The sequence below is a fragment of the Aethalodelphis obliquidens genome, unplaced genomic scaffold, assembly GCF_003676395.1.
Source record: "Aethalodelphis obliquidens isolate GAN/ISIS:26980383/991018 unplaced genomic scaffold, ASM367639v1 scaffold5, whole genome shotgun sequence".
In the NCBI taxonomy this organism is placed as follows: Eukaryota; Metazoa; Chordata; class Mammalia; order Artiodactyla; family Delphinidae; genus Aethalodelphis; species Aethalodelphis obliquidens.
This window is the reverse complement of record NW_020837949.1, coordinates 41872900-41933847: the sequence shown is the minus strand read 5'-3', so window position 1 is coordinate 41933847 and position 60948 is coordinate 41872900. Positions and strand designations below refer to the sequence as shown.

Sequence of the window (60948 nt, the reverse complement as noted above, 5' to 3'; positions counted from 1 at the left end):
AGAAAAATGGTAGAATTACTGAATGTAATACAGTGAGAAAAAAGGGCCAATCAGATAGATGGACACATACCTATTCGTGACCAAAGGTTAAGTGGTGGCTATATGGGCATTTAGAATGGTCATTCATAAATCCTTGTCAGTCAGTGGCAGCAGCTAATCAAACAACAAAGCAGATTTACTGAAAATGAGAATTTGGCCTGGTGCATTTTAACATCCATAAAGTCTCCCAAAGCTGAAGTAAAAATGAAGGGAGCTTTGGTACCCACGGCAGAAAAATTCCTTTTAGAATAGGGCAACCATCTTTTTATTGTAGTGAAAGAAAGTCTCATGCGTCAAGGTGTAGAGACTTTAAAGTGTCCCTCAGTGAATAAATCAGCAGTGTATTTAGAATGCAGCCCAGAAAAATAAAACCTCAGTTTTATTCGTATATGGAAGATTTTTCCTACATAAATGGCAAGTAATTGCAAGAAAGAGAATTAGAAAGAAAGAAAAGACTGTGAAAAAGAACTTGTCAGGTACTGGCCCTTCAATATTACAGAAAGAACTTTGTGACGTCATTACCACCTATTCATCCACAAATTAGGATGCATTAGCATTATCTCAGCTCCTTCCCCAGCAAACTAACACAAAGAAAAACTAAACATGCTTAAGCTACAGCACTACAAATACTTCTCTATTGGCTCTCATTTCTATAGGGAGAAATGGACTTCAGTTAGTCATTATGCATTATGGTATGTTATATAGTATTGCCTCTTTGAAGATTCTTTTAACCTGTGGAAAGTAAAAAGAAAACCTATACATGTTGACTTTATACATTACTGCATTGACACAGCATTTTTAACCACTAGGAATAATGCATCTTAAGATTCATCTGCCTTGTATTATTACACTTTCTTGGTACATTGATATCCAATAGTTGCAGGACTTAGGCTGGCTAAGAACTTTACACTGATTCTCTCTCAAAGCCAAAAGATGTCCCCCACTACAGATGAATCCTGGTCCATGGTGCTTTCCCTTAGTGGTTGGTTTTATTGTGAGTCCAGCTCTCCTCTCTAATAGGTCCCATGTCTCCTGGAGAGCCCCGGCTCCAACACCCCACATCCCACCCACCCAACCCTGTCTTATATTTCCATACCCATTTGCACATTCTGGATCTAGATTCTCCTATTTTTAGAAGAGTCATACAAATGGCGTCATCACAGCAGAGGAATGGCGCAGTCCTTGGATAGCAGCATAGGGCCCCTGCTGAAAGTAGTGATGATACCGGGGCATGTGGAATGAGGGGAATGTTGGGCCACTCCCTTGCATGGAGCTGGCAATGGCCGATGGGGTTAGAGGCATCCCAAGTCGGCTATATGGTGGCAGAGAGCCCTGTATAGGGTGAGGAATGGGTGTCGCTATGGATGCTGTGCTGGTGCCAAGAGCAGTCAGGGACTGTGGGTGCTGAAATCCAGGAAAACTGGATGAAGATGATACCCAGGAACTGAGAGACAAATTATCAGATGTTGTAAAGGCTGATCCTGAAAGGAAAAAAAAAAGTCTCATTAGACTGGAAACTCTACTCCAGTGTGCAAATCAAGAATTACATTATCTGAACAAATACCGTATGCTAACACATATATATGGAATCTTAAAAAAAAAAAAGGTTCTGGAGAACCTAGGGACAGGACAGGAATAAAGACGCAGACGTAGAGAATGGACTTGAGGACACGGGGAGTGGGAAGGGTAAGCTGGGACGAAGTGAGAGAGTGGCATGGACATATATACACTACCAAATGTAAAATAGACAGCTAGTAGGAAGTAGCCGCATAGCACAGGGAGATCAGCTCATGCTTTGTGACCACCTAGAGAGGTGGGATAGGGAGGGTGGGAGGGAGACACAAGAGGGAGGAGATATGGGGATATATGTATATGTAAAGCTGATTCACTTTGTTATACAGCAGAAACTAACACAACATTGTAAAGCAATTATACTCCAATAAAGATGTTTAAAAAAAAAAAGAATTACATTATCTGTAAGGGTCAATTTTATTTTTAAAATTATGTAATAGATCTATAATTTAAAAGAGAGACAGGTCAATCATGAGGCATATCTAGCTTTCCACACAAGAATATATCATTTATACCATATATGGAAAAGAGAATTTACTGACTTAATAGATGGCCTGCATACTCCCTGAGAGTCGCCAAAACACTAGCAACCTGCCTGAAGGTAATGACCTGATTCCCTTTAAAAGACTTCCAAATAGCTGATATCCATCCTAACCTCTGTAGCATCCCTATAAGTAAGGCTGGACAGACAAGCCTCAACAAAGCTACCTGGTTTCCAAAGCCACTATGAAAACCCACAAGACTGTTTTTCTTTTTTTTTTCTTTAGCTTCTGTAACTCTTTTCTTTTGGAAATAATGAGAACATTTACTATGTTGATTACATTTAAGACAGATACACAAAATCCAAACACATTTTAATATGCCAGCTCTACTCAGCATAGCTGAGTTATGTGGAAACAAAAGCACTGTCAAAAATAAAGCATAAATACTTAGAAATTACTCTGAAAAGAAATGCATGATACTTATTTGAAATTTTTCACACGACTCTATTGAAATAGAGATGTAAGGAAAGATTTTAATAATTGGAGACACATGCCATATTTTTGGATGAAAAATAAAAATTTTTTAAAAGTCATTTATTCCCAAATTAATTTATTGGTTGAGTGTAAAGCCAGTGAAATGCCAATGTTTTTTCCCTCTTCAACTCGATTCTCAAAATTATCGGGACAAATAATGACAGAATTTAAAAATTTTTTAAATTATAACAAGGATAGATTTTCCCTACCAGATATAAAAATACGTTATCATGTTACAAAAACAAAATAATGCATTTATGAAAATAGCATAGTACTGAGCAAGATGAGAAGCCACATCAATAGAAAAGAACAAATTGTCACAATATAAAATAAAATATATATGTATACTGTATCATATATTTAGTATATAATAATATACTAAGTAATAATGGTAATATACATCATTACAAACTATCAGGAATGACAGCTTAGCGTCCATAATATTTTATTAGATATTTGACAAGTTGCAAGAGTAAGTTTTTCTTATATCACAGTATCCAGAAGTTTAAACAAAATTTGACACTGAATTTTCCAGTTGTATAATTACTAGTAGCTCATCTGGACTTAGCTATGAGGCATCATATGTTCTGACTGTTTATGCTATTCCATATCATGGACATAAAAATATGACAGAGGACTCTCCCCATGTGAACATCCCTGTGCCTGGGCACCCCCCTCTGGTTTCTTTTCTCTGGCCTCCCAGATGCAGAGGGCTCCTCTATGAACATCTGCAGCAAAGGAACTTTATAGTATTCCCCTACTCTCACCACCTGGGCCACCGTCTCTACGCAATGTGTTCACTAGGAGAATCTTCTTTTTAAAAGTGTTTTCCATTCTAGTCATTGATCCTAATAAGATATTCCTGATATAAGTAAAACAGATATATTCCCTGATTTTCAGATTGTCAAACTGAGGTTGAGAAAGACTAAGGGGCCACCCCCAAAGTCCAAATAGCTCTTTGGTAGTAGATCACAGACAAATAACTCCTGGGCTCTGACTCAGAGGCTCAATGTCCTTTTACTGGAAAACAAACTACAGGAAGGCTTTAGGCAGCATAATCACTTAAGATGCAAAGACAAAATAATGATCAGCCTCAGGCTGTCCCTTCCTGAAGAGGCTTCTGAAATACTCTGGGGCAGTCTCTTCCCTGAGGGCTAGGAGCCTCATCACCTCCCTGTCCAGCAGTTGCATAGCCCAGAAGCGGTCTTACCTCGATTTTGTGTTGTCTGAACCTCATCCCCCAGCACATCGTCTTCTCCTCCATAGGTACGGATGGGTGAGCGGGCATAGGAATGCTTTTGAATCAGGCTCTCCACACTTTCCCTAGATTAGAGAGTGACACATCCTGAGTAAACTAAAAAGCTAAGTACTCAGAGAAGAAGAGGAGTCTTAAAGATGATTTACCAGTCAGTAAAACCATTTTATCAGCCAAAAGACCACCACTTCAGTAAAGAATCCGCCTTCCAATGCAGGGGCTGCAGTTTCTATCCCTGGTCGGGGAACTAACTAAGATCCCACATTCCGCAGGGCAACTAAGCCCACATGCCACAACTACTGAGCTCACTCATGCGTCTCAACTAGAGAGCCCGCGTGCCGCAAACTACAGAGCCCATGCGCCACAACTAGAGAAGAGAAAACCCACAGGCCACACGTTTCTAGTGTTCTAGAAAACTAGAGAGAAGCCCGAGCACTATAACGAAGAGCCCGCACATCGCAATTAAGACCCGACACAGCCCAATAAATAAATAAATTAATTTTAAAAATATTTTAAAAAAATAGCACCACTTCAGGGAAAGATAACATTCAAAACATGTACGTTTATTTCATTGTAGATGCCTCAGAAACATGACCTCAGGCATATAAATACAAGAAACCTAACTGGACAGGATAAGGACAATTCCCTGAAATTCTACAAAATTAGGGTCAAAGGTGAACAAGGAGCTATAAAACCTGACCATAGGAATATGGAATTTAATGATGTGAAAAAATGACTGGTGAATTTACTACAAACAGCTGCAATCCTGTGACTTCATTAGCTAATGAATACAAAACAAATACTCACCTGATAACGAACTGCACTGATTGAACATCTGATAAAATACTGGCCCAAAGTTCAGAATATCATTAGTCATAAAAAAGACTCAATGTTCACTAATAAACCTAGTAAGTGCATAGAGTATATGACAATATGGGTAGTATGGATAATGGCCACTTTGAGATTCTTGTTGCTTTAAGACTGAAAATTATGGAAAACATATGAAGGACACATAAAGGGCCACTAGGGAATTTAAGCCCCCAAATAAATTGGTGCATTGTCTTTGTAGATGGTCTTTCTCTTGCAATATAGTCTAAAAACTAAAGAGTGTTGTTAACTTTAAAAACAAAAATTATTTTGGTATTTGCCAGTTCAACCTGCTGCCATTAAGAGAGAAAAACACCGGATAAGAGGTTTTTTTAAAAAATTAATTAATTAATTTTTTTGGCTGCATTGGGTCTTCGTTGCTGTGCACAGGCTTTCTCTGGTTGCGGTGAACAGGGGCTACTCTTTGTTGTGGTACATGGGCTTCTCATTGCGGCGGCTTCTCTTGTTGCGGAGCACAGGCTGTAGGCACACAGGCTTCAGTAGTTGTTGCATGTGGCCTTCAGTAGTTGTGGTACGTGGGCTCAGTAGTTGTGGCTCGCTGGCTCTAGAGCGCAGGCTCAGTAGTTGTGGCGCACAGGCTTAGTTGCTCCACGGCATGGGATCTTCCCAGACCAGGGCTTGAACCCGTGTCCCCTGCATTGGCAGGTGGATTCTTAACCACTGTGCCACCTGGGAAGCCCCCAGCTAGAGTTTAGCCAAATGATTTCTTTGCCAAAAATGGAAGTTGGTAACAGATTAGCTTATACAGTATACATCTCCAAGAATAGCTGTGGCCTAAAGACCAACACCAAATTAACCACCAAAGGACAAAAAAAGGATTTTTAAAAAGTGTGTTGAATAAAGGACAAACCGAACACCAAATTTCATCTTGAGAGGATAAGGAAAGCAAATAAAATGTCATAATAACTTTTCAAAATGTAATACTTGTCAACATTTCACAGAGATATACAGACTTTACCTGTGAAAAAATACTAATAGTGAATTTGGTGTTCTAGAAAGCTTGTATACTCATACAGATTAAAGCATTGTGTCATATAGCATGCAAATGAAGACTTAAAGGTATGCCTAAAAGAAAAATTAATTCTAACAACTATTCAAGTTATATCTTTACTCCTAAAAGGTTTTAAAATAAGCATACAGTACCACCTCATGTAGCCAAAATCACTGGGATCAGGCAAAATCCAGATCCAGTGGATTAACATGTAGGTGTTTAAAAAAATGAGGCCATTCCATATTTATTGATATGGAATGATCACCAAGACATATTAAGTGAAAAAAGTTAAGTACAGAACAGTGTATAAAGTTTGCTACCATTTGTGAATTTAAAACAAGAAATATGTATGTTTGTATATGCACAGTATTTCCAGAATGTTCCAATTTCCAGAACAGGAAGCTGCGTAGAATAGGTTGTCTCTGTAGTGTGGAACTAGGGACCTACTGGAGCAATGATTCCCAAATTTGTCCCAAATACACTTGAGTTACCTAAAGCTCTTAAAAAACAACAACTATATTGAGGTAAAATTAATATACAGTAAGTGGCATATATTTAAATTGTACAGTTTGATTGATTTGGGCTTACGTGACCAGTGACACCACCACCACAAGTGAGATAATAAATGTATGTAACACCTCCAGAAGTTTCCTCGTGCCCATCATGCTCCCTGGTCTCCACCCCAACATACTTTTCCAAGGAAAACACTAGTATGATTTCTGTTCCTACACATTAGTTTGTGTCTTCTAAAATTTTATAAAAATGAAATCATACCTTATGTGTATCTTTTTATCTGGCTCAATTACTTTGAGATTCACATATTAATAGTTCATTCTTTCTTATTCTGAGTAGCATTCTATTGTATGGACATACTATAGTCTACCTGTTTATCTGCTGATGGACATGTGCGTTGTTTCTAGTTTTTAACTGTTACACATGACGCTGCTGCATATATTAATATGTATTTTTAAATATACATGATTTCTGTTCTTTTGGGAAAATGCCTAGGAGTGGAATGGCTGGATCGTATGGTCGGTATATGTGTAATTTTTTAAGAAACTGCCAACCTATTTTCCAAAGCAGTTGTATCATTTATTTTAGTATTCCCACTCAGCAGTGTATGAGAGTTCCATTCCTCCACATTCTCACCAACACTTGGTGTGATCAGTCTTTTTAATTGTAGCTATTCTAATACACAGGTACTAGTATGTCATCATAGTTTTAATTTGTGTTTCCGTAATGACTAAGATGTTGCTCATCTTTTTATGTGCTTATTTGCTTCTATGTATCAACTGTGGTAAAACTGTTCAAATATTTTGTTCATTTTAAAAATTAGGTTGTTTCCTTATTATTGAGTTTTGAGATTTCAATATATATTCGGGATGCTTGTCCTTATAGGATGTATGACTTGCAAATATTTTCTCCCAGGCTGTGGCTTGTCTTTTCATCTTTAACAGTGTCTTTTAAACAGCAGAAGTTTTTAATTTTTATAAAGTCCAATTTATTGTTTGCAATTTTATGGATGCTTTTGCTATACTATCCCAGAATCTTTGCCTAAACCAAGACCATAAAAGTTTCTCTTGGGCTTCCCTGGTGGCGCAGTGGTTGGGAGTCTGCCTGCCGATGCAGGGGACACGGGTTCGTGCCCTGGTCTGGGAAGATCCCACATGCCACGGAGCGACTAGGCCCGTGAGCCATGGCCACTGAGCCTGTGCGTCCGGAGCCTGTGCTCCGCAACGGGAGAAGCCACAACAGTGAGAGGCCCGCGTACCGCAAAAAAAAAAAAAAATGTTTCTCTTAATTTTTTTTTCTAGAAGTACTTATAGTTTTAGGTTTCACATAATGATATATAATTTGCCTTGAGCTAATTTTGTATAAGCATGAGGTATGGATGGATGTTCGTTTTTTGCTTATTGATAGCCAACTATTCCAGCACTATTCGTTGAAGAGATGACCCCGTCTCCACTGAATTACCACTGCATCTTTGTCAAAAAAAACTTCTTCCTCTTTTTGCCTTCTTTTAGGTTATATTTTATAATTCCATTTCATCTCCTTTGTTGGTTTGTTTATTATTTATAACTTTTGGTTTTTTAGTGGTTGATTTAGTGTTCACAGTAAATATCTTTAACACGTCACAATCTGCTTGGCAAGTGATAGTTACCACTTTAAGTATAAGACTCACAATAACATTACTTTTATTTCTCTCTTCTAACCTTTGTACCGTTCTTGTCAGACATTTTACTTTTACAGAAACGCCACACTACACTGTTATTTTTTTGTCTAAACAGTGAATTATGTTTTAAAAGATTTGAATAATATGAAAAAAATCGATCTACTTATTCTTGTAGTTACCATTCCCACTGTCCTTCATTCCTTTGCGTAGATCTAGGTTGACATCTGATATAATTCTCCTTCTACCTGAAGGACTTCCTTTAACATATCTGTAGTGCAATTTTGTGTGTCTGAAAAAAGTCTTCATTTTGCTTTTTTTTTTTTTTTCTTTTTTGTAATACATGGGCCACTCCCTGTTGTGGCCTCTCCCGTTGCGGAGCACAGGCTCCAGATGCGCAGGCTCAGCGGCCATGGCTTACAGGCCCAGCCGCTCCGCGGCATGTGGGATCTTCCCAGACTGGGGCACGAACCCATGTCCCCTGCATCGGCAGGTGGACTCTCAACCACTGTGCCACCAGGGAAGCCCGCTTTTTTTTTTTTTTTTAACATTTTTGCTGGGTATAAATTTCTAGGTGAGCAGACTTTTTTCTTTCTGCACTTTTAGAAATGTTGCTCCACTGTCTCCTCATTTACTTTGTTTCTGACAAGAAATCTGCTGTCATCCTTATCTTATCTACTATGTCTTTAATTCCCTGGTTGCTTTCAATATTTTCTACACTGGTTTTGAGCAATTTGATTATGATGTGCCTTGGTGTTATTTCTTAATGCTTCTTGAGCTTCAGTTTGTTGGCCCTCTTTGGATTGTGTGTTTTTAGTTGTCATTAAATTTGGAAAATTTTTGAACATTATTTCTTCAAATATAGTTCTTCCTTCATCTCCCCATCCACCTTTGAGGGGCTCCAGTTCTCCAGTTACACATATATTAGACTATATTAGTTATATATATTAGACTATATTATATTAGACTATATTATATTATTATTAGACTATATTAGTTTCCCCACAACTCACTGATACTCTTCATTTTTTAAAATTTAAAAAAATTTCTCTTTGCTCTCTGTTTTATTTTGGATAGTTTCTATTGCTGTGTCTTAAAGTTCTCTAATTATTTCATCTGCAACATCTAATCTGCCATTAGTCCCATCCAGTGTATCTTTCATTTTATACATTATAGTTTTCATCTTTAGAATTTTGACAAGGTCCTAATATATAGCACAGGGAACTAGATTCAATATCCTGTGATAAACCATAATAGAATTTTGATTTGGATCACTTGGGCCTCTTCCGTGTCTCTACTTAATTTTTGGCTATTTGGAATACAGTTATAATAACTGTTTTAATGTCTTTGTCTGCTAATTGTAATATTTGTGTCAGTTCTGGGTTATTTTCAATTGGTTAATTTATGGGTTATATTTTTCTACTTTGCATTTCTGGTAATTTTTAATTGGATGTCAGACGTGAATTTTATCTTGGTGGTTGCTGGATATTTCTGTATTCTTATAAATATTCTTGAGCTTTGTTCTAGGATATAGTTAAGCTACTTGGAAATAAGTGATCGTTTGGGGTCTTGCTTTCAAGATACGTTAGGTAGGACTGGAATACTGTTTAGTCTAGGACTAATTTTGTTCTCACTATTAAAGCAAAACCCGTCTGAGTATTCTATCAAATGCCCTGCAAATTGCAAGATTTTCCAGTCCATCTAGTTAGAACAGGCGTTATTTTTATCGCTGTATGGACACTAGGTACTGTTGCCTCCAGTCTTTTCAGGTGCTCCCTTCCCCGCAACCTCTGGTAGTTTCCTCACACATGTGCTAGTCAGCTCCCAGCTGAACACTCAAGAGGGACCCCCCGGTAGGACTTTGGCGTTCTCTTCTCCTGTGGTCTGTCCTGTGGATTCTCACTGTTTGCTCTCATTGAACTCTCAGCTCTGAGTGCCCAACTCAGGGAGTCTGCCAGGCTCAGCCTATATTCTCTCTCCCTGTGCCATGGCCTAGATACTCTCTCAGACTATAAGCTGGGTCCATCATAGGGCTCACCTCATTTGTTTCCCATCTTTCAGGGATTACTGTCTTTTTTTGCCTTGTGTCCAGTATCATTTAAAAAAGCATTGTTTCATATATTTTGTGTGTTTCTTAGTTATTTAAGGCAAGAGGTTATATTTGGTCCTTGTTGCTTTACCTTTACCTGAAGCACAGTCTGTCCTGAGGCTCTTCTAAAAATTCCAAAACCAGGTCATACCCACAGATCAAGTAAATCGCAATCTATGGGGTGGGACACAGGCTTCAGTAATTGTAAAGCTCCCCAGGTGGTTCTAGTGGAGGAGAAGGTGTGTGATGGATACTTTTCTCCATATATGCCTCTGTACCATTTGAACTTTGGACATGTTTATTCAAAATTAATTACAAATCATAAACTATCATAAGAAATGGTAACCTACCAATGGACAAAAAGAGAAGAACTGCTGGTCTAACGCTGATACTTGGGGAACTTATAATGAATCGATAAAACTTGTCATTATCATGCTGATTTTTATATCAATATAGTAAATGCATTGGAGACAATGTGGTATATTGGAAATTTCATGGGCTTTAAAGTCACTCATCAAATGGATGAATGGATAGATGAGTATATGGACCACCTAAAACCATTTTCACATTCTAGTTTTGTTACTTCCTTAACCTCTCTTCATCTGTAAATTGGGAAGTCATTCATTCATCCCCCCCAAAATTATTTAGCACCTTTTATGAACAAGGCACTATTCTAGGAATTATGGAGACAGCAGTAAGCAAAACGTAAAAATCCCTGCCTAATGGGAGAGAGGGCTGGGGGAGAAGGAGAAGATGATAAGAAAAATATGTAGAAAAATGTGTAGCATATTAGATGATGATGATAGTGCTATGGAAAAATAAAAGTAAAGCAAATAATAGTGATAAGAACCATAACTATGAGAATTAAATGAGGTAAGGCATTTGAATTGCTCAAAAGTGGCACATAGGAGGTACGCAGTAAATATTAGTGCCCTATAAAAGTATATCTAAAGCAGGTAAAAATTCTATTCTTTTAGATTATATTTTTTTCCAGTTTATTTCACCCATATGAATAATCCTAATTCAGAATAACGTGATCCAAACAGGAGGATTTTTCTCAGTGATTGAATGTAAAAGTCAGCAGAAAACTTGAAAAGTATGTTATTTGCAGTTCTATTATAAAATTATACCTATCATAAAATATAACATTAAGCTTTAATGAGTCCATATCACCTGTTTAAAACTGTAAGCTATTTTTAAAGATCCCGTGAACTTGTTGAATCCCTTGAGTTGGACTTGTTGACATGAAAATATTTTATCATTTACTAAGAGGCACCAGTAAATGAAGAAATTAACAGAAAGGGTAACTTGGCATAACATGGACCCTAACTAATCAATTTGCTAACTGCCATATATTTTAAGTTTTATATGCCCACACTCTGGTAATGTTGGACCCCTGTAGCCTTAACAGCTGAGTCACTTACTCAAGGACTTAATTCACTGTAATATTAGAGCATGACTGTCTTTTTGGGTAACTTGGGTCATTAAGAAAAACGTCAATTGAGATGAGTAACCTTTAATAAAATGACAACTATTACATACATTCAAGCTGATGTCCTTTTAGTCTAAGCCATGTGTCATACTGTTAATATTTAAAATGAACTTAGAAAAGAATTAGGTGGTTATTTTCACATGAGGAAAGAACTTGTTTCAGATACCCTAGAAAATATTTTCTCTTTGTAAAGTCATAAAGGAGTGACCATCAATGAGCTGAAATTATGGATGGTGTATTTCTAAGGTGTATTCTGTTGCCCATCCTAGGCACATAGACTGCTCTATCCAAGCATTTGAGTTCAAAAGCAGAGTGTAGTATCTGCCGCTCTAAAAATGCCCTTATATAAAATCATTTAAACATTTTTCACATATACACAAGATCAATTGTTTAAGTAACACAATGAATCACTGCCTTGTGAAATATTTTGCTTTTCTATACAAAGTACATTATATTTATTTTGTCCTTGGAAGATCACTGGTATCATTACTTATTCTTGTCTCTAAGAGGGAGAAAAAAGGGATTTATTGAAGTGATTTATTTTTGTCAGGCCTGGAAGGGAACTGAAAGCAATGGCAGTTCTTATATAAAGGATGGCATAATTAAATTATTGCCTTTTAAGTGATTGAAAACAGTGGTGCAAATCAGGGCCGTCTCTTCGAAGATGTTATGAAGAATAGACAGCTCATGTTGTTTACTTTATGTCTAATCCCTGTTTCCAGCAGAATGAAAAGTGCAAAGAATTTATTTAGCCTGGAAGACTACTGTGAGGATTTCTGGAATACTGTGCTCTGAAAAATAAGGGATGACTCACCTAATGGGTTAAGTGACTTATGTATTACAAGCTAGGACAGTACCTTGTAATGCTCAGTTCTGTTATATCCCAAAGTAAGAGACAATAGTTACTTTGGATTTTAATAGATAAGTAAAATGGGTACCATTATTGAAGGTTGGCCTTTCTAATATCTAACACTAAATTATTTTTCTAGGCAAAAAGCATACATCATTAGGTATCTTTAAGAGATCTCTTCTGACTAATGTGTAACCATCAATTCCAAGACTAATATACATGTAAGAGACACAATCATAGCCAGAAGGTGGGCAAAATACAGGGTAGCTGCAATGATTATGTTGATTCTGCAAAAATGTTCAGAACTATTGGAAGTCATCTGAACTATCTGTTGAAACTCTAGATAAGCAAAACCAACATACTCTATCAGTATTGAACTGATTACCCTTCCTCTATCTCTGAAACTAGAGTACAAATTTCTTAATGATCAAAAAGCAAAACCTTCCCTTTTCCTTCACATTCTCCTTTGCACCATTGCTTTACCCAATATATTCCTCGTTAAATGCACTTACTAGATGGATGGCAATCATGTGTTTGCATGACCACCGTTACCACTACACTGTTGGCCTTTGAACGAGGGAGAGAACAATGCTTTCTTTATCTAGGCAGTGGTTCTCAAACTTTAGTGTATTATAGACTGAGTGTTTGTGTCCCCCAAATTCATGTTGAAATCTTAATCTCCAGTGTGATGATTTTAGGATGTGAGGCCTTTGGTAGACCATTAGGTTTTAAGTGTGGAGCCCTCATAAATGGGATTAGTACCCTTATAAGAGAAAGGAGAGCTTGCTTTAGCTTTCTGTTCTTCAGCCATGTGAGGACACAGTGAGAAGATAGCTATCTGTGAACCACAGGCAGGTCCTCACCAAAAACTGAATCTGCCAGCACCTTGATCTTAGACTCACCAGCTTCCAAAACTGAGAAATAAATGTCTGTTGTTTAAGCTACTCACAGTCTATGGCATTTTTGTTATAGCAGCCCAACAGACTAAGACAGTGTTCATCAGAATTACCTGGAGGGCTGGTCAAAACGCAGATTTTTGGATCCCACCCTAGAGTTTCTAATTTAGTAAGTCTGAAGTATGGCTCAAGAATATTATTTCTAGCGTGTTTCCAGGTAACGCTGATGCTACTGACCTGGAGGCCACACTCGGAGAACCGCTGCCCTAGTGTAGTGGTTACTGGAACCTGCTTAGCTCGAATCCTAGCCCTGCCACTTGACAGTTGTGTGCCTTTGGTCAAATTACTTCACTACTCTGTCTTAGTTTTCTCATCTGCAAGATGAGGGATATTAATATGACCTAGCTTTTAGGGTTATTATTAAGATTTAATGAGTTAAATATATAGAGAGAGTTTATGTTTGTACTTGGCATATAATAAGTGCTCAATAAATGTTTATAGGTAACAAAATTAAATCACTGTTATTATTGAGTATCAAAATCGTGTGTTCCTAAAGCTGGTTACATAATCATAATCATTTTAGATGAAATTGAGACTTCCAGTCGCTATAACTTGCTATGCTTCATTTAAACCATCCTACAATATACATGTCAGAGAGAAAATTAAATAAAAAGTAAATATTATTTCAATTTACATTCTAACTTTCTCTCTTTCTAAATACAGACCCGGTAAAAAGCTGCATTCAGGGAGAAAATGACAGATCCATTAAAATCAAATCTAATTTACAGGAAACAAAATATTTAAAGTTGTCCGTGCTCATGAGTTTGCTCATGTCTACATCATATTTTACTAGTAGGCCTTTGTAAACAACTCCTTGTCACAATATTTTTCTAAAGATTTATGCAGATAATGTTATAAATTACTGGAAGACAATATATCAATATTTGTTGCTTCCACAAAGTACTTAATAAATGAAAACTTTAGATAATACAATTGGAGTTGTATTATAAATCATTAATTTTAATTTGAGAACAGAAATATATTATGCAATACATTTTGGAAAAACAAAATAATCTTTTTAAAAGCTTTTAGATTTTAGCTTATTTTTATTTATGTGACTTAATCCTACTAATTTTTCTTTTCAATAGTAATACACATTTCTGGTTTTATATCATTATTAGCAACTTAAATAAGTAAACTGTACCACTGTGGAAAAAAAAAAAACTAGTTTCTTAAGTCTAACTGTTGTGACTAGAACAAAGGTCTCATGCAAAGTACAGATTATTCAGCCTCTAAAAATAAACTTTAGTAAATTGTGAGGCAGGGAACAAATATCCTTTAGACACAGATAGAAAGAAAGACACAAGCAAGAAAAAAAGGAGGACAACTTATGACCATAAGTCAGTTGTGAATAACTCTGCTGCTCTATCAAACCCGCTGATTTGTTTGAGACTGTTTTGTAATATAAATGTTTCCTCTTAGAAGCTGTGAATAAATGAGTAACGTTTTAAATGCAGGAACATAGCTTGCTAGTTAAAAGAATTTTGTGGTAACTACTTACATAATTTGAAAAGAAAAATTTAGTTCTGTTGAAAGTCATCCCTTCCTTTCTGTGGTTGTTGTTACCAGACTATCTTAATTTATTAAATTAATAGATTGTATTTAAAAGCAGACTTTAATCTGGTTACCAAACAAAATAACTTCCATTTTATGCATACAGTCTCTTATACTAACTCTGCCTTCATTGGAGATGATAAAAAGATGTTTCTTTACTAAGAAGCTGTGCGATCAGATTCCTTATCTGTGTCTGGGCTTTGCTTTCTCCTATAAAATGAGGGTGTGGTAGGGAAATGGTGGGCTGGATTAGATGATCTCTAAGATCCATTATGGCTCTAACAATTTATGAGTCTATAAATATATAAACAGAAGTAAAAATTAAAAAGAGTCATTTTGAAAAAGTCCAGTACTAGTTGCAAAGAACCCTGAGTTCTAACCCCAAATCTTCTACTAACTAATTGTGTGATCTGGCAGATCACTCTCTGGGCCCTACTTGCCTCACTGGTATAATGACAAAACTGGTTGGCTCCCCAAATCACTCCAGCCTTAAAATAAATGAAGCAGAGACCATTGTTACTAGCTTTTGCCATTTGATTTCTTTAGTATTTTTACTTTCGAATAGCCTGCCTCTCACTGGTGGTGGCTGCCTTTAACATCCAGGGTTTTTTGTTTTTTTTTTAGCTGACTTCATTGAAATTATGTTTCACTTTTACTTTATTACAGACACTGCATAATCTACTTTATAAGAGTCTCCATAATACTCAAGTATAGTTGTATTTATGAAAGATTAAGGGAATTAGCAAACTAAGTTATGAGCCATAACCATTTCACTATTCACTAGGCTGTAGTTTAATCCATTTATTTTCTCAGGCAATACAATGCTCCCCCCCATATATATATATATATATATATATATATATATATATATATATATATTCTTCTGCTTTGCATAAATCAGTTATACTGGTTTTCTTCTAAAGATAGAATATAAGGAGTGATATGTGAACTTATGTTGTCGGCTATTTGGGTAACAACTATTAGGTTGGACTAATCAGTTCATGACACGCATGACTTCTTCAGGAGCCCTGAATGTCAGAATTTTCTTTTTCCCAAAGCTAGCCAGAATGCTTAGAAGAAAGCCCAGATACCAGCAGCAGGTATCCTAAATAGGGGAAGGTGAAGATGAGGAGGAGAGATGAACTAAGTACACAAAAGTATACTGCAGAAAGTCTTATTCTGGACCACATTTTAAGGAAAAAAGTGACTAATATGTTCAGAATTCAAAGGTAGAGGAGGATTTTTTAAAGAAATGGCTCTACTATAGGACATCTGGAGAGAGCACTGAGCAGGACTTCCATTCAGCTTCCCACTGAGTCCACCAAAATGATGCAAGTGCCAGCTGTCTGGATGGGACCCATGATGTAGAGAAGGAAAATCCACATAATCCTTACATTTCATTTCACCATGATTTTCCACTTCTCTGCCTCTAAGGTCATCAGCAGAGCTTCTGACAATTTAAAATTTATTCCGTTGGCAAGCTCACTAGAAGTTAGTGTAGGGAGGGTCTTGGATTGTACTCCAAGGACTCCTCATTCTAAGAAAGCATGAGGTACAAGAGGAACAAATGCATAATGTTTCAGAAGACTGATGCCACCTTTCTGTCCCTTCACATCATCTATGAGTGAAAGAAATAAGAAGGCAACATGTCCAGATAATCCTCTGGGAACTGGGCATCCCCTTCTGCCCTTTGATCAAGGACAATAAGAACAAAGGAAAAAGAATGAAATCTTTTGATCATTCCAGAAAAAAGGCTGTCACTTATATGGGAAAGAATATTAGACTGTCATCAGAGTTTGACAGCCATAGTTTATTCCAGGAGACACTGAAGTAACAACATATCTAAAATATGGCAGGAAAGAAAATGTGATGGAAGGATTGTGTATACCAAGTCCAACTGACTTTCACAAATGGAGGCCACAGACTGTCATGTTCATGCAAAAGACAAGGAATTTTGGTCCCACTATAGCCTTTCTTGAGGAACCAAGTAGAAAATGAACTCCAGACAACCAAAACACTGGAGAGATACTGACATAAGATGCATCAGGGACATTAAATATATATTTACTTATAGAACTAAGACTAAACCATGGTTATCAGAAAGGATACAGTATTCTCCGACAAGGTAGATGAGATACAGTTCTCAAAAATGGGGGGGAGAATGGGGAAAGAACATGGTAAGTAGAATAAAGTTGTTGATTATATATGTTTATTAACTGGGATTAAAAGGATGTTACTTCAAATCAGATGCTGAAAAAGAGGGAAAGTAGGGGGGAAGAAAAAAGAAGTTACTAGTTAATTTCAATATTGCTTCTAGGAGGGGACTTAAAAGAAAATTAGAGGGAGAGTAGGAGTTCTTAACAGATATTAGTGTAAAGGAAAACAGAACAAGAGTATGAATCTTGCTAGTTACCAAAAAAAAGTATTAAAAAAAAGGTTGCTAATAAAATAGACCACATAGTAAAAGATTATTTATATAAAATACTTGTATATCTATTTAAATATAACAAAACAATATGCCACAACTGAGCCCAAACATATTACTATATACATTACATGTATATTATATACTTACATAGTACAGATATATATATATGTAATAAAATACTAATGTACATTGTGACATAAAAAACAAGGTGAAAATGTATAGAGTGTTAAAATTTAAGAAAAAGAAGCATATATAAACATGTATCTGCTTATATTAAAAAACATAATATATTATATTAAAAAACAAGGATAAACAATGCTTTTTCTTTTTTTTTAATGGTTACAGATAGGAGAGGGAAGAAATAGGATGGAGGAGATATAGAATTTTGACTGTCTTTGAATAAGTCATGTTCTGTAGATTTGTCTTGAAACCATGTAAATCATGTATTAAATAACCATATAAGAAAATTATACTTTTTTAAATTCCAAAAAATAAAAAATACAATAAAACAAATGAACCTAAATGTGTATCATTAGGTTAGTGGTATGAACAAAAAACAAAACAAAACTTAAAAAAAAAACACAACACTGTAGTATCAACAGAATCTACAACAAGGACAAAAAGAACCACAGAAAGATTTTTAACTATTTTTAGTTGGCACATTGTTGGAGATATGCTGACATACATATTCTGAGATTGCTGTGCTTCTCTATGCTGTGAGATAAAGCAAAAAAGGAGCAATGACAGAATATTCTGTCATTCCTGGTGTTACTGAGAACTAGAGGCTCAGCATGAGAGAAAAGAAGTACAGATAAAAGGTCAGAGAGGTTAAGTAAAAACTTTATCATCCTGAATTGAAATAGAAAGTATCAGTATGAACTTAAGTAGGATTTTACCTTTAAAGTACATGTGGGTGTGCACACACATATCCTTCAAACTGAGGACAGAGACTATCTCTGGGGAGGGGGATTCTGAGAAGTGGAGGCTCACATTTGACTTATTTAAAGTTTGAGTACTGGATTCTTACACATTTTAAATATCATATTTTTCCATTTTAAAATGCAAATTTGGGAAATATTAGTAAAAGTGTTTTAATTCTTTAACAATAAACTGGATGATGTTTTCGGAGTCTTTCTAACACCAGCTTTCCCAAATACCTTTTATACTGTTCTCTAAAGGCCCTGAAAGTTTTCTCTGAAAGAGGGAAAAAAATGACAACCTAGTTTTCAGTTATTTATTATAGTTGAGGCACAAGATTAGACGATGGATAAAAATAACATAGATAATTGAAATTTACAGAGAATCTTAAGTATGCATCTCTGAAGTTATTACTCTGTCATCCTACTCTGTCATCTTCTGGCTTGAACTACAGGTGCTAAAATGACCCTAAGGCATGTCTCAAAAACTACCATTGTAAAGATAGGGAGGATAAGGTGTTGGCAGAGATCAGATCTCACCAGCTTTGTCAATTAGCATCACCATATGGGCCTCAAAATGAAATTCTGAGTTTCTTCATTTTAAATACCATCCTAAGGAGGTAAAATTTCTGGGTAGAAGTTTTCCTTGCTGCCAACATTTCCACAGCCCCTTAAAGCTCTAAGCCTGTGATCAGCAAACTTACTCTGTAAAGGCCTGGTAGAAAATAGTTTAAGCTTTGCAGGCCTTAGGATCTCTGTCAGATATACTCAGCTCTGTCACTGTAGCATGAAAGCAGCCACATACAATACATAAATTGAAAAATGTGACTGTCCTGCAATAAAACTTTATAGACAATATATTTTAATTTTATATTATTTTTGCATGTCACAAAATGTTATTTTTATAACTTCTTCAACCATTTAAAATGTAAAGACCATTCTTAGCTTGTGGGCTATACCAAACAGGTGGCAGACAGCAGGGTTTGCCAACCCCTGCTCCAAGCTATTTGCCTGATTAGAGATGGGCCCCACTCACCCCACACTGCTCTTTATGAAAACCTTACTGCCTCAGAAATTCCAGAAGCCAGCTTAGAGCTGTGTTAGAACCAACACTGCTTGCTTTCTAGCACCAGAAGTCATTATTTAAGACCTAGGAATTATCCATAAACTGAACCTCTTTAGCAAACCTGCCAAAATACTTGCTGCTCCATGGCTTGATGCAGGTAAAACTATAAATTTCCAGAATAGCAGATTTGCAACTTTGTTTCCTGAAGTTTTCTTCTTCATCTAAACTAATAGTGTTTGAGCTCTGAGCAAGAAGGCCTGATTCCCTCTGGGCTTGTGTCCAAATTTCATGTGTTTGAAAGTTTTGTTCAATCCCAGGGAGTTTTAAACATATTTTATAGAGACTCTCAGTGTGAAGGGAGAGTGCCAACTGCATATTTTGACATTTTAGCCACAGAAAAGGAGTGAGGGAAGCATCAAACAGCGTGCGGTTCATCGCTGTACAGGGAGGAAAGCTACTTGGGGGAATGGGGAAGAAATGAAAAGCCCTCTGTCAGAGCTTCACCTAAACCCCACCTTGGAGCAGCGGAGATTAATGATAATGGCAGATCTTTGAGCAGTTGATGAGAAGCAGATTCTTACACGGCTGGAGGCCATGAGGAAGGGATCCCACAGCAGCACCCTCTCAGCTAGCACACTGTGGTCTTGGTACATTGAAGGGTGCGGGGCTAATGACCACCACCGGCTCTGGAGGAGGGCCATGAGGTTGCTTTGCTGGGCATGGTGAGGGAACAGCTGATTTCCAGCTGCTGAGGCAGACAGGGTAATATAATCAATGCAAAGGTAAAACTCCCTTTTCCAAGGCTATCTCCACCTACCTGCAACAACTTCCTAACCCAAATAGAATAATTTTATTTCCAAATTGGCACACTCACAGTAAGTTTAAATTATTACCCCTTCTTCAGTCTGCACCTGCAAGATTAAACAAAGAGCCACATGATTTTATTCACAATTAATCTCAGCTCCTAACGCTAAACAGACATCCCATTCTATACATGAGCTAGAGAAAGATAATTGGAATTACAAAACACTCAGCAATTCAAAAGAAGAAAACTAATTTTTAAAAACGGAACAAGTGATCTCTTTTGAAACAGACTTGTTCCAAGAAACAAATGTTTTAAGACTCTAATTTGTAGTTTCAAGTTTTTAGTGAGATTTAAGAAGACCCTATACTAATAAAGCAGGGACTAGCAGGAATGAAAAGGATACAATCTGAAAATGTAAAAGTATACTTGAAAGTGACAAAATAATAATTACCACATTTTAAAAGAACTCAATAAGGACAGCAAACAGAATACCGGATGCTGTAGAAAACAGAATCAACAAATTAGAAGACTCATATAGGAAATTCTTCCAATATCAGAGTAAACAGTTAAAGAAATAAAAATTATTAAACAAAAGATGAAAGAAGTAGGGAATAGATTCAGGAGTTGTAACATTTATATAATAGGAATTTTAGTAGGTCTGAATAGAGCAGAACAATTAGAAGCAAAAAGAATAAGGAAGAGGAGGAAAAAAAAAGAACAAGAAAATTTTCCTGAGATAAGTAACGACTTGAGTTTTCAATTGGAAGGGCTCAGTTACATTGTAAATACGAATGAAAAAAATTTACAACTGAACAAATACTGGTACAATTTCTGAATTTCAAAGAAAACTTTCTAAAAGCATTTTTATCAGATAGGAAAAAAAGGTAATTTTCCAACGAAGGAAAGAGAGTGAATTTAGCATCAGCTTTTACCCTATCTACAGTATTTAAAAACTAGATGACAAAGGAAGGTTGAAAGAGTTCTGAGGAGAAAGACAGTGACGCTAGTCAGGTTATAATAATGGCAACAGATCCTCTCAGATATGTATGAACTGATAAAGAGGGTCACCCATATATCCTTCCTCAACCAATTACTCAACATTTTTCAACAACTGAGAATAAAGTCAGAACACAATTCCAGTAATCAGAGTATAACAGAAGAAATGAGCGTTAAACAATGAAATGAGTGTGACTAGAATTAAATTTAAATGATTGTGGTTGACGTATTTGTGATCCTTACATTAACATTAAGAAAAAGAATTGAAAAAGAAGATAAAGAAGATGCATGAATAAACTGGATTTTAAATCCCAGATTTTTTAAATCAATGCTATAGGTTGAGGGAGGGGCAGTACAAGGAAAAAATCACATACTAAATATCTCCTATTTTACAAGAAAAGAAAATGTATAGTTTCATTCCTAACAATAACAGAGAAATATCAATTTTACAATTATGTCTTTCAGAATTTAAAAGCATAATTATATTAAAAAGAAATATAATGAACATTAGAGAAAGGACTTTGGTTTCAAACTAACCTGGTATAAGGCTCAGCTGTCACAAATTACCGTATGTGAATTTGAATAAAGTATTAATCTCTTTAAGCTTCATCTTAATAGGGATGATAGTCATTCTTTATTAGAGAATTATTTTGAAGTGTAGCTGAAATAAAATGTGTCAACTGCATAGCTCACTGGCTGACATGTGGTGGCTGTGGAATGTTAACTGTAATTAAAGCGGGGTGGGGTGGGGGGTGGTGCTGGGACTTGATAAATTTAACAAAAGACAGGAAGAGAAAATAAGGGGTAAAACAAATAGTTGAATTAAACAGAGAGCAGAAACAGGTAGAAAGAAACAATACCAAATATATCAGTGGTCATGATACTTGGAGATAGATTAAATTTTTCAACTAAAACACAAAGACCTTCAGACAAAGTTTTAAAAATACAGATACTCTGTATGACATCTTTAAAGACACATCATTATTTACTCAACAAATATTTGAGTGTTTACTCTATCCCAGGCACTATTCTAGGCTCTGGGGATATAGTAGGAAGCAAAAGACAAGGCATTGGACCAGGTATTGGGGGCTGCATAACCTAGGCAGAGGGTAAGTAAGTATAAAGGCCCTAACTGGGGCTAAGATGGGTCTGGGCATGTTCAAAGGAAAGTGAGCAAGACAAAGGTAGGTAAGTTCAGAGAGGTAACTGGGAGGGCTGGAATCAGATTCTATGGGACCTTTCAGGCCTTGTCTGGACTTTGGATTTTACTGTGAATGGGAAGATGAGTCACTCTGAGCAAGAGTGATGTGATCTGACTTCCTTTCTTTGATAAGATCATTCTGATTGGTGAACTGAAAATGGACTTAAGAACAGTAAGAGTGGGAGTAGAAAGATCAATTAGGAAATTAATGTAATAATTCAGGAAAGAGATGGTATTGTCCTAGATAAGAGTGGTAGCAGTGAGAATGGTAAGAAGTAGTTGGACTCCTCTGGATATAGTTAGAATGATTAGTTGCCTGCATGTGGAAAGAGAAAGAGGGGTCAGCAAGGGTGACACCCAGTCTTTTGGCTGGAGCAACGGGAGGGATGCAGCTGAGAAGGGAACTGTAAGAGGAGAGCAGGTGTTGAAGAGTGTAGTTGGGCATCCTGTTGTAGATGTGAGGTACCCTTAGCAGAGACGGAAAAGTAAAAGAAATAGCCAGCCAGAGCTTCGACTCTAGAGAGGCCAGAACCAGAGATGTAAATTTGATAGTAGCCAGCATATAATGGCATTTAAAGGCATGAAACTGGTGATATCACCTAGGAAGGGGATGCGAACTGAAAAGAGAAGAGGTCCAAGGACTAAGGCCTGGAACACATTACTGTTTACAGATGGAGGACAAGGGGAAGAACCAACAAGGGGATGGAGAAAGAATGGCCAATGGAGTAGAATAAAAACCAGAGATTGTGAGAGATCTTGGAAGCAAAGAGGAAAAAGGGAGAGAATAAACAACAGTGTCAAACCCTGGTAATAGGTGAAGTAAGATAGGACTGAGAATTGACCATTGTGGTTAGCAATGGAGAGTTCACTGGTGACCGGGACAGAGGTGGACTGGTGGGGTAGTGTGGGTGAAACTCTAAATGACAGGGTAGAAGAGACAAAGGGAAGAGAGGAACTGAGAAGAGAATACACACAACTCTTTTTAAGGAGCTTTACTATAAGAAGGAGTCGAAAACTGGGAAAATCAGTAACTCAAGAGACACATGGCATCAAGAGAAGGTTGTTTTTTACTTAATGAAAGAAATGTCAAGATATTTGTTTGATTATGCAAGAGAAAGAGGGGTCTATTGCTGTAGGGACAAAGATTTTTAAAAATTGGAAGGCAAATAAAAGCAAAAAATGTTAAGATATACCAATATAAGATGAGACAAAGTAGAACTCAAGACAGGCATTAAATGGGATAGAAGTAAATGATCATTTGACTGATAAATTATGGAACAAACTAAGAAAGGAGTTAAAGAAGTATTCCTCAAAAGAATAGTGCACCCAGATGAATTTATGGGCAAGACTGTAAAGTATCACTTCTTTGGATTTAAACGGATCAAACAATAAAAAGAAGGAAGATATTTCAGTTTATTCAAACAAACTAGCAGAAACCTGATACCAAAGACTGACAGAGAAGTAAAGAAGACACAAAGTATATCTCTGTTATGAAGACTGATACAAAGAGTCTTAAATAAAATATGAGTAAGTTAAATCCAGCAATATATTACAAGAAAAACAGATAAAATCCAGATAGGATGTATTCCAGAAATACAAGGATGGCTCAACATAGTATGACTAGAATTAATCATATTGTTATTTAAAAGTAGAAAAATAATTTAAATTGTCTCAGTGGATGTTAAAAGAGCATTTAATATAAATTCAGTTAACATTCAGGATAGCAAAATATTCTTAATTTAGGCATACCTCAATATGATAAAGCATATCAATCTGAAACCAACAGCCAATGAAAACCATATATAATGATAAAACATGAGGTGTTACTAAATAAGTCAAGGACAAGAGAAAAATGCTAACTATCATCACTTTTTAATAGTATTCCGGAAATTTTAGTCAGTGTAATAAAACAAGAAAAAGACATTGTTAAAGGCGTAAATCCTAGAAAGAAAACGATAAAATGATCATTTTTGCAAATGATATAGAAACCTAAGTGGATAACTCAAGAGAATAAAAGGAAAAATTGTTAAAACTATTTTTTTTAAGTTCAATAAAATGGCAGGATGCCAAAGACATATAGGAATCAATAGCTTTTTACAGACTAGACCGATTTCTAATTAAAAATTCTAGTACATTCTAGACAAAAGAAAGGTAACGTGAGCCACGTATGTAATTTTTAATAGTCTAGTTGTCACATTTTGAAAAAGCAAGTGAAATTAATTTTAGTATTTTATTTAACCCAGTATGTCTCCAAAATATTATTTCAACATGTAATCAATATCCTAAAACTATTGTTGAGATACTTTCAGTCTTTTATTTCATACTAAACCCTAAAAATCAGTGTTTGGGTTTTTTTGTTGCTTGTTTTTTTGTTTTTGTTTTGTTTTTTGGTGCCTATGGTATTTCTTAATATGGAATAGCCACATTTCAGGTCCTCACTAGCCATCTGTGGCCAGTGGCTATTTAACTGGACAATGTAGCTTTGTGCCTAAGAAACTGTGTAGGACTTATAAACTTGAAAATACCAAAACTTCTAAAGAACATAAGAAGAGGTTTCAGTAAAAAGACAAACATATGACATACTCCTAGAAGTCTCAATACTGTAAAGATATCATTTTTCTCCCCCAAATTATTACATAAATTCAACACAAGCCCAATCAAAATTCCAATGACGTTTTTTGGGAAGACTGGACAAAATTCCAGAGACTGGAAGCATAAATGTCAAAGAATGTCAAGAAAATTTGAAAATGACAAGTAAAAAAAGATCTGGAGTTAGTCATATCAGATATCTATACCTATCATCAAATATTTATATATTATACCAATTTACCAAAATTATAACAATACAATACTGGCAGATCAATAAAGAGACTAAAAACAACTATAGGTAAGAATTTAGTATATGATAAAGGGGAAATTTTTTAAAAGTGGGAAGGAATATATTAGTAAATATATAGTTTTGGGGCCACTTATAAAAAATATACAATAACATCTATTTTATACAAAATCAATACTGCATGAGTTAAGTATTTAAATAAAAACCTAGAAAGCAATAAAACGATAGAAAATCTGTAGTTGAATATTTACCTATTTATGTTTTTTTGGACTAGAGAATCTTTTTAAGATAGAAATCATAAAGAGAACAATACATTTGGTGATGAAATATTCTGTTTATCAAAAACATAAGTAAAAAGCTAATTTCAAACGGATAAAATAATTCCAATATATATTAACAATAAAAATATTAATACATAAGAACAGCTTTTATAGATGAATAAGAGAAAAGATGAACAATCCAAAAGAAAAAAACAATGGGCGAAGGACATAAATAGGTCAATTTACAAAAGAGAAATGCAGAATTTCACCTATCAAATTGGCAAAGATAACAAGATGATGATCATATTTCACAAATGTGCAAAGAAATGGACACTCTTGATCATGACATGGACAATCTTTCTTGAAGGAAACTTGGCAGTATATATGAAAAGCCTTTAAAACATGCATATCTTTCCATTTATATGAGGTACCTAAACTAGACAAATTCATTGAGACAGAAAGTAGAATAGACATTACCAGGGGCTGTGGAGAGGAGGAGTAGAGAGTTACTGTTTAATGGGTACAGATTTATTTGTTTGGGATGTTGGAAACATTCTGGAAATGGATATGGTGATGGTTGTATAACATTGTGAGTGTACTTAATGCCACTGAATTATACACTTAAAAATGCATATTTTACCACAATTTTAAAGAATTCCATTGCATGACTATAAAAATTTATTAAACCATTCTCCTATTGTTGAACATTCAGGTTTTCCCCAAAATTTAACAATTAAAAATAACATTATGGTTAAAATAATGTGTATCCTTTTACACAGCATTTTTATTTGTTAGTATTTATCCTATAGTAATAATGAGTAACATGTGTAAAGATATACATTTTACTTCCTGGCACTGTTTGTCATAACAAAGAGTGGGAAACCTAAGTAACTAACATTATAGGATTGGTCAAATTATTGTACACAATGGAAAATTAGACAGCCATTAAAAAGTATACTACAGACATATACCTATTGATATTAAGGGAAAAATGATTAAAAATAGTGTGTGTGGTAAACTTCAAAGGAAGTTAATGTTCATATGTGCATAGGAAAGTATCTGGAAGAACATATAAGTTTTGTCAGTGGTTATCTCTGAGTGAATGGGATTTTGTTACTTTTTTTATGCTCTTTTTCTTGCTTGTCAGTATTTTTCTGCAATAAGCATGAACTCTAATTGTAAAAAACAAAGCAAACAAACAAAAAAACTTAACAGAAGAAACTTAATTTTGAACATTTAAATATCTTCATAGTCATTTCTGCTTTCTCCGAAGTAATACCATGCCTTCACTTACTATACAAAGTGCCCCTTCCCTCCCCACAAAAGAAAAACCAACTGATAGAGTGTCTGTAAGTTATTTATTATATGGCACCAGCAGATAATTCTTTCCCTGAACTAAATAACTATAAATTAGATTATATTAAGAAATCCCTTTGAGCTTTTGATTTGCTTCTTGGCTGTCCATTGTAGGTATATGTGCAAAGCATCTAATGAAAACACTTTCTACTTTTGGTAATGAGTTGCCTTTTATAAATGAGGGAGATGCTGTCCCTGGAGAAGGCTGCACATGAAGTATGTAAGACATTCAGGTATCTGAATGGAACCTCATAAAATGAGAGCAAGAAAACCAGAATGCCCTTTAGAGTATCCTCAAAGTTTGTGCAGATGTAGAAAGAATAATACTGTGAGTTTAGAGGTATAAGGCAAACAGATCCAATCCTAAAGGCATTTTTGTTTGGGTGTCCCACACAGTAGCTGTAAATCTAGAACAGGAAACTTGAAATCATTAAGGTCACATATTTATAACATCATATTCAATTAGGTTAGAAAAGTGCAATTTCTGTCATCATGTCCTAAAAAGATGTGTTTTTCTCTCAGATCTCTTATTAAAAAAAGCTCTCTATATTGTTACAAATAGGGCTGTTTTCAGTCAGTTACAAGGAGCAATTCAATTACTAGATGGTTTAGTGCAGTAACTGACTCCAGACTAATTTAATTTCTTTAGGTCTCCAAAGATCAATTGATCTGATTTGTCCCATCCCCAAAGGCTGCTTAGAAAAAATTCAGACTGAAATACCTGGAAATGAAATCCAAAACCTTGGCCAATTTCACACTACTTAGGTCATCTTGCAAACTTGCAGCTAGTTACATAAGATGCTCTCTTGGCCCTCAGACCATTGAAAGCTTCTTAGCTTCATGTACATGTGAGTGTTCCCCACATCAGGATGTTTATTAAATAAGTGGAAAATGTGGCTGTGTGTGTTATCAAATCCGTCTCTCTAAAGGGTAGTGAGTCTGGGTACTTGTCTCTCATGAGCACAAGTGCAACAAAAGGGGCTATTTTTACTCTAGGAGTAGTTTATTAAGACTATTAAAAGTAGCTTAGATGGGGTAAAACTATGCTCATCTAATAAAATATAATTATTTTACATTTTGAGATTTAGAAGTGCTTTCATAAATGTCATCTTACATGGTTCTCATAATAAACCTTTGAAGTAAGCAGGGTTATTTTCTCCATTTTTCTAGATGAGGAAACAGACTCAGGGGTTAGGTGACTTCTCTAGGATCACTCAGGCAGGAAAAGGCAGAGCTGGGGCTCTAACCCATGACTTTGTCTCTATATACCATGCTCATCCACTGATTTGAGACAGAAGATATGATGCCCACTGTAAAAACACATCTTACTTCCCGACTGAGCCACTGTTTTCATTCTTGCCTGACCCCTGACTAGAACGGAGAAGTTGTTCACATATTAAAATCCCATTTGCATAAACCCAGTCTGAATCAGTACCTCTGGCACTCCAGAAATAGGAGATAAAAAAGGCCACACCTAAATGCAAGTAGCCTTTGTAAATGGACTCCTTTGTCACCCACGCTGCTGATACCACTTTCTCACTGACTTGGGTCTTATGACCTATTTGCACACCTATGTCCCACCTAATTGGAGAGTTATCTCCTTGCCATCTCTCTGCATTTTGCAATGGATTTTTCAACAAGCTCAAGTTTCCTTCCCTGATCTCTCAATACCCCACAGTCACTTGTCAAGCACTCCAACTAATTAATCTTTTCTACTCAGATGCCACAGTTCTACCCAAATTTCAGTCTCTCCTGCTGGATACTTTGTCTCCCCACTGAGCTTCTATATCTGTTCCCACAAGTCAAAACCACACGCCTATGCTCTGCCATTTGGGAAGGATGAGGGAAGGATACGACAGATGTTGCTAAAACACATAATCATCCTTTAATTTGAGTTTCCAGGACAGGTTAGAGAGAAGTGCTGAGGTCAAATGTGACCATGTGGTAGGTAACAAAGAGTGTGGCAGAAACATGTAGCAGTCGGTAGGGAAATCACACAAAGATTTGGAGATAAAGCTAGGGTACCCCACCTGTCAAAAGATTCCAGGCCACATAAAAGATCAGATACAGAAGATGAGTAGGATCTGACGATCTAATGTGTGAAATGGTGACTATAGTTGATAACATTGTATTATATAATTCAAATTTGTAAAGAGAGTGGAACTTAAATGGGCTCACCAAAAACAAAACAGAATAAGTACAGAAAGTTACATAGTATGTTTAAGGGATACAAATAATCTTCTCCTTGAAAAAAACATTTTTTGACATTAATTTTGGGCAAACTATGCACCTCAATATAGTCATTACTCATCACGTAGACAGTCTCACACCGTGTGAACCATTTTAATTAAATAAAAAGTGGGGTAAATTACGGCACATGATTGTCACTTGCCTTCTTAAAGGTCCTGAGATCTGATAGCTTTCCTATTAAGTATAAGCAGTCTATGCTGTAGGTAAAATATACCCCTTGATTTAAATGGCCTCTCCTTGTTTCAAAATTCCAAACTACCTTTATAGTCTTTATGTTAACAAATATATCCACTTCAGAAGGGAAAGGCTATTAAGAATCTATTTCTCTGTGGATTGCCACTCAAGACATGAAGCTTAATATCATGTAGAGGACTGTGTCTTTGATAACAAAGAAGCCCCGTTGAAAAAATGTCCTGTCCAAAGAAACCACTTCACTCAGAAATTGAGTGTAGAATAGATCCAGCTGCTGCAGCTGTCAAAGCTTAAGCAGTTGCCTATCTACAGGGTTTATAACTGGAAGGGAAGGTGGGGCAGAGAACTGGAGACTATACAGAGTATTGGAGACTCTATACAGTGAGGTTATGGCTCTTTGGTGTTGAAAGGAGTGTGCTCTTACAAACTAGTGCTTCTCTTTATCTTATCTAGGCAAGAAAGTAAACAGAAAATTCTCATTACCTCTCAATGTCAGTGAGCCTGGAGGAGTCCCGGAATCCTTTGGCAAAAGGATTACTATCTATTTTCAGCTTGGTTATCTGGAAAGGGAAGAAAGTGTAACAAAACTGTATCATTTCCATGGTCAAGGAAATAAAATCAGAAATAAAAAGTTTGTTCATTTTCCATCATGGCACCCCAAGAATATCTTAATGTCTCTCAGTATTGTGATAGAGGTTAAAATTGCTAAGGAAGTTCACAAGAGGCCTAAATTGGGTGGAATGGTCAGAGAAGGCCTCAGAGAGAAGGAAGTAGTTGAGGACAGACTGGTCCTAAAACAGGCTGGAAGTCAATGGATAGAGACAGTTTGAAATGGGGGCCTTTTACAAACAGTGTGGCTGCCGTGTGAAGTATTTAAGAGAGTAGTGAAAGGCTAGAGCTCGACTGGGGAATAGGGAAGCTGTCTAGAAGGCCAGCATTGGTGAGTAATGGGGAATAAAAACAAGAACGTTACCTCATGCTGACTTGGCAGCCTCATTTGTTAATACCATGGGTACCGATATATACCATAATGGATACCACAATAGTAACTTCATGTTCAATACTATATGAAATACCTGACATAAATACATGATATAAAGCTTTCAGCATATAAATTTACCCCTGTTCCCCTTTCCATCTGACTAAATAAGAATCATATTAGTGGGTCTCTTATTATCCTCCCATATAATGTTACTTACAGACTCTATGCTTATATGGAAAAAAAAATTTCCTAATAAGAATCATAGTCTGAAGTGTTAAGTGTCTATGTTGTGCTAGTCATAATTTTCACAATATTAATGTAGAAAGATCCATTAAAATATATGCACTGCACCTTCACGGAAAAATGTTAGGTTACAAAGAAAATAAATAAATAAATAAATAAAACATTGATTAAAAGATGCTCTACTTGCAAAATTTCTGAGTGTTAAGAGCTAAAAGGAATGGAGGAGAATTATTGGAATTAGAACGACAGACACCTTTAAAGAGAGTCATAGCTCATTTGTGTCAAAATGAGAACCCACATTCATCTTTGGAAAGAGAGACACACACAGAATAGTCTTAACCTGGAAAAAAAGTTATAGATTGAGGGCGGCATGCCTTCCTCTTTCAAAGTAAGGAATAAACACAATCAAAAATATATCTATTTTGAGATATATAATAGTTTGAAATACTATTTTGCCAATAAGCAACTTTCCCTTTGATCAGAGTGTATCTACTTTTCATTTTAAACTATTAACATCTAAAGAATTGTTTTTTTCATTACAAAAGACAGTCTTTTTTTTTTACTTTTCAAGTTTTCTTAATGTGAGCTAACCAATGTACAAGCTGCAAAAAGCTATTTACCTCACTTAAAATAGAACTTCCCACACTATCCTTACCAGAGAGACTGAACTTCTCTATCATTAACACTGGCAAGTTGTAAGATTGATTCTTTGATATTAGTTTTTAAGGACACTTGACAGTGCCTCAGAAATGCTCATTATTGTCCCATGCACATTCACTCTAGAGTAGCCAAAAATAAAATTGCTAATTTCCTTTTCAGCTTAGTTAATGGACAATGGTAAACAGTGAAGGAAATAAGCTAGATAAGTAAGAAACCTGTTCTTAATGGACAGCAACAGGTCTTTGTGTGCATAGAAAGAAATATACAGGAACCACTGAGGTTGCCCCTAAAGTGTGGCCATCAAGAGTTTGTAGAGAACATTCTCTCACACTCAGCCACCCCTTTAATTAAGGGCATGGATTTCTAAAGGGTGAAAGCCATTCTTCTAGCCATTCTTTCAGGCTAGGATTTAGTATTAAAGGTCAGTTTTCAGGGCAAAGATAAAAAGTTTTATTTGTTTGAAATAAATTACAAACATTTTCTAAAGCCTAAGCAGTCAATATATTCTAGAATTGTAAAACACCAACAAGATTTTTAAATCCTCAAAAATGGGATTTCTTTATCTTTTTCTACTGAATAATTATAAATGAAAATACTTTAGATTTCTAAAGTGCTTTATAGTTCATGAAAACACTTTCACAATAATTTATCAACAGAAATGAGATCACATGGTCCCTAAAATTCCATGGAGCAGGCAGAGGCATACATAGAACTGGAAGTGGTTTAAGTGCCACTAAAGAAGCTGGCACCACGTCCCCTGCAGTGTTAGGTGATGTTAAGTGTGAACCAAACCCAGATAAAAGCTTCAAACTGCAACTGTAAGATACAGCAATAAAGTTAAGTCTTCAAGTTCAATTCTTACAAGCTCATTTATAAAAAGTGAATGGATTTGCCAATGGATAAAATTTTCTGGAGACAAAGGCAAATAATATCTGATGGAGAAATTTTGAACGAAGTCCTTTTGCAGCCATCCCTCTAAAATATGAACCATATCAGGAATTCCCTGGTGGTCCAGTGGTTAGGACTTGGCGCTTTCACTGCCGGGTCCCGGGTTCAATCCCTGGTCGAGAAACTAACATCCTGCAAGCCACGCAGTGCAGCCAAAAAAAAAATTTTTTTAATAAATATAACAAAAAAATGTGAACCATATCAAGCTTTGTTTGAGTCTTTATAAACTAAAAGAATAGAAAATATTATCTATCTGTTATAACAGTTAAAGAACCACCTTTGATCCACTTTGTCCCTGAAAAGGATTTTGAGAATTGTATTTGTTGTTATTTATATTTCCAGGAGGTAGACTGTTGGCTCAGAATGTAATGATTGTGGAGTTGTCGTAGAAAATAAATATTCTCAGTGTGTGTGTGTTAGTTGCTCAATTGATGTGTCACCATATCTAGTATTACTGCCATAACTTTGAATGAGGAAGTGAATCAAATTCAACACAAGTTTTCAGATTTCTTTGGAATTTTCTTTCATTTATTAGAACTTTCTCTTTCCAGTATCTTTTTGGTCCTTCTTTCATCATCCCCAAGAGTATCAATGGTAACTTTTTTACTTTACATTTGATATAATTTCAAACTGAAGGGAAGTTTCAAGAATAGTACAAGATGTACTCATACAGCTAGATTTACCAGTTGGTTCAGCAGTGATTTAACTTTAGTGTGTTAATTAGAAAAGGAGCTCAAGAGAGTAACCAGGTATTTACTTTCTCTATGGACTATTTTATCTAATTCCAGGGAAAAAAATTGCTTTTGGAAGTTAGAGAAAAAAAGCTGAATGGATCTCTTACTACTAAAATTGTACGGGGGCCCTGAACTAACCACTACAGTCTTGAACAGGCTTTATGTAGTACTGATTAGCAGTACAGGGACTGTGGGTAGACTTCTTAATGAGCCCACTGTGCTCACTGTGATATCACAGACTCTGAATCTACTGGGGCACCAACAATAAGCACCCCAGAAATGTCTTTTGAACTTTGCTTCCAGGACAAGCAGTCAGAAATATGATTTCATATGTTTACCAGTTATAGACTAGGTGAAATTCTTGAGTCTACATAAAAAGCATTTTGTTTTCTATTTTAAGATAAAGTAATTTTTAAATAGCAAAGTTTTAACATTCTAGTTAATCATGCACTTTTAAAAGGTCAGGCACAGATTTTATTCCATGGATATTTAAATAAAACCCAGTAGTTAATAGAAAGAAATTCATTTCTGCAGATATAGTTTTATATCCCTTTATGAAATGTGGGAGAACGAAAAAGTTACGTATTTGAGAACCAATGAGAGAAAGACCTGAGTTATATACAGTGATGTCAGTTGGACATCATTTTCCTAATATAGAATACCTGCAGCTTGTAAAGCTGTTGAACAGCATCACCCATGTCAAAGGTAAAGCTAAAAGAAAGATCCAAAAATAGTCAGCTACCAAAAATGTATGTAGAGAACCCATGTGAAACTACAAGTATGTCTTTATGATTCAACAACAAATTTTAAAAGCAGCAATATTTTTCATTTTATGAGGAAGAAGAATTAACAAGGACAGCAGTATGTGCTTAAGAAATCCTGTTTCAAGTGTATGTACATATATGTAAATCACTGACTAATTGTGGTCAAAATACACCTGTTTTTTCATGTATTATCTTAATAATATGGAACATAATACACTTCCTAACCAAAAAAATTCATTCTTTCAACATCTCCTTTATAGATAAATATATGTATAAATGGAGGGCAGATTTTGACACTGCCAGCTGCACCAAAGAGAAAGGGACTTTTTCTAGTAGTTATTATTCCATGTGATATTACTGGACTGAATATAGCTGGGGTTCCCAGCCACAAGGTGAAATTGGCCCTCAGAGACCGTTTCTCCAATTATCAGGAAAAGATCTGTCCAAAGGCATTTAAAAATGAAACCTGACCTACACTTCAACTTTACAGCAATGGCTTGCCTGCTCAAAAACAATGTATGACCTTTAAATCTTATATTATAAAATAGTTTTTTGAAAGTATAATGTATTTAGCTTTAATCTAATAATGTAAAGAAATGCAATCATTTCCTCACAAAAACCAGAGGAAAAAATAGAAAAAAGGTCCCGTTTTCATTACTTACAAATAAAACTACCAGACACAATAAATGAGAAGCTTTTTCACGAATTCTAATGGAAAATTTGATTTGGCTTTTAATATATATGTAAATAATGTCCTATCCAAAGTTTAAGAGATATAAAGGCGGTCCTAAGTATGAACTTTTAAATCTTCTTTCTCTCTTTTCTCCCTGTTCTTTGTGCATGAAAATACTCTAATATTTATACTGTACTTAGTACATACTTGTTTATTTCCTATATATTTATTTTATGTTTATTATGGGTAAATCAGTAGACAAGCATGGTATAGCAGTGAAAAGGCAGTAAATGTGAGGAGGCCTAGAAAGAATCAAGGATAACTTCAGAAAACTGTATAAGACTGATGAAAATACTAACCCCCAAAATGATTTATTCACCCCACATGAATTTCGATTGGTCTTATGAGGTCTATAAACCATTTGCAAAAATGGCTCATTAGTATACCAAATCAAATTTTTGACTATTAATTGAATTTCAAATATATATGTGAGTAGATTTCACTTCACCACTGTGGCTGCCATCTTCTTTGCCTGTAAACTGGGACTAAGAAACAGACCATCTTAGGGAACAACTGTAAGGATCAAATGAGATGCTGTGCATAAACATGCCTTTGGAAATTGTAAGGCACTCTATAAATAAAGCACATGGTGACTGTTGGACTGTCTCTGGAATGTCCAAAGAGGATTTGCCACCATTTGGATTTTTAAATGTTAGTGGCAACTTTTCAATGAAATAAATGAATGCACAAATGTTATACTATTTATCTTTAAGTAAAAGCACACACACATACACACACACACACAGCATTGTGCTAGGGATTATGGCTTTAAAGGTGGGTGCACAGAAATAAACTCAGACATGGCAGGATCTATTGAGAAAAGCAGTACTGAATTTAATCACTTATTGTGGGTTATTTAGCAATGAAATGATATATACTAATCATATTAATCGTTACACTTAATGATGCAGTGAAAGGTAGCTAGGCGCTGGTAGGTGGATTTTGAGCCTATTTATAATCTTAATTAGAAATAAACATTTTCAAGAGGAGCAACTAGTGTTGGGATATGTGTTTATTAGAATCTTAGCCTATTTTAATTTAGCAGTATTTTCACATTCAGTTTCCCAACCTTGACACTGTCAGTGGTCATTTTCTTGGCCTTGCAATCCAGCAGGATGCTACCAAAAAGGAGGAGTTAATACCCAGAAGATGGTTCTTTCACTTACCAGATTTGTGACCTTGGGCAAGTGTATTAACCACTCTGAACCTCAGTTTCTTCATCCACAAAATGAGGCTTATGGGGCCTTATTCAGGGGATTAGTGTCAGAATTAAGTGAGATACTGATTAAAAATATAGAGAGATTCTTCTAAATTAAAATAAATCCAAACCATGAACCTTAGGTGGATACTAGTTCAAAGGCGGGGGTTGGGGGGGAAGGCTATAAAGACATTTGTAGGTCCATCCCGAAATTTTTAATATGAACTCAATTTTAGATGTTGTAAAGATACTGTGGTTACAAAGTAATCTTATTGTCAGTCTAAACTTGTAGAAGTACTTACAGGTAAAGTATCATGATGCAAGCATCTTAGTTTCAAATGGTTGCGAGAAGGGGGAAAGTATGTACATGTACAGAGATTGAGAAATGGGGCAGGGGAGGTAAAGCAAATTGGAAAAATGTTAATTGTTGAATCTGGGTGGAGAGTATACGTGGTTCATTTTACCATTTGTTTAACTTTGGGATATTTGAAAATTTTCTCGATAAATGTTGAGCGGAAACAAAAGAATTCAGTGAGGTAATGTCACTAAAGCATATGGCTCCTATTAGAAACAGCTAATGCCAGTGGATATTTTGACTGTCAATATAGGTTGATTACCATCTTGTTACACTGGCTGCTGTCAATGTGAAGAGCTCCCTGCACACAGCAGGTAAGCAGTGAGCACTTGCTGAAAAGAAAAGAAAAGAAATTAACATAAAGAACTGAAACCCTCTAAAAAGGATGTCTTGAATCCATCAGGGTCACATTCATTGAGGGTCCATTCATTGAGAGGAGGTGAGGTTCCCCTTTCTTGGGGACACCAAGCACCTAAAGAGGTTAGGCTTTTAAACCTAACTACCTGGATTCATATCTGTGATGGGAGCAGCAGGGTCACATTGGATAAGTTATTTAACTCCATGCCTCCATTCTTTGAACTGTAAAATGCAACATAAAAATACTGTTGTTCCTATCTCATAATATCATTGTGAGGATTAAATAAGACTGCACTTTAAATGGTGCCTTGCGCACCCAAATATTAGCTGTTATTATAATTATGTAGATAATAACCTCCTATTCCGTGTTCCATGATATGAGAGGTCCTGCCAATATTTATTCAGGATTGCTTCTTCATCAATTAAACCAAATCTAAGGTGTTACACTTAGAACTTTCCTTAATTTTGTTCTGCCCATAATTTTCACTAAACAATCCCAAGTTACCTATTCTTGCTTTGGCTCCCTTTACAGATAATTCTGATAAAAGCAATGAACTTTCCATATGACAAGTTTTTATTTCATTCTCAGACATCAGCAGGTTTTCTTGTATTAGTATAAATCTGATGTTTTATAATATAAAAGCTACTAATTCAGTTAGTATAAATTGAATTAAATGTTTCAGGAATCTTTTTAGATCCTGTGATACCTGTATTACATGTGTCCTCAAATAAATTAAAAATGGGATTGTTGATGTCAGTGCTCCAGATTCTAAGAGAAATAGCATTATGTTTTAGGGCTTTGTGGGCTTCACTCTATACCCATATTTTTAGCTTGGGCATTCTCTGAAAGTTGCCACTGCTGTGTTGTTATCTTAAGGATAATTAAAAAGTTATAGTACTTTGCTTTTACTTAAAGATAAATAGTATAACATTTGTGCATTCATTTATTTCATTGAAAAGTTGCCACTAACATTTAAAAATCCAAATGGTGGCAAATCCTCTTTGGACATTCCAGAGACAGTCCAACAGTCACCACGTGCTTTATTTATAGAGTGCCTTACAATTTCCAAAGGCATGTTTATGTACAGCATCTCATTTGATCCTTAACAGTTGTTCCCTAAGATGGTCTGTTTCTTAGTCCCAGTTTACAGGCAAAGAAGATGGCAGCCACAGTGGTGAAGTGAAATCTACTCAAAGTCATATGGAAATTATAGGTGCTTATGCCTTACAGACACATACCCACTCTGGCCATTTTTCTACATCCCTTCTCTGACTTCCTGTTTCCTCATCTGTGTAGGGCTACCTGGGCTTTCAGTTTCATCTTCTTGCTTTTCCTGAGAGACTCAACACCATTTTTGCTTGGTTGACCATCCCGCTCTGGACTCTGAGCCATCTATCAGGCAGCACCTAACAGTATTCACTCAGAACCCAAAATATAACATCAAGACATGAGGAGAGCAAGAGTCCTGGATACCTATAACCAGTCAAATAAAAGCAAGACACAAAACCCAGAGTAAACTGACAATGTGAGTTCCTTTTACTAAAGTACAGTGTATCAAAAGGAATTCTACTTCTGGTCCATTCAGACTGTGGAAAAGTTACTTGTCCTCTCTTAGCTTCAGATTCCTCACTAAAGAATGTTACTGTTACCCCTGGCCTTCAAGATTATGCTGACCATGAAAGAATACATGGGGAAGTATCTAACAGGATTCAGTCCTTAGCAACACTTTGATAAATATTTACAGTAGAGTTGGACTAAGCCTTATGGATGAAGAAATGCATAAATTTTAAATATGATTTACAACAGAGAATAGAAAATATATAACTCAATATTATAAATTAGATATCTTGATGTTAATTAAATACACAACTGCTTACATACTACAGTCTATTATCTAAAGAGGCATTTAAGATCATTCTACTAGAATTATCTTACCCTGAATTACAGCTGAATAAATCTCACAAAATATCTAATGTATCAGTAGTTTGGATAGTTGGCTAGCACACTACGTGTGCTAATTTAGCAGAAAAACTGAACTTCTAAATTTTATGAAGCAATGAGTGTATGGTAACACATGTCATGAGGCTCTACCAGAAAGAGAAGGAAGCAGGTAATGTTCTTGAGAAAATTTGAGAAGGCAGATTGGGTCAGGTTTGGGTGGGACATGTGAGCAGTGAACAGCCTGACCAGAAGTATAAAGGTTCTAAGAAAGATGGTGTAATACAGACCTTCATAACCTTGAGCCATGGATACTCAACATATTTGGAAGTCCTGGGGCTGATTCTCCATAGCTTTCTCCAAAGTGAATTTCTGTTTTGAGTACTGGGATAGCCCTTCTCTCCAAGAAGATAACTCTCCTAAAGCTTTATCTTATTCGGGAAATAAATTGTGAAGGGTATACTCACCAGTTGATTCTGGTAGGCAGTGACCGCCGTAAAAACTGTTTCTGGAAAGATGAATGTTCTGAATTCTTCAGACTTCAGATTAAGTAATGAGGCTGTGTGGTCTTTCTTCTTAATGATGTGCACCCGTGGCTGGTACTTATGCATTGAGTTCAAAATTATCTGCAGCAAAGAGTGGGAAGTACAGTACTGGATTTTAAGTACTTATAGTGCTAATAAACAGGCCAAATTACAATGAGGCAAAGAAAGAACCATAAAATCTACTGTGTCAAATGCAGTTTTAAGATTAGGATCTACCCTTTCCATTCTTCACGCAAATAATTTTCACATGATACTGCAAGTATTGTGAATCACGTTTTACCAAACCAACTGTAAATAATACAGGTTGTTTCAAGTGTCCTTTCTAAAATGATAGAGGAAAAAGTCATCTGGAGGATGTTTATTTTTTAAAAAATGCTTTTTGTTTTTTAGTCTGGTTAGACCAAAGGCAGTATGTCTCTAAATTTTCTAAAGTAAGAAATTACATATTTGAGGAGGCTAGGTTGTTATTTGGGGCAGTGGGGGGTGAGGGGTGGGTGGCAGATGTGATGGAGGGAATAAAACAATTTTAAAAGGCAGTGTGGTATAAGGTAGACCTTGGTTGGAATACTGAATCTGCTACTTTCTAGCTCTTTAATCTTGGGCCAAGTGATCTCACCTCTCTTACCTCATTTTCTTAAATGCAAGAACAGTATTAACTTCACAGGGGTTGTGGTGAGGATCAGACGCTGTAACCCTTGTAAATCACATAGCAAATAGGAAGTGCTTAGTAAACTGTATTATTATTGTCGTCGTCATCATTTCTGACAACTTCATTGATTACTGACTTCCAGTTACAAACTAAATAAGAATGTTAGTGATGGATGTCTTCCATTCCATAGCTACTAAAAGTTGTCTGGTACTTAGAGATCAGAAATATACCCTGTTAACAAGGCAGTATTTTTCATGTATCATTTAAATAAAATACAATAATTTACCATTATGAAATTTGAGCAACAAAACTTACTTTCAGATGTTAAAGATTTTCCACATCTCCCCCTGCCCCGCAACCCAGACAGCTACCTAAATCTACAAAATTGGGTATGTCTTTCCTGGGATAACAGGGCTTACAATGTATGCCCTTCACCCCAAGGGCCTAGCAGAGAGCTTGGCTCTCAGGGGAGGTGTCTGATACATGCTGTGGCAGGACGAGGGTCAATGGCATGCAGTGTTGTTGCTCTCTTGTTCTTTGGCTAACTTGGGTGTGGTGGGTGAGTGTTAACACTGGTTGACTTTAGCAGAGTTAAATACTAGTCACTGTGAGATAACCGATACAGAATCAATCTCTTTCCATGTTGAGATACAAGCCAACAAAGTTACAGGGCATTAACTGGCATTGAATTTTTGAACATGCCATCTTTTTATGATTCCAGACCTGAATAGGAATTACTGAAACAAATGAGACGTTCAAATGAATCAAAAGAAACTTAAAAAAAAGTTATTTCTTTGTGTAATGCATTTATTCCAAGGAGTTCAAGATACCTATGCTCAGTCATAAAACTGGAATAAACTTGAAGTGACAGAAGTAAACATTTGCCTCCTAATCCTGATATAAGAAAAACCTGACCATTCATTATATGTTCTACTAAGAAGATAGAGTTTTCAAATCATACACACACACACTCACACACACACAATGGAAAAAAACCTAAGCTTTAAATAAGGTCCCCTCTTCCTTATACCACTCCCACATTAATTTCCTTTAGGAAAGGGTGTTGGACAGACTCAGACCGCAGACTGAGTCTCAGATCCCAAGGCTCCTTGAAACTCAGCTCAAGCTTTCATGGGGCTAAGAAACACTGATAAAAATGTAGACGTTGTTTCATCGAAGAAATAAATTCCTGGAAATAAGAAATTTTCCTGGAATGCATCTACAAAGGGGGCTTCTTTAGGACTGATTCAAAGAACTTGGCTAAACACCACAGGATCTAAAAATATTTCCTGGTACTTTTCAGAATACACTATTTCTGGTAACAGAGTTATATTAAATAATAAAATTTTAAAGCTAAAATGGATATTAGCAACCATGTAAGACTTAAACAATTTGTCAAGGTCTAATCTTAGCATAATCAGACTAGAACCCAGAGCTCCTGAAATATAGCTTAGTGCTATTCCCATCCATGAAGCTGATGCTAAAATTTAGGAAAACATATCAGTTCTGGACAACTGATCTCAAAATGAATTCTCAGGTCTTTCTGGAAAAACTCAAACAGTTCTTATAAAAGTTTCACATTGGAGAATACTAGAACCATAAAAAAATTTCATTTATCTCTGCAAAGATTTCAGTGGAGCCCAAGAAATTTTAATATGAATGACATTAAGAATGATCATGGGCCTACAGAAAATGTCTCTCAGATACTTCATAAATTTTAACCTGAAAAAAAAAATCTGTCAATGAAAACATCTGAAAGAAAGGACAATTCTGCCAACATCCTTGAAGGTAAAATAAGTCAGTTATCTTTTCCAATACATCAAGTAACAGAAGCCTGTTAACCTACTTCCAACATCCCAACAGTGCCACCAGCAGAGTTGTTAACCTGGTTACTCTGACTTGGTCGAGATAAACAAGATCTCCTGTGGGCATATGGATGGTGGCAGTGCCTGAAGTGATTTACTTGGTTCCAGGTTCAATCAACCATTTGAAACCATGTCTAGAGCTCTCTCTTAACTATGTGTAACCGTCTTTTTTGAGAAAAGTTTTGAAACTCTTTTTCTGAATTGCATAAATCCAGTAAAAACTAAAACCTTAAGTAACAGGAGCCTTAATAAAGGGGATAAGAGAGAGAATAATTATATCAGAATATCTAAGCCAAGGAAAGCAACTATGAAAATCCCAATGTGCTTTCTGGCAAACGAGGCAAAAAAAGAAACAGTATTCTCCTCATCAAAAAGAAGCATGCATGTCTGTCTAAAGTTTTCTTAGCATAAAATCTAAAACAGATTTTTAAAAATGTGAATTTTTATTTAAGAGCATGAAATAACAGCATAGATAGTTCCTTAAAAAGCAGTCTTAGCAAATATGGAAAAGCCTGTGTCAATGGCTATTTGTTCTATTAACTGTTGATAAGAGCTAAGAATTCCAATTTCTCTTTTCTTCAACATTTTAATGAACTCCTTACTGATGTAAAATCAAATTATTTTGTTTTTAACTGCAAGACTTCATTGTGTTTTAATATTCATAAGGCTCTCTACAGAGGGGATATATAATGAGCTAACAGCACTTTCCCAAATTTATTTGTACATAAAATCCTTTTGCCCCATTGCATCGCACAAGAATGTATTCTATACAACACACTTTGGGAAACCCCCATAGGAAGTCTCAGCCCCATTCCCTTTATGCTGTGTTATCTGATATACCACTGATAGAAATTAGATGTTTAATCCAAGAATGGGCTGTAGTAACCTCCAAAATGCACATTCCCTTTGTTTAGTTGGTGCAGGTGTTAAAGCAGTTGCAGAAGTAGGAATCCATGGTGCCAGAGGTCCCTGACCCTCTTGCATAGAAATGGCATAAGCATCTCTGTAAATGACCTCTTGACAATAGCAGTCAAGGTTCCCTGTAGAACATATTAATGTTCTCATAGAATGACTCAGAGCTGGAGGGTGGGAGGGGGAAAGGGAGAGAGGAAGAGACATCAAGGGAGGAAGCTTTATGTGGTTTCTCCATTCCATCCCAGGGAATCCGCATAGTCCAAGCACTGTACTCACATGGCCATGTTGATCCAGTTCATTGTTGGTGAGTTTCACCTTTTCAAAAGACACCATCTGTTTAAGTAGCTGCTCACCAGTAAAAGGAGAGTCTGGATGTACATACAGCCTAAGAAAATTATGAGAGAATTTTATTGAGACTTTAATAAAAAAAAAGTTTGGGTTATAAAATATTCTGATTCTAAAGGAACACAAAAATCTCATATAAAGTGAATTTTATTTGCCTCGTATAATCTCAAATTTAGTAATACAGCAATACCAAAATAATGCTGAAACATCTAAATGTGTTTCTTTGTGTACCAATGATTTAAAAGGGGTAATACTAATGGTAGTATATATATGTCAATCCTAATCTCCCAATTTGTCCCACAGGAAGCTCAGCTCAGTGCTCTGAGACGACCTAGATGGGTGGGATGGGGGCAGGTGGGAGGGAGGTCCAAGAGGGAGGGGATATATGTATACATATAGCTGATGCCCTTCATTGTACAGCAGAAGCTAACGCAACATTATAAAGCAATTACCAATTATAAATAAATAAATAAATAAAATGTACTTAATACATTTGCTGTTATTTGCTGAACAAGCCATTTTTTTAAAGCTGGGTTTTTCCCATCAACCTAATCAACTACTAGTCTGCTTCTGTCAAATATAAAATCCTATTGTTGTAGATATTTTCAAAAGAAAGACTAGGTTATAACTAATTGCAAAATGAATTCCTAGTATAAGCACTGCTAAAAAGCAATGAAGACAAAGAATTTAAAAGAGGAAACAATTCTAGAGAATCTATTCATTTAAACTTGAAGGTGATTCAATTTAAAGTTCATGCTCTTTATAAACAAGACAGAATAATTTTAATACAGTGACCTGGGGAACTTTTAATAGTCCACAGATCACATAGTCTGTTTGCTTCTCCCGGTACTTTAAATATTACTACTTTCATCATCACCTAGTTAAGTGCTCACTAAGGAGAGTGAAAACAAGTTGGGTAAGCTTCAAATTATTCAATGTATTTATCTAACAGCCTAAGCAAAAAAAAAAAAAAAAGGCTTTGATGGGAAAAAATATACTTATCAAGGATTTATCGTTTATTGATCAGCTGCTATGTTCAAGGCAATCTTTTACTCACTGACAGTTAAATGCAGGTCATTTGTTTTGCCTGCAAGCTTCACACTAAGTACAACTCTTTGTAAATCAATCCTAGTATCCACTCAACATAAGCGTTTCTGAAGTCAGGTATGTCATAGAACTAATGATAGAGGAAGGAAATATCCTTGATTTAATGGGATAAATTCCTTTATCCATGCAATGGGTTATTTATATCTATATTTTGTGTAGAATATTTATAACTATCATTAAACAAATATTATGGTTGGGGCAAAGACAAGGAAAAATTAAAAACATATTCATGTAAAGAACAAGAAGTCTATGCCGTGGTTTGTCACACAGAGGACTAAGAATAGAAGAATTGGGTGCACGTGCTGCAACTCACAAAGCCCACAAGAAGCAAAGCACAAAACAGGCTGACAGCACTAAAGATTCTTACCAGACCCATACAAGAACTTAGGTGTTTGTCTGCCTGTTTGTTTGATTTTTTTTTTAAGGAGTGCTCAAAATTGCCTTTCAATTGAAGTATTCTTTGATGACACAACCATAATAGCTTTTCAAGTGTCACCCCTCCAAGGCTATAACTTTATAGGTGCAGTTGTTTTACTAATCAGCACCATATCCTACCCACTCCTCCAGAAAGGTTCAAAAATATTTAAAGTCCTAGAAGTTGATGAGATGGTCCCTCTTTAAGTATCAGTTCACCACATATGATAACATTAATAAAGATTAATTTATTTAAATATCGACTACTTTTTTAAAAAAGGAAATGTCCTATATGAAAATATAACATTACTTAGGTCATATATAATGTCTTTTCCATTACTATGATCAAATGATATTGTCAAGCATCATTTCTTCTGATAAGGAACAGCTGACTGATAAACTTCAGTCTAAAATAAAGTGCTTCAAAGAACTAGAACTGCAAGGAATTTCTACCATCAGTTCAAAAATGATCACCTCCCAAGTTCTTCACCTTTCCCATATGGAGCTAGAAAATATAGCACTATGTCTTTTAATAATAATAAAGAACAGTTGCTTATATGATCTAGAATATTTCTGTCCTATAATGCACAAAACATTTCAATCTAATATCAATATAAGTAAGCTGAACTAGTATGAATGAAAAAGCATACAGGAAGCCCGGCTTCTCTCAAGTCCTCTGGGACTTAAAATTCCAGCAATAGCTTAAACATGCTTCAGTTAAGATAGTGTATTGGTACATGCTTTCCTTTTCCAGCCAGAACAGATTAGTAACATAAACAAGGCATGTCATATTTCCAACTGGCCTGCACCAGTTCCCCATACCTTCAGATAGGAGGAAAATGTATGCTAAATAAGAGTGATTAACTTCTTAAAGGAAAGACTTAGAGAAAAAAAAGAAAAGGGGTTTGCTTGTAAAAATGGTTAGGAATCTGCTAAAATACTTCTCTCATTCTCTCTTCTTTCTTCCTCTCTCTCCCCCCTTTAAAAAAAAAAATTGTAAATTTTGGAAAGAAGCTCTAGAGTAATGTGAACTGGCTAGTTAATAGTAAATAGTAGAGAACACTAATTATATTCATTTAAATATCTATTGTAAATTTGTAAATCTTGCTCCTTTTTTTTAAAAAAAATCAGTGACATTTAAAAAAAATTTTAGTCCTAAAAATTATTTAATATGTTATTTAATATATCAATTTGGAAGGGCTGGGAAGATCTCCTTCCTAGTCTCTTGTGGGAATGGAAAACTTGGAGAGGCTTCTTTTAATCTCTTCTCTAGTGTATTTAATATACTGTAAGTTCAATAATATGATCAACCACTAAGAAAGCTTAATATTCCATTTGAACTGTATGTGTAAACTGTGTTGGTTCTGTGCCTTGACTTAGACTCCAGACTAGATACTAACAAAGAACCATACTTTGAACTATAACTTCAGAGTTCCTAAACCTGTACATTTAAATAAATTCTTAGCTCTGATATGAACTTCCAATCAATTATAAAAATTACTTAGTCATAAAACAACTTTAAAGCTGTAAGGCTTGGTTTTAGAACCCTAAATGTAAAGTCAGCTAAGATTCATTGTTTGTATTAAAGTATGCAGTTAGAGTCCTGTTCTTAAACTGTTAGTATTCACGTAAGTAAGAACTTGCTGGTTTTTTTCCCCCAGAATGCTCATTTGGGCAGTAGCAATAAAGGTTTGCATGTAATTTTTAAAATGGAGTTCTCCTGGAAAAACATTACCATTGAATAGCACAAAAACGAACATGTTTTGTTTGGGTCATTACCTAATATATTGAGTAATTTCTCAGTAAAAGAATATTTTTTTAACATCTTTATTGGAGTATAATTGCTTTACAATGGTATGTTAGTTTCTGCTTTATAACAAAGTGAATCAGCTATATATATATATACATATATCCCCATATCTCCTCCCTCTTGCGTCTCCCTCCTACTCTCCCTATCCCACCCCTTTAGGTGGTCACAAAGCACCGAACTGATCTCCCTGTGCTATGTGGCTGCTTCCCACTAGCTATCTATTTTACATTTGGTAGTGTTTATAAGTCCATGCCACTCTCTCACTTCGTTCCAGCTTACTCTTCCCCCTCCCCGTGTCCTCAAGTCCATTCTCTACATCTGCGTCTTTATTCCTGTCCTGCCCCTAGGTTCTTCAGAACCTTTTTTTTTTTTTAGATTCCACATATATGTGTTAGCATACAGTATACAATGGAATATTACTCAGCCATAAAATGAAATGAAATTGAGTTATTTGTAGTGAGGTGGATGGACCTTAATATTCATACAGAGTGAAGTAAGTCAGAAAGAGAAAAACAAATTCAGTAGAAGAATATTAACTTGATGTCGAATTACATTTATCCACTAATTATAATGAGGGAAAAAAAGTTTGTTTTTCTTACTTAAAAATCTCTGAGCCTTTTACTGGTCAAAAACAACCACATTTTACCAATATGGTATTTACTATGAAGTTATAACCACGTTATAACAAATATTTACTGTAAGCAACTACTACTTTACTAAAATGCACACTTCTGAAAAGGATTTTAGGGCAGCCACTTCATCAGTAGTTTTATTCTGTTTGGTGTTAGCCAAATAGAAATGATGGATGCCATATGAAATGGGGCCAGATTTCTAATAAATATTCCAATTGAAATTTAAGAAAAACTTTGAAATGAATTATGATGAAAGATAAAATTAAAGGCAGTGTTCTGCATACAAACTCTTGCCTTTCTCAGAGACGAACCCATATTTTGTGTAGTTAATCCTGGAGTGTCTGGGCTTGGAAAGCTCTCTTACCAGAACTCACAGCTTTAAAAACAGACCTGCTTAAAATTCAAACAACCAGGGCAGGAGACAGTCTGCCAGCAAGGTTAATACACATTTTGCTTGGCTGGAAAATCTGGAGGCACAAACCTGGCTGGCAGCGGAGGGTCTGCCTTGCCAGCCACCAGCCAGGAGGACCGGTGGTAGGCATAGCGGTACCTCTTGTTGTCCACAGGGACGATGTCCATCAGGACTATGTACTTGGCCTCAGAATCCACGCCGGAAAAGGACACACGAATGGTAGGAAACATCCTCCTGACACAGTGAGACAAAGAGAATCACCCGAATTAGAGAGGGAGGAAAAGGGTCCGCCTTCCCTCCCTACCCAGCCCCCAAATTCTTTGTGTTTCCTGTAAAGCCATTCAGAGATGTGAATACGGAGACTGACCTTCTCCGGAGCCTAGATAATCTTAAGTGTCATCTCTGTAGGAGTCCTCATTAATACCCAAAGGTCTGCAATTAGGGAAAATCCTGTGCTAAATCATCAAGCCCATTAGGCTCCCAGACCAAAGTCTCCAGAGCAGACAGAGTCCTATAACCTCCTTGCCTTCCAGGGAGAAAACTCACTCTTGCCTCAGTAGAAAGCCAGAGCAGGGTTCTCAAGTTGGGTTTCGTTTCGGGAGACTCTAGGCGGTGTGTCCCAGAGTCCTGAGAGCTGGAGCAGTCAGGCGCCAAGGGGCCACCGACCCCCGGAGCCTTAGCCCCAGTCCCAGGAGCAGCCTGCACCTGGGACTTCCTGCCTGCCCTGAGTCAGCCCACTGCGGCGCCAAGGGGCCCCCTGCACCAGAGCTCCTTCCTACCGGGAGTGTGGTCGTTTCAAATTTCATTCTTCCTCCCAGGTTTTCATTTTAGTTTTTAATGGGAGCCTCTGCAAATTGAGGCTGATAAAAGGGAAGCCGCCTGCCTCCCTCACAGCACCCAGCAGCCCGCCCTGTACCCCGGCATGAGCTGAGTTCCTGCTTCCCTCCAGATGCCGACCCTGCACCCAGAAGCCATCCCAGGCTGCAGGGGGCCAGAGATCCCAGTCCCATGCCCGCAGGGGTGGGGCTTCCCACTGCCAGATCCCAGGAAAGCAAATGCCTGGACATCTGTCTCAGCAGCTCTTTCCAAAAGCAAGTCTGCCGAAAGAAACCCTCCTTGAGCGAAGCTTCCTCTTGGAGCTCAGGACCAGTAGAGTTTCACCCAGTTCCTGGAAACTCCCTCTGCCACCCAGGGCACTATTCCCTTCTCCCCACTCCTCACTCGACAAGCCCCCCTACAACCTGCCAGACTTGGTGATGATCATCTCCGTGCCCAGCTCGTGGAATTTGTCCCAGAGCTCCTTAGTCTCCAGGCTGCAGGCAATTTTGGCCATTTCCTCGCTGGGGATGATGGGGGTGGTGGGGATCAGCGGCTCAGTGCACAGAGAGGAGGAAGATGGGCTGCTGTTGCCCGCGACGCTGCCACCAAACTCCCCGTGAGCGTCTAGGCTGGTCAGCTCGCCCAGGGGCTGAGCGCAGGACGACTTCTCGACAAATTGTTCTGCAGGCAAAGAGAATTGAGAATGACAGCTAATTCTGTCAAGCAAAGATACAGAAAGGAGAACAGCACAATTTCAAGGTTCCTGGATTTGACTTTGGAAAAGTTACGCACAGAATCTCCAGAAGGACAGCAATAACTCATCACTATACAAATTAAGCCTGAAATTCCTGTGAAGTGACATGGCTCCTGCTTGCTTACGGAACCAAATGAGTGAGTTTTAGAACCATGGTTTGTTACCACCATTACTGAAACCCACTTTGGAGAATAGAAATGCGAGGAGTGGATAAAGAGAAAGGCATGATCATAAAGAATTAAAAGCAAGTAGTCCTGTTGTTATCCCTCCCATGTTCTAGACTTCACAGCTTGTGGGCTCTAGTGCCAGTTCTTCCTCATTGACAAAGAGGACACTTTTCTGCAGGGAGATCAAGGGAGTGAAGAAATCAGCACCATCCTCATTTTGAGAGGAACTTCCCTTCCCTCCTGGAGTCACCTTCCCATAAGAAAAAGTGAAAAAGGGGTGTTGGGGGGGTTAAAAAATTGTCACTTCACTTCTCTGCCTGGCTCCCAGTTTCCTAGGCTTTCAGATGTTACATTAGGGCATTTTTATAATTTCCCTCCCAGCCTGAGATCTTATGAAAGACTAGCATATTTATTGCTTGTTAAATCACAGGAGTACAATCTCTGGGCCTATTTTTTGGACCGGGCTTGAAACAAGTACTTGAGGGATGATATGTGTATTTCTCTCTCTCTCAAGAACGTTTTGGAAGTGTGCAAAAGAACCCCAAACCCAGAAGAGCAGAGTATTGAAGTAGGAAGAACAGTTTGCCATCTACCATCAAGCTGAAACACCACTGCCTACGAACCAAACACTCTCCCCCACAGATGATAAGGGCCTGGGACTACACCAGTCACTTTGATGGAATACAGGGGGAGCTCTGTAATTGTCCCAATTATCTTGCATCCTTTAAAAAAGAAACTACTTGAATCTGCAATGTGAAACTGAACTTCAAACAACTCTAAGTGCCCTCAAGGAATTGAAACAAGTTATATATATATATATATATGCACACACATACATACACACACACACATATAATGTTTTATTTCTCACATTTCTCTTTTGACTTGGGGCAGGCAAGCAGGAAGTAGAGAATTTTTACCTTCTTTTTTCTTAGAATAATAATCCAACTCATGGAAGCATTTTAAATTAAGAATAACCAAATTATCTTATCCTTCTGTTTTCAAACTCAAAGAGAACCATGCCATGGCAAAATCATATTTTTTACTAATGTTTTCAGAAACACATTCACATAACATCTTTATAGGGAATTAACAAGTAGCCTTAGAAATTTTCTGACAATTGAAAACCGCAAATGCTGTAAGCTCCAGACTAACCAGTGGGTCAGGGTTGGGAAGTGGAGGAAGAAGAAAATGATACAGAAATGCTCTAACACAATGTTATATGTCAATTATATCTCAATCGAAAAAAAAATTAATGATCTAGTTGTCTGAGGTGGTTCTTCTGAGTAGATTTAACGTGTTTAAATGAGCAGTAATGAGACACTTGTGACTTCCACACTACAGTTTCTTCAGCATCTCGCTAGTGTTTCATTCTCTCTTAACAGGTATTTCACATGCCCGAGTCCTTGGCTTACAGCTGCTAATTGTGCTCCGTTGAACTGGCCCCTGAAAGGGAATAGAATGCCTTCTGACAATTGAAAAACGGTTCTGGTTCTTTTTGGAGCCGGTCTCAAAAGCCCCAGGGGAGGGAGGATGCTCACTTTACAGACTGGGGTGAGGGTGGAGGTACCGTGAGCTGTGAATGGTTTTATAGTTTAGAATTCAGAGGAGGGTGGGTTTTTTCTCAGGAAAGTAGAGAAGGAAAGCAATGTTGTAATGACAGTGGAGCTGAAGCTGGCATGTTTCCCAGTCTACTGTCTGTACTTCTGTCAGGAATTTTAACCTGAAATCCTCTTTTACTGCTAGCTACCAAATTATAATGGGGGCATTTATAAAGAATTCAGAGGCCCCCTAAATAGGAGCGGATAATGTTGGGAAGTGCCACAAACGTAACTTTGAAATTGGTGTGAATTTTTTTCTAAACAGTTGGAGTTTGTCTGATTGGTTGTTTCCATTTCTTTGGCAGGTTTAGATTTACACAGGAGGATAGGTGGGAAGAACCAGGGAAAGGGAGTGAAAACCTTGGAGGAGACTTTTTGACATGTTTTCTGGAGATCTTCCGGTTTCCTTTTCCTTGGTTCTAAGTTGCTGCAGGGATTTTAGTTCTCTCTTCTCTCTCTGCCCAGGCCCCTTATTTTTCATCTCTAACATTTCATCTTTTATATTATTATCGTTGTTTCAAGGTGTGAGATGTTAAAATGTTGAGAAGGACAGGGAGAAGGAAGAAAAAAATTGACTAGAGTTTAAAAGGTTTTAAAAATATTACCCTAAGTTCGCTATTTGATGCTTTCCACAGTTTTAGGGCTACCAGATGATCAGGGTGTGGAATAATTATTACCCGGGGACCCAAGAGGTGATGATGAGAACACTTCTTTCTCCCTCAGTTGTAAACCCTCAGTTGTAAAGGGACTTAAAACACTTATCTCCAGCAGTTTCTTTCCCACACAATTCACTCGTGGTAAGGGGAATATAGTCCCTTTTTTCCCTTTACTCTGAGAGTAGTGTCTTCTATAAATGGTAAAGGTTGTTAAATAAACAGTATAGCTAAAAGTTGAGGAATCTGGGAAATGGTAACTGGCTAATGTTTTTGCCAACCTCCACTGAAAATGACGGCAGTTATGAAATGATGTCTTACAGATAAGTCTAGAGCTTCTGTGAAGAAAATGGTTCATGCGGGGACAACTGGCTTATTCTACAGCACTTGACAGTTGTCTTAAGGAGCTTACTTTGTGTAGTCTATTCAAGTCGGGGGAAAAACAAAATTAAACTAGTTTCTTGTGAAGTCAGAGTCTCCTTGGTTTCAAATGCACAAGCAGGTGTTACACGCATCGTAAATCCTGTTGAGTCATTAAAAGGGGTTTTATTATTATTTATCCCCTAAATGTTTTTATCCCAACAAAGTTACACACACCGGATGTCCGACTTGACATAAGGATTCTAGAAAAATAGGTAGGGAAAGCGACTAGCGATATACGTACGAGATACGAAACCGGTTGCATTTAACAGACTGTGAAGTCCCCAAAGAATTCGGGCCTAAGAGAAAAAAAAATCTCCCACCCGCAACGTATAGTCTGTGGCCTGAGGGTCAGAGCTGCCGCGAGCCGGGAAAGGTGGCCACCCTCGAGAGCCTCCTGAAGCTAGGGAACGGAGGGACAGACAAATGTGCAGCACTCCCATGCCTGCGCACCCCGACGGTCTAGCACGCGACTTACCCAGTGGTTTGATAGTGTTCTCCGTAGCTTCCTTCTCTTTGGAGCCGCCGCTCGACATCAGCGCGGCGATGGAGAAGGCGTTGGCCCTGGAGGAAAGCTGGGGCTTGGGCGACGCCGTGAACTCCATGGCCCCTAGTGCGCGGTCCTGGCCAGGGACCTGGCCTGCTAAACTGCCGTCCAGCTTCCCCAAGAGAGACAGAGACTGAAACACAGCGGAAAGTTTCCAAGTGCAATCACAGGGGAGTCGGGGACTCTAGATGAGTCAGCCCCAACCTCCCGAGAGCTCCACACCGGCCTCTCCTTTCCCCCACCGCAAGAGTCTCGAGCCGCAGAGACTTCAAACTAGCCGGAGAGGACCAACCACGGTCTCAGCTAGGTGTGCAAGCACCGGGACGCTCCGTAGGACCACAGGCTGTGCCTCCGGAAGCTGGAGACAAGCATCAGCTGCGCAAAGCCCAGGGGTCCTGCAGCAGCCGCTCCACGTCTTTCCTCCCTCCCCACTTTGGGGACAGTCGGAGCGGCCGAGCGCAGCTAAAATGGGGTGGTTGCCTGGGAGCGGGAGCGTAGCCGTGCGAGCGCGGAGGGGCGCGGAGGACACTGCGCCCGGGCGTTCGCCGCCCTGCGCCTTAATTTGCTGGCAGCTGCGATCCCCGCGGCCCGCAGCCAGTCAGCGCCGCCACACGTCACCGCTTCCTGATTCCGCCGCCGGGGGCGGGGCCGGGTGGGGAGGGCGCGCCCGGGGCGCGGCGTCCGCGTGGCCTCGCTCAGCAGACCGCTGGAGCATGGTACCCGTTCGGGGAATGGGGTGACACCACCAGGTTGGCGCAGCGGCCGCGGACACAGCCCGCCTGGTCTCGCAGTCCTGGAGTGAGAAGGAGGTGATCGCTGTCGGGAGGGGGCATTTTGGTCGCGTCCTAAGACCTGGGATCTCAGGAACGTAGACCAGAGGAAGCCTCGGGGAGTTTTTCCTCCTTCCATTCTTTTTCTTACTGGTGCTCAAAGTTGCAAAAGAAAGTTAGAAAGCGCTAAGTAGGGCAGAAACCGACGCCGTAGAGCTGGCGCCAATGGGCCAGAGCCCATTCGCCGGGCAGCACCCAGGGCTGGATACCTACACTCGTTGGGCTCCAAAATCTGGCTGCTAGACAGTGGGGCTGGAGAGATGTAGCCCTGCAAAAGATAAGCTAAGTGACGGCTGTGAGCATTTGACAAAGGATCTCAGAACCACGGCTTCTTCTGCACACCGGTGTGCCTCTCATTCAGGGTTCCGGTTCTCGAGAGGGACTATCGAAAATTGGGCCTTGATCGAGGGGAAGGCGAGGGGCAGACGCCGGGGGGGGGGCGCTGCACCCTGCTGGGACCACGCGACGCGCAGTTGGAGAGTGCGAGCCTCACAGCTCCCGGGCTTGGGGGACACGGAACCTTCAGCCTTCACGAACTCAGTTACGACCTGGACTTCCCACGGCCTATGGGGGTCGTCTTGCTGGCCTTGTTCAGCTTGAATAACTTAAATTCTCCGAATTCGCAGCGTAATCCGCTTCACTCGGAGCCGTGTAAACTTAGGCTGACATACACACTCAAGCTGTACATGTAAATATTTGCGCTCCTTTCCAGTCAGTCGGTTTGGCGATTAGGAGCCTCTTGGTGGGTCTTGAAAGGAAAAAAAAAAAAAAAGGAAAGCAGCTCCCATTTCCCACCAATGTTTTTCTCTCTCGACGGCACACACATTCCCCACCCCCTGAAATAAACTTATGGGGAAAAAAACCTGAAAGTCAAAAGTTGAAATCGTCCATGAAAGTAACATGATGACAGCTGGGGGACTCGTGATTTAAGCCTGTTTTGTCACCGTGTATCAATAGTTTCTAACAATGTACTGCATGAGAGTGACTAAGGAACATTCTGATATTAGTCTCAATGTACAGAGAGTGTATGTAAGTTAGGGGAAAATTTGTAAAACTATAGACTTTTGTGCTGGAAGGGATTTTTGCCGTCTTCCAGCCCAGGTCCATTTGCTTTAGAGTGAGAAACCGGGTCTGGCTGGCAGGGTGGTGCATCTCCCCTAAAATCGGCCCAGCCAGCTAGAGGCTCAGACCTGCACTCCAGGCGAAGATTTTGATCACACCCGGGCCCTGCAGCTGTGCCTGGGCTATTCACGGGAGATCCACAGTAGAGTAACGCCGGCTGAGAATGCTTTCAGATTAAACTTTGGTAAGAATAGAGGCTAAACCACTGCATGCGCCTACAGATTCTTTTCTGTTCTTGAGTCTTTGGTCCTTTGCTGTTTTTGGACAGCCCAGACCCTTGGGTTAATAAAGCTTCCACCCCAACACACACCCTATCTCAGTCAATGCAACAGTGACATTTCCCTTGTTTGAACGTAAGGCGCAAGCTTGTCCCTATCCCGTCTCACTGTTTGGCCAGGAAGGGAGATTTCTGTCATGAGGTTTTGGGGGGGGGGCACGAGGTGGGTGGTTGTTTGTTTTGGGTGAGTGATGTCATAGTCTAGAACTTTATGCTTCAACTGGGCATCGAAGATCTTATTTGCTGGTTTCAGTTTTCATATGAGGAAACTTCACATCTTAATTATCTTAACGGTTCAGGCTGGAATTTGAATAATTTCATGACAGGGACATTTTTAGAAAAATTGGCGGAGCAAGGGGAAAAATGATTTGCCCCCGATCAGTTTCCACTTTTCCAATTGCCCACACAGCCTTAGCCCAATTCTGGGTCTCTGGTGGGCAGCGAACTTTGACTGTTCATCCTACTGCAGGCAAAATAGGAAGCTAAGCTAGCGTGCGCGGAGGCAGGCGGCACACCACAGGAATTGAAAGGACTACTTTAAACAAATTCGGGCTCTAGAGGTGAGCCGTTTGGGGATCCCTAAGAAGTGATGCATCTCGTTGGTGTTGAAACCGCGGCAATAAAATGTATACTACAACATAATTATCAGGGGCACACTGTCCCTTCTCTTAGATTTATTGCCTCTGCAAATCAATACCGTGCTGTAAAAACGGGGAACCAGTGCTTGGCAGAGAGGTGCCGTCACAGGGTGATTCAAAGCCCACCCGAAGAGGAGATCGCCCAGTTCTGAGGTCCCTTCAAAACCCAGGTGTTAGCGCGGGTTAACAAGTAAAGCCACCGAGGGGGTTGGAACAAAGCAATCACATTAACACTTTCCTGCAGGCCCTTCTCAGGCTGACTTCGGGAGGGCGGGGGCGACTCTTGGACACCGGAAAGTGCCTTGCACTTGGAGAAGGCTTTGAATCTTGACTTTAGCCCACTTTAGCCGTCCCTGAGACTTGGTACAGGTTACCTAAATTTCTCAAAGCCTTAGTTTCATCATCTACATTAAAATAGACCAATAATTTATTCCTACCTAGAATATCGCTCTGTGGATTAAACGAGTTAAGGTGCGTAAAAAGCCTAAACAGTCACCCCAATATAAGTAAACCATGAGTACAGCATTTTATTATATTTAATTTTTGAGCTGCAATTTCGCGATCTCAGAGATCTTTCCTTCGCGTGCTCACGTACAGGTAGCTGTGTAGACAGTTTTGGAATGTACTGATTGGGGTCACATTGTGGTAGTGGACCATTATTTACATCTTGCTAAACTTTGGAGCCTAGGAATTAAAATTTGGGATTATATGTCTGAGTCTGGTTATACGGAGTTTGATTATATGGAGGACCGGGAGATGTCTCTTTATACACACTACCGTTTCAAATTGTCATTTGTAGTCTCCGGAACTCAAAAGTTGGTTGACCCCAGAACTGTGCAGGAAGAAACGGTTTCACGATTTTGGCCAATAGCCCCTCGCTTAATGGACGTTAACACTAACGCAGAATCCTCCGCTGACAGCGGTAGGGACCCTCCACCCGCGTGGGACGACTGCGCCCGGAGCGGCAGGACCCGGTGCCACATCAAGAGCACAGCCCGGTACCCGAGGACGAGAAAGGAGACCCGCTTCTCAACGCAAGGGCAGCTCTACTCCCGAGATCTCGTCCCCATCCTGTTTTCCGCTCTTTTTGGTAAACTCCTTAAAAGCAAAAGAAATGGGCTTCGGTGCCTTTGGATTCCTAAATTCGGTTTACCGAACAAGAAAGACACCCGAAGCAGCGTAGGGAGCGCGGCCGCAACCCCTGGAAGCCGGTGCTACACGTCCCGGGGTCGCGCCGTGAACAGCGCGCATCCCTGGGCTGGGTAGGGAGCGCGCGGCGCAGCCTCCGATTTCACTGTGCGGCGAGGGGAGTGGTCTGAGCCTTTCCTCGGAGGAACCCGGACCAAGGCTCAAATGCACATCCTGACGGAATTAAGATTTTTTGAACCCAAGTGGTCCCCGAGAAGCGCCCCCTCCAGCCCCGGCCGCAAGAACGGGCCCGGAACGTCCTGAGCTCAGGTCCACCTCGGAGGCCCCAGGGCCGGGCGACTCGAGGCTCCCTCGCCCAATTCCGGTTCTAAGGGCGAAGCATAGATCAGCTCCTCGAGGGGCGCGGCCAGAGTGTCATCCAGCGGGTGTGTGTGTGTGTGTGTGTGCGCGCCCAAGCGGCCCGGGACTTCACTGTGTGTGTGTGTGTGTGTGTGTGTGTGTGTGTGTGTGCGTGCGCGCCCAAGCGGCCCGGGACTTCACACTGGCGCCCGGCTGTGGAACCCAAGAAAGGGACGTCCTGTGGGCCTAAGGCAGTTTGCGCCCATCTCCAGGGCTTACGCCCTCAGATAGTGAAGGGAAAAATCTTTCCGGGCCAGAGCCCCCGGCACTGCGACGTTGCCGGCCGGGCCTCAAGCTCGAGGAGGTCGGCGTCTGTGGGTGCGCGCCACCGCCCGGCTACGGGAACTTGGACGCCCGGGGCCTTCCCCGGTTCCCGTCGCGTGGAGCCACCGGGCCTAGGGGCAGAGATCAGGCGCGGGGCCTCACAGCTCCTCACAGGCTGATCCCTTAGGGTCGCGACCCTCCCGCTCCTTCTCTCGACCACTCGCATGCAGGTTTGTTCCGCAGGAGCTCTAGACTGCAGGGACCGACCCTAGGCGCCCCAGGTCTCCTCCTGACCAGGGCAGAACTTGTACATTAGAATTGGGTGCAAAACTCGCAGCGTGACCCCAAGAACAGCAAAGAAATCTCTTCTGACCCTGTGGGCAACGAATCCAGACCTGCTCTCTCCCACCCCTCCTCCACCCTCCTTCCTCCTCCACCTTCTTTCCTCCTCCTCCATACGGGCTCCCGCCCTCCTTTTCCAATCCTCCTCTTGGGACGTCGTCGCCTCCCCTGTCTCAACCGCCTGGCTGCTGACCGATCCTGTGTTTAACACTTAGCTATTTCGTACATCATGAATTTTTGCATGAACTTTGATCTTTTAAATAACTGCATTGAAATATCATTTATTTATTAGTTTTTTTTGGCACCCCCTTAAATTTTAGGCTCTCATCCTAGTCTTGGCTGGGTCAGGAAGGTTACGAATTTGATCGAAATTATAGTGATAATAATCAGTAGAGCGATGATTTCCACCCAAATCTCTAGCTTTGAAAGCATCGCCCCTGCCATTATCGTGCACACTGAACTGTTTAAGCAGGAACCCCCACTAGGAGGAGGAAAGAGGACAGAGGATGGTCCCCTGCATCAGGATGAAGGTCATCTTGGCCGGGTGCCCTGGCCCACCGGTGGGGAGGCGTGGGGCCTGTGTGGATAGGGCACACCACAGCCAGACAGGCGTCCCAGGCATCCTTCCTGAGCTGTGATTTCTTAGGTGTTTAAAAACAAACTGAAAACTAAATGAGGCAATTTCCGTAGAAGAGCAACCACAGCTGTCTTGTCAGCGCCCCTCCTCTCGCAAAGTAGTGTCAGTTTTGCAGATGTCACCTAATTAAACTTATAGCGATTACCACATTTTGGAAGGTGATCCAGCCTTCCAACAACCAACTGCACCCTGTCCCCTGGGTGATCGCTGGAGCATGTCCTGCCTTCGATTTTCAGGAGCTAGAGCCAGCTGTTTGGTGACAACTTGTCTGGGTCCTTATCAAGAGGTTTGGGAGATCAAGGCGGGGAAGACCCAGGCAGGAAGTAGTCCTACAAGGTATCTGCTGCCAGCCCCCATTGCAAGTCTCCCCAGAAGCAATTTGATTGAAGCTCATTTTATTCCCTTACCCACGGAGGGCAAAATACACCCAGTAAGGACTTGGGTGCCTATTCCCAAATGTCAGCATGTTCCAGACGACTTGAAGCATGTATTATGTAAGGGAACAAAGATGTATGCATCCAGTAAAATATAAAGAATGCAGAGTATTTGTTCATTTATCTAATATTACCTGGTACTTACTTTGGGCTGGGTACTGTGCTAGGTTCCATGAATAGACCAGTGATCAGAACCCTAAAATTTCTGCCTCATGCAACTCACAGTCTGGTGGGAGACACCAATAATAAACACATGAAACCATAAACACACAAATAAATAGAAATTGTGATAAAGACTTGAGGAAACAAGGAGCAGAGATACCCAATTCAACTGTTTATGGGCATTCATTCATTGTGGACAAGGCATTGGGTTATTGGGGTGGGGATGGGGCTGGATAATTTGCATATTATCCCTGCCTATCAAGGATTCAAAACCTAGTTGGAGATGTATAAAAGAACATCGATATGAAAAGTACACATTACAGTTTTCTCAACATTGAGCTAAAAGAACTCTTAGGATGTAAGGGCATAAAGGCAGACTAAACAACCTTAATTAAAAAGCTTGCAGAGGAAGGTGTGGAGCCTGGCATTAGAAATACCAGTTTGGGCAAGTGCCTCTATTTCCATATCTGTAAAATATGGTTTTCTGATGATAATACCTACATCAAGTTTGTTGTGAAGGTTAATGTCCGTGTGAGGGTAAAGAACTTCACAGATACTACTATTGGCCAACTCTGGAACTTTGGCGAGGTCCCTTTTCAATTTAATACAAATTACAAATTTGTAATTGATACAGACTAGATCTGATGGAGAACTGTGTCCAAGAGCCCCAGTTTCCACCCTGGAATTGTAAGGAATGTAAGAAACAGCTTTCTCTCTGGAGTCTGTGAAAGGCTCTGGGTCCCACTCGATTTCTGTGGTGTAAGAGAAACTCATACTTCACCACTAGGAAGCGGCCAGGTCCCCGGGGATGCTCAGACACGCGGCCTCTCTGTTGTGAACGCCCTCGCTGGAAAGACTGGAGGTCCACAGATGGCCTTTGGGCTGCATCTTCTTCCATTAACTCACGTAGTTTGAACGCATTTTGCGTACATTTCAAGTCCTGGATGCTAGTTTTTCAATGCATTGCAAAGAGCTTCTATTGCGCACTTAATATGTGCCTGGCGCTGCACTAGGCTTCCCAAGAAATACATAATGTTGATAATAGTATCTGTCGGGTAGCATTATCATCTGCATTTTAAAGTTGCAGAAAATGAGGCTCAGAACGCGAAGTAACTCAGTTGATCTAGGGCACACGGATAGTTTCATGGTGGAGCGGGAGGCAATCTTGGACTGTGTGACCCAAGTCGTTTAGCTCCGCAATCTTAACCTCCAACCCATATCGAATGCTATCACTAACTTGGCTAGTTTCCGGTTCTGGAAGCAGAGGCAGTTCGTAGGAAAGGGCTGAATTCTCTGTTGCATATAGCAGCCCCAGAAACCCGTAAACACCTGCCTGTCTTTGTTGTATGCTCACCGGGCCAGAGAACATTGTTCCTTCAAATGTGGGCAGATGTAACTCGCATGCCCACGGTCCACCCGCCCGGCGTGCAAAACAGAAGGCAGGCCACGTAAAGGTCTTTCGGTGTCGCACACAGACCGCGAGCCCAGGCGGCCTTTGTCATTATTTCTTCTTTCCTGGGGGTAATTACCGACTAATCTGCAGGCTCCGCGGAGGCAGCGGAGGCGGCGAGGGGGGATGGAGGCGGGGCTGGCCCTGGAGATCATGCAGAGCTTGGCTGGAGTCTGCGTACCCCCAAGTATGGGAGGCCGACTTTCAAGTTTTGGAGGTTTGAAGCCAGCTTTGTCCTTTATTGGCCAAGTGACCGTGGGCTACCTGGCTACTCTGAGCCTTAGTTTCCCTAGCGTAAAGCGGGAGGCTCGCACAGTGCCCGGCGCCGGCTGAGCACACTGGGAGCGGCGGCCCCAGTTACGGAGATGCGATGGCAGGAAGCGGCAGGACACTTTCCGCAACGGAGAGGCGCAGACTCACCGAGCCCAGGGGCTTGCAAGGCTCACTCTCGCCTCTTGACTCTGGGATCCGCTGGTTCTCTCCCACCAACCCATCCCCTTTGCGGCTGTCATCGGCCCAGACCTCCACCTTGGAGGGGCCACGACAGCCCAGAGTAAAGAGGACAACAGCGCTGTATGCTCGATTCCACTAAGTTCCATCACTTGGTGACTCTAGAGGTGGACTCAGATTCCTAAAGATGCTTCCTGAAGTGACGCTGTAAGGGGTCCCTGCGAACGACCGAATGGTGGAGAAACAGACCCCGACCCACCTCTCTGCTCGAGGCGCTCGGGCTACCGTCCCGCAGACGCGGCTCCAACCCAGGGCCCAGGGCCAGAGACGGTGCCCTCGGCTCCGACCGCCGCAGTCCCTGCGGCTGGGACGCAGACGTCCAAGTTAGAGGCCCCGCCGCTGCCGGTCCCTGCTTAGTCGGCGCGGTGACGGTGGCGCTGGCGGCGGCGCGGGCCTTCCCTTGGCTGCCCCGCCATTTAATCAGGGCTATTATCAGACGCGGCTTGCAGGATGGCGCCGGCCGAGCTTTACCCCCATTAGCGCAGGGCTGGGTGGGGGCTGGGTCCCCAGACTGCCGCCTGTCCCGGCTCAGCTGCAGCGCTTCTGGAGCGCTTTGAGAAAGGCCGAGGCTCGGGGTCTGGCGGCGGCTTGGGCCGTCTCAACACAGCCCTTCTCAGGCTGACAGTTTATTAGACTTTTATTTCCTACCTCCCAACTCGACCCTTTCTAACTCTTTGGCGTTGGGGCAAATCACTGAACTTCTCTGAGCCTCTGTTTCTCATCTGTAAAATGGATCTGGATAGATACTTAACTCTAGGTCCTCCTGAAGATAAACTGAGATGATGCATCGTAAGTGTTATGCGGACCACGTGGTGCGCACAAATGGTGTTTATTACTACACTAGAATTATATCTTCTTTTTTTTTTTTAAAAAAAAAAAGCCCTCTCCCCTTTAATTAAAAAAAAAGAAGGGGTGGAGAGGGACCAAAGAAGTCCAAAGATTACTTATAGACTTGCTGGTTTTATTCATGACTTGCTGGGTTCAAGT

The 60948-nt window shown here is 39.1% G+C and overlaps 1 protein-coding gene across 1 annotated transcript; it reads right to left on the bottom strand.

Moving 5' to 3' along the window:
- Positions 1–1124: 1124 nt before the first annotated feature.
- On the bottom strand, positions 1125–52194 carry TBX20 (T-box transcription factor 20). The gene is made up of 8 exons (XM_027101314.1): positions 51679–52194; positions 48028–48286; positions 46856–47020; positions 42343–42451; positions 38560–38718; positions 29663–29739; positions 3838–3950; positions 1125–1520 (listed from the first exon to the last, which is right to left on the bottom strand). The coding sequence occupies exons 1-8, from the start codon at positions 51803–51805 to the stop codon at positions 1180–1182; spliced, it is 1350 nt and encodes a 449-aa protein (XP_026957115.1). The 5' UTR covers positions 51806–52194; the 3' UTR covers positions 1125–1179.
- Between the last annotated feature and the right edge of the window lie 8754 nt (positions 52195–60948).

What these genes read in the sequence shown, in the direction of transcription:
- TBX20 (XM_027101314.1), bottom strand. Translation starts at nt 51,805, where the DNA reads ATGGAGTTCACGGCGTCGCCCAAGCCCCAGCTTTCCTCCAGGGCCAAC. An exon ending in GACCCTCCGCTGCCAGCCAG is followed by an intron (nt 42,452 to 46,855) that starts GTTTGTGCCTCC and finishes TAATTTTCTTAG; the next exon opens with GCTGTATGTACATCCAGACT. An exon ending in CTGCCTACCAGAATCAACTG is followed by an intron (nt 29,740 to 38,559) that starts GTGAGTATACCC and finishes TTCCCTTTCCAG; the next exon opens with ATAACCAAGCTGAAAATAGA.